Genomic DNA, 72089 nt, shown 5'->3' with positions numbered 1-72089 from the left:
AGAGCCACACCCACAAGAGGAGTTTAGGATTTTCCTTCTGAATCCCATTCTGCATTTTGTACTCTACAAGCATCTGCTCCCCTCCCTTCCTTTCCCTGGATGGCTGCTGCTTTGCCAGCCTCAGGAGCAATCTGGGTTAAAGTTTTCCTCCCCAGAAGCAAATCTTGCGGGAACCGTGTGACTGCTGAGCTCCACCTGCCCATGCTCAGCTGGGTGGCTCTTTCCCTCCTGTCATTCACTTACTCTGTTCCAGCCACTCAAGCCCTTCCCTTCCCAGGGCTGTGACCAGGGAAGGCGAGCGAGGTGCCCAGGGGCAAAATTTACGAATTCGCCACTCTCAGGTGCCAGCCCTGCACGTGGAAGAGCCCGAGTGCCTCCTCTGGTGACCCCGCCCTGCTCCTCCTGCCAGGGGGCCTGTCCCCGCGCAGCTCTCCCGCCTTCCAGCCCCTCAAATCCCAGTCTCTGAGTCCCAGACCAGAGGCTGCTCTTGCTGAATCCTACCAGCCTTTCCCACAACCCAGAAAAGCATCACTTGGCCTTTCTCCCCATTCTCCGTGGGCCTTCCTTACGCCTCTCTGACAGCACTGTACACCCGTTTAGTTCTCAGACTTTTCTGTCTGTCTCTGTGTTAAACTACAGACTTCTTAAGGTCAGTCTTCTCAGTGTGCTCACAATAGCTAGCACAGGGTTTGGAACACAATAGGTATTCAGACGTCAGTGAGGTGAGTGGCATAAACAAGGCTAGATGAACGTAGAGAAAATGGGAGTTCCTTGGCAAGGATCCTCACCTGACCCTGGTCTACTTGCCCACCTGTGCATGTGCGATGCTAGCAGGCACATGCTTGCACAGGTGTGGGCAATGAGCTATTGTTGACTATATAAAGAGCTCCACACAGTGCTCTGGGGAAGGTTTGTTGCATGCAGACTTGTCCTGAGGTGGATGGGGTTCTAATGCTTGGCCTTCCACCATGAGAATAAAGCTGTGTGTAAATGGTTTTGCCCCAAGAGCAGTCCATTGTCAGTCCACACTGTACTTGTTAGGGGCTGAAATCCTCAGATGAGACACAAGAGAAGGAACCTAGTGGTTAACTGAATGAGGGTGAGGGGTGCAGGGAGATGGGTGGACATGGACCTGGGGCCAGTCTACTGGGTTTGATCTCTGGCTCTGCTACTGTGTGTGAGAACTCAGACAAGTTACATCACCAGTTTATCCCTCCATTTCTTTATCTTTAAAATGGGATCAATAACGCCACCCCAGCATAGGTTGGTTGTGAAGCCTCAATGAGCTAAAACATCAACAGCTCTTAGCACAAGATTTGCTGCATAGTGAACACCTCAGTAAGTGTCAGGATCCAGAACAAGGGTCTAGTGAAGACATAGCGGGTGTGCACACTAAGGGCAAAGCCCATTTGTGACTGATGTCATAAAAAAAGCTAAATCTAAGCTATCAATAATGAAAGATAGAGGCAATGGCCTCCTAGTCTCTGGAGAATCCGGGTGCCTTTTTCTTTTTTTAAGATAAATCTCATCTCTAATTCAGTAGAAGGGTTTCTCGGGCAAGAAGATGGTTAAGGAAGCTGCCTAAAAAGATATCTTTTTTTAGGAGGGCCAAATGAGCATGGGGATATTAAAACAGGTGTTTAAATGTGCTGCATTTTAATATCTGAAGATTTTAAGGAGGATGGAAATGCAATGCCAGAGGAAAGTCATGTTTTTGCTGCTATCTACAGTCAAAGTGCAATTTTCAAAGTTTGTTAGTACAAGAACCCATTCCCCCAGAAAGGGCATTCTTGACAAAGTGAGTGAGAGTATAGTTTGGTTTAAGTTCTAGTAACTGACATCATTTGGGCATATATTATAGGACTTTATTTACTATTCTTAAAGTACTTACACTTAATCAGTAATACAGCCTTTTTAGTATCGCAAATTGTGTTAAAGCTTATCAGAAGACTACTGGCAAACTCAAGAAAATGAGACTATTTGTTGGATGGGATTAACTGCAGCTGTGGCAACCAGTAGACAGTTTGAGAGTTCATACAACACTTTCAAAGGAGAAAAGGAAGTATTGCATTTTACCCCATGTTTTCCTGCCTCATGACTGGTTGTTATTGGAATTACTGCAAAATGTATTTTATATAAGCATCTTTTATTGTCTGGATCTAAAAACAACCCAAACAAGTAAAAACAATGTGAGGGCTGCTTTCTGCCCCTTTGCTCCTAGCCATATAATCTCCAAGATTATTAAGTTTTCCCAACTTTCCTGTGCATAGTTTTAAGGGGTTAAATATAGGCAAGAATTACTGGAAAAGTGTTTGATGGAGAAAGAAGAAGTGGCTCTTCAAGGAGCACATGAAGAAGAAAACAGACAAGAGGTGCCTAGAAGCCCTTAGGAAACAAGTGTTTTTAATTTGGAAATTTTATGGGTGGTTTTGAAGTGCTCTTAATAACATTTTTAAGTGCACTTAATAACATTATCAGGGCTTAGGTCACATCATCTGCTATATAAAATGTAACATTTCTAAATTGGGACACTGATCTTCATTCCTGGGAGCAATTAGATTTATGTTGAACCAGCTCCAGTTTCTAGTATATTAAAAGAATTTTATCAACACTTTTTAAAAAGCTCTCCCAAGATTTAATACACCCAGGCTACCTCTAGTTTATTAGCTGAATAGTATCCGTTTACAGCATTGGAACTTTGCATCTAGCCAAAGGATTTTACCCCCTTCAAGAAACCTGATGGAGCTTGAGCAAAATAACCCCCCTGGGTTAGGAACCTCTGGAAATATCCCATAGTCAATAAACATGTTAAAAACCACTTTTTAAAAGTATGAGTTTTGTGGAGAAATAAAAGCCTCCCGTTGCTTTGCCCATAAAAGTAGATAATAGTTTCTAAAGTAGATGGCAGATAGCAAGAGCAGGAATTTAAGAACTTGGGAATTTTTCAGAATTTTTAACCTGGAAGTGAAATTAGCTCAACTCATAAGCTCCCAGAATCTTCACTGATGCCATTGCTCAGCTGAGATGAAATGGCCATGTGGTTTCCCTTCTATGTCAGTAGAATCTCTGGCATCCTTCAAACCTGGTACAACCTGGTTCTCTACTTACTGGTAAAGGAAACTTAGATCTTTTACTTAATCTCTGTAAGGTTCATTTCCTCCTCTGAAAAATGGAAATAATAAAAGTATCTGTCTCTTAGATTTATAGTAATATGCATTCACATTTTAAAATATTTACTATGTATAAAACCCTCTTTCAAATGCTCTTAGGTTTTACTTCACTTAGTCTCTACAACAACCCTATGATGTGAATATTGTTAATACTTCTATTTTATGGAAGAGGAAACTGAGGGGGCAGAGAGGTTCCCCAAAGTAACACAGCTACTAAATGTCAGACTGAATTCAAACCAAGGAAGTCTAATTAAATGAGATAGTTTGGAGGAAGTATAAATGCATATAACTATTATATCATATTTGATAAACTATAGAAATAAATTCAAAGCATAGGAATGTAAGTCCTGGTCATCCTAGATTCAACAAACATTTGACTTAATCATTAGAAAATAATTATATACCATGGCATTCTGGGGACAAAACTTAATGTCACTATTACTAAATACATTCATTTTCAAATGTAATTTTGATGACTACAGAGTCCATATGATTATAATTATTTCCATCTATGAAACCTTTGAAAGAGGACATATCTGTGCCAGTTGCTGTAATCAGTGTTTAGAACTCTGACATTTGGCTAGTAAACCTATAGTAATTATGTTCAACCCCCAGTTATGTCATTACAGTTTCTAAAAGGCATTAAAAATGCTATTTTCCTAATGCTAATTCTTGCTTTAGGAATTAATGGGCAGGTGTTACTAATGATGCATATAATTTACAAAATTAGTGGCTTTCATTAGGATGCAGGTTTGAATGATTTCAATTATCGTAAAGGACAAAGGCATTTGGTTGAAAATGACGTGGCAGTATTTCAGTAGAAGGGGACCATCCCTGGACATCTAGTTGCCTGGGACAGTGCAGATCCACTCATCTTGCCCAGTACCATAAATACACTCAACATCACCCATGAATGACATACTCTAGATTCATCTTAATCAGACTTAGCCTTCTAGAAAGCTTCATGGGGTTGCTACCATAACCATACATTGCCAGTGGCTAAAAATGAATGTTGTTTTCTTTTTTTTACTTTTGGTTATTTTCAAGGTGATTGAAGATACAGGTTTTCTATGTAAGATTTCCTATAACTTTGTATCAGAAAAATTTTTACCCAAATTTAACTTTAACTGTAATTATCTAACCATTACCAAACAATTACAGATCATAGTCTTAATATTATGTTTTGTTTTCAAACCTTTAACTCCTTTGTGTATCTCTAGTATTGGCCTGGATTAATAGTCTTCCCTTCCCTCTTAGGTTTTATCTTTAGTAAAATTTTTTAACTTTATCTTGTTCCAAAGCCATTAATGTTTTATTCTTTTAGTTGCTATTGTTGCTCAGTTTGATCCTGTTAGAATGATGTCTGACACAACAGCATCAAAAGCAAGAATGGGTATAGGAATTGAAGAATTTATTCTTCAAAAGCCACTCTTCACATTGAATACATACAATGAACAGCAGGTAATTATGGGAATTATCATGATTGATACAAAAGCCATGATGATAAGAATGGTGGAAATGTGTGTTTTAGGTTACACATTTTCAATATTTGCATTTGAATACTATTAGCATAATTTTTTACTTCTAAATGATAGCACATAATGACTGCATAATTCTTAATATTATAAAATAGCTGATAGGTGACCATAGAACAAAGCAGCTTATCTGAAAATGTTATCTGTCACTGAAAAATTTTTTTTTAATTTAAAAAATAGCTTTACAAAATCTTACTTTAAAATTAGGATAGTATTTTTTCTAAGTATTTTTCTATCACATTCAGAAATTGTTTCAATTCAGAACTTAAGTCTATTAAAGAAACAACTGATGATACTGATAATACAAAGCAAAGGTAAGCTTTCAGAAATTAAAAAGAACAGAAGATAATACATCAGAGCTACTGATAAAACATTTTCTGTAGAAAAAGTATTATGGGGTGGTGATTTTACCACTTCTAGGAACTTTGGATTCATTGGATTCATTGTAGACTGTTCCTGTAACTGAGAAGAGATTTTTAAGTTTTTTTTTTAGTTGGATGGAAGGGAAGGAGTGAGGACAGCTGGATGAATGGTTATCACTTAAATTAAGAGAGACAGTAGTTAATTTTATAAATCTAAGGAGAGAAGCTAAATGCTTATTTACATAAAAAGCAGAAAACTTCATTCACCCACTGACAAATGGACTGTGTCTCTACCATATGCTACCTACTTTCCTAGGTAGTAAAGGGATGAACAATTCATAAATTGGGCAAACATTAATGGAACACATTCTTTATCTAGCACTATGCGAGGTGCCAGGTTCCCTCTTGAACAAAATACACTTGTCCTGTGGAGGAAGTGGCAGGTGAACTGGGTTGGGAAGGAAAGGAGCATTTATGGGAATAATACCATCAAGTTGAGATACCTTCACAATGGAGGTCTAAGGGCTTTAGTGGCAAGGGGCAGGACATGAGCTGTAAACCCTGATGGGGACGTCAGAGAAAGTGGCAAAAAGGGAACTAAGCTATGTCTTATTGAGGATTTTTGGCAGCAATAACAAATCATTCCAGATGATTTAAGCTAAAAACAAAACAGGTTGGAGGAGGAGGTGTGCATAGGGAGAGGAGTTAACTGTAAGGATGCAAGGTTCTCTCTGGAAGCCAAAGTGGGGAGGGCAGCTGCAGCTTGTAGAGAATTGAAGTCAGAAACTGGAAAGCTTTCAGGGTACCTGGGCTGAGGAAATAAGGGTTTCATCAAGTAAAAGAGGAGGGAAAGAGGCCCTTATTGGAGTGTTTTCAGTGTAAAGTACATGGCGAGTGTGGGTGCAGGGAGATGAGACTGGAAACAACATAGATTAGGCTCAGACTATGGAAAGTGTACTAGGTCTTGCTTGCTAAGACCGTTTGGCATTTATCCTGTGAGCAGAGGCATGACTTTGAAGCTGGTGAATTATAAAATCAGATTAATGTTGTAGCAACATGTTCTGAATGCCAGATTGGCGGGGGTGGTGGGTGAGGTCAGATCCTTTGTAAAATTGTGGAGCCCTCAGAAAAGTTGCGGGAAGGGCAGGAATGGCTCTGGCTGACAGGGCTGGGGATAATGAAAGTGAGGATGATTCTAAGCTAGACAGCGAGTGCTACTGAGAAGAGCCTGCGTGTTGGATTCAAATACACATCCACTATTTACTGGTTGTGTGAACTTCTGTAAGCTATTAACATAATTGTCTTGTTTAGTTCATCTGTAAAATAATAATTTGCAAGGATCTTATGAAGATTAGGGTAATAAATGTCAATTGCCTAAAATATTGTCAGACACCTAGTAGTAATTCAGTAAATTATAATCATTACACGTTGATGCCATTAACCATGTAAGAACACAGAAGGAAAAAACAGACTTAGGGAGACAATTTATGCATGTCTTGTTTAGGGGTGAAGATGGCTAGCACATTTCTGAGTACCTGGCTGCCTCTTGGGGGGGAAGAAATTGAGCAGATGGAGGTCAGCATTATAGGGAAATCTCCATTTCACTTGATATCTGTTAAAAACTAGAATAATGAAAACATTTTAAATCTCACAACCCTGGAGCTGCAAAGAGGGGAAATTCTGGAGACAATTAGGGTGACAAAATACACAGGTGGACCATGAGTCCTTGGAAGTTGTTGAGAGTGACCAGGGAAACCCCTGGAGGAGGAAAGGGGAAAACTAGGTCTCAGGCTCAAATATGTTGCTTCTCAGACACAAGTCTCCATATTGTTCCTGACTTCCGCACATCAGTGCCCCTCATCTCAGTACTTGAGCAGTTGCCAAGTTCTACTGATTCTTCCCTTCATAGTGTTTGACAGTTACCTCTTCTTGCTACCAGTCAGGTTTAGGCATTTATTACTTCATGTCTAGACAATTGTAGTAAACTCCTAACCACTCTCCCTGCCTCTTTAGTTTATCTTGAACTTACAATCAGATAGAGCTTCTTATGAAGTGACAGTGAAAACAAACTTTCATGCTGAAAACAGAAACACAACCTCAGTAGCTCCCTAGACCCCTTGGCATTGAAAATTCAAGTCCCAGACTTAGAAGTATCCTTTCCCAGTGCTTCCCAATGGTACCCAGTGGTCTCGTCAGCCACCCTGATCCCACACTGACCTATATCACCTCTAGTTTCCATGTGCCTTCCTTTTGCACTCAGTCTTTTTCCTCCCTGCTCTGCTTTATAATAAGTTTGACTTGATAGTTCAGGGGCTCCTCCTTCTCTGAGACCATCCTAGTCTCACCAGCACCAGGAGATGTGCCTCTATGTTCCTCTACTCTTTCAGCAACAGTCACATGTTGCCACGAACAGCAGTTACCTGTGCGCATTCTTTTTACCTCTATTAATTTAAGAGCTCCTTGAAGGGGAGAGACAACTTTTATCCCATCCTCTAGGGGAACTTCAAGTCCATGTAAAATGCGACATTAGCTGAAATCCATATGTGGCTACCTTCTTATTGCAAATCTGTTGATATTTAATATTCACAGAAGGAGGGGAAGAGGAATAAGTTCCAATCAGCTATAAATGAAAACAGAAATGGAACTACTCACATGTTTATTCCCACTTAGAGTCAGATTGATGGAAGCATTTTCTAGTTCTGCTTGAAATGGAAATCTGGCCTTGGAAGAAAATTACTGATTTTTTAAAAATAGCAGCTAAGTGTTTAAACTTAATTTACATAATGCCAGATAATAGAGAACTTAAAATGTCTGTTTAAAGACAGATAGATGGACAAGTTTGTGGTTTAGATTTATTTTAAGGAATGATTGTATTTTAAAATTCCAAGTATCAATTAAAAATGAATCATAATCATCTCTGTATTTTTTACTTTTCTGCTACAACCTTAGATGAGACCCTTACTTGTTGCCTAAACTATTGCACCAGAGTGAATATTGTAATCTCTCTATTGGAAATCTCTTCCTGCTCCAATCCATCCTGCTTAAAAGTGCTAGATCAGTGTTTCTCATGTAAGTAGTTTACCATTGTTTGCAGTGTTAAATTTAAACACTTAATGTGGTATTCAGGATTATCTACTATAAGATTCTAAACTACCTTTTCAACCACTATTTTCTGTGTATGGCCTATACACAGCCAGACTAGATTACCTGCATTTATTAATTCATTCAAATAGTTGATATTTAATGCCCTTACTATACTATACAGGTATGTTCTCTGATGATGTAAATAGAATCCTACTTTTTTGAGAGAGTTAATGGTACCTTATTTTACAAAATGCTTATCAGAGTTATTTAGTAACTCAGGAATTTTTAATATAAATTATTGATGCTTCCTAAGGAGATTCTAAAGATTATGTTTAGCAAATATTCTAGCTTAATGAGATTAATGAAGTGAGACTTAACAGGAGTGCCTATGGTAGTAGTGCCTCTATTTAATTTATAACAACAAGTAGTAGATTTCATATATTGGATACCTAATATGTGCAAATGACTGGGATAATTCTGTTGTAAGAGAGGTAAACTTGTACCTTTTTAGAGTTCTTTTGCCTGAGCCTGGGGGTTAAATTAACATAAGACAGATCAACAGGAGAAAAGCATACAAATTTATGTAGTACAAGTTTTGTGGGACATGGATGTCTGCATAAGGAATGAAGAGTCGGTAGTTGAAGATAGTGGCTTGTATAAGAGTGGTAGCAGTCAAATTCTGAATGTTTATAAGGTACAAAAAAGTTTCTTTGATTGGGTGGATATATGATATGAGAAAACGAGAAGACAGGATGATTCCCAATTTGACAACTGGAAAGATGGTGTTGTCATCATCTGTGAGATGTGGAAGTTTGTCGGATGGAACAGGTTTGGGATAGGAATGGGGAATGTAGGAGTTTGGTTTTGGATATAGTAGGTGTTTTAAGTGTCTAGTAGATACACAAGTGGAGATTGTTGAAAACTTTCCAGAGGAATACCATCTAAATTGAGGTTGAAGAATGAATTCAACTTACCAAAGAGGTGATTTATGATGAGATTTGAAAACATTCTTTATACACTTAAATGAATCTTGGCATTATCTACTTTACACATTCTCTACTTTACTACTACATAGTAATACCTAAACATCTACAGGGTATTATCATTTAAAAAGTAATAAGATTTTTTATCTCAACAAATTATTCTGGGTCAAGTTTTCAGAGTATTTCAGTGGCTACTGTATCCGTAAGTTGTACTGGGTGCTTTTACACATATTGATTCTTACCATAGTTTCTTAACAAAACATTACTCCTATTTTACATTTGGAGAAACTGAGTCTGAGAGAGATTAACATTGCCTAAGGTCAGTGATGTATTAAGTGATCAGTGTGGATTAAAATCTAGGTCTTTAGATCCTATTGCCTATGTTCCTTATTTTTTTTAAACGTCTTTTTTAACTTTGTGAATTTTTAACTTTTGTTTAATGTTGCAAGGAATTGTCTTTTTTTGTTGTTATTCTGTGTTGTAATATAGTGATACCCTTGGGACATAAGATTGGTAGATTCTTAGTCATGGAGTCCTATCATTGGTTAGTATTTTTTGAACCTCAGATGTCAGTACAGTTGGCTTTTACAGATACTCCTTTTCCCCCAGCCTCCATTCCCATGTGTAGTTCTTAATATGTGCTTAGAAAACTAGAGCTGTTGTCATCATCATCTTTATTGCCCCCTCTAGCATGCTGTGGCCTGGGCAATAACAAATCAAGCTTAGTGGAATCATGTAAATTATAAACCTCAGAGGTTAAGGACTTTCTAATTAATGAATCATTAGTTTTAAAACATGTATTTTGTCTGACGGAAGCCATTTTTGGTTTCTTTCTCTTTATTGACTGTTTTCTGGGGAAGTGAGTTTGATAAAGAGCTGTTTTTCTGACTGGAAGAGCAATATTCTCTGAGATGCCAATGGGTATTTTCACTGTGAAATTGAACATAAGTCCTTCTATTTCAGTAGGAAATGGGAATATTGGTGTCCATTGAAACATTTGCTTTTGCAGTAATGATGCCATATTTTAAAAACTTAAACCTTTGCCTTTAGATCAAAATTATGTCTTAAATTTCATGAAACTTGATACTGTATGTATTTATATGTTTTGAAAGACATACTTAAGAGCAAGTAATTTCAGATATTCTCCAGGCAAGAAATATTTTAGCAAAAACAGTTACACATTTTTAAAAGTATCAGTTTAAAAACAAAACAAAACCCTGGTGTGGATAGTTAAAAAACAAAACAAAGCCCTGCTGTGGATTCACAAATCCTATAAATTTGAAAGGTCATTTTAAGCATATACTTAGGACATAGGTAGGAAATTCACCTAGCCTTTATGTTTCTGTTATGTAAATCTATGGCTTTATTTCAAGTGTACTGGTTTTTACATTTAAAAAAATTTTATGCTGTTTTTCAAAGAAAGAAAAAATACATGTTCATACATCCTTTTCCTTTCTTTAAAGTCTACTCTTTCATTATTTTACCCCAAATACTTAAGTATAATTTAAGTTCATTGTAATCATTAAGTGAACTTTTTAAGTAAACAAAAATTTTGGTTGGCCCCAAAACACCCTTCTTTATTGTAACTAAATAATCTGTGTAATTTCATATTTTAGTTAATTCCATCCAGGAGTAGAAGTATATATCCTGAACATTTCTACTTACACATAAAAAATATCAGTACATGCACTGAATGTTTGTGTATTCTTTGACTATTTTGTTTTAATTTTTTATTTGTAGTGTTTTGTCTTTAATTCAGTTGGGGAAAAAGAAAAATGACAAGTCAATCAGAAAATTTTCTGTAGAAAATATCTTATTATTGTCTTTTAAAAATAATTTTACTGAACTAAGTCTATTACATCCCTTATTAATTGGAGTGCCCAAGTAATGAATATTCTGATTATTTTTTCCCAGAATGCTTTCTCTCAATGTAATTGAAATTTTTACTTCATGTATTTGTATAAGTATAAAATTGAATTATTTTTGATGATTTGAAGATGGCAGGGGGCTTCTTGGTCCTGACTTAACAGTCTGAGCTGCTATTAATCTTGTTTGAAAAGCAGTACAAACAAATATTAAATATGGATCTTAGTTTGATAATTTGAGCAACAAAACTAGTTTGGTAAACAAAGCATAATGAAACATTAAAGGTATAATGGTAATTTTAAAAACACCAGAGATTTATCATATGGGGGATAAAATTAATTGCTAAGTGAGTGATATGAAAAGGTATAATGCCAGGAGTTGAGATAAGAGAACGGTGGTCACTAGAATGAGTGGTGGAGGATCCTTTAAGGAAAAGGATCCTCAGCTTCAAGCATTGAAGGACTTCAAACATTAAGTTTTATAACAACTTTATCAAGATATAATTTACATACAAGGCAGTTCATACATTTAGAGTAAACAGTGCAACAGTTTTTGGTGTATTACATTAAATTTTTTCAGTTGTAAAATATTTAACACAAAAGTTGCCATTTTAACTATTTTTTTCTTACTGAAGTGCATACAATAAAATGCACAAATCTTGTGCACAGCTGGATGAATTTTAGTGTGTGTACACTCTTGTAACTGTCACCCAGGTGGAGATATCAAAGATTCCACTATTTTTCCCTGTTTATTTTTCCCATTTTAACTGTTTTTGAGTGTACAATTCATTGTCATTAATTATATTTACAGTGTTGTTCAACTATCACCATTGTTGTTTCCAAACTTCCTTGTCATCCCAAGTAGAAACTCTGTAACTATTAAGCACTAATTCCCCATTCCCCCCTCATTGCAGCCCCAGTAAACTTGAATCTATTTTCTGTCCCCATGGATTTGCCTATTCTAGATGTTTCCCATAACTGGAATCATAGTACATTGTCCATTTATGTAGGTTTTATTTTACTTAGTATGTTTTCAAGGTTCGTTCATGTTATAGTGTTCTCTAGCAACCTGCCCTGTTTTGTTTGGTTCATCTTCAGTGCGATTGTAGTTGGGAACTCCAATGAAACTATGACAAATTCACAAATGTTCTTTTCAGGGTTTGAGAACAAAACCAAAGATTGGCAGACTTAGAAATGATGCCCAAGTTTGTATCCTGTCCTTGTCCTTCTCCATCACAGTGTCTTTGTAACGAAGCTTTGACATCTTTGCTCTGAGATCTAGTTATTGTTTTTTTATAGTGGGACTTTGACTCTCATCAGAACTTCTTACCTTATAAGCTGATAGAAGATACACTTGATGCAGTTTATTTAAACCTTACTACTTCAATAAAAAATACAGTGTTGTTCCATTAAAGAATATAGGGCTTATATTAGTCTCTGTGGGTACACTCTGACCTTTTTGAGGATTTCCTCTTGGTTTTCAGGGAATAAAAAAGCAAAGAAGAGAGATTTTGTTTGTAACTAAGTAACAACAAAAGGGTATTTATTTTTAACTTAACTTTTTAATTTACTTTAAACATTGTATTAAAATTAATGAATTTGCAACGAATAGTCAGATCTGATATAAATGAGGTGATACGGAAGCCTTATTCTTTTTCTTTTATTAAAGTATTGTCGATATAAAATCTTATGTTGGTTTCAAATATGTAACACAGTGGTTCAACAGTTACCCGTATTATTAAATCCTCACCCTCTCCAGTATGGTCATTGTCTGTCAATGTAGTAAGATGTTACAGAATCATTAATTGTGTTCTTTGTGTTGTACTACCATCCCTGTGACCAGCTTATATTGTGATTGCAAATTATTGTGCCCCTTTATCCCCTTCCCCCTCCCCCAACCCCTCCCCTTGGTAACCACTAATCCCTTCTTGGTGTCTATGAGTTTATTTCTGTATTGAAGGAAGCCTTCTTATTTTAACACAGAGCCCAATACCTTTGACATGGTAAATTCTTAAGATAGACTGGAATGTGGGGTTTGATAATGCTGTTTTAATACTGTGAGATTCAGGAACAAATTGTCTGTGAAATCCCTACAAAGTATGGAAAATAAGTAGTGTTTTGATTGTGTAACATTCCAACCAGGGGCTATAGCGCTTAGTACTAGATTCTTTTTAGAGTAAAAGTGGAGATTGAAAAGTCACACATAGGAATTAAATATGATCTATCAAAGTTTAAAAAATGATGTCTGTATTGATAACCACCCTTGGATGCTTTTAGAAATATCTTATGAATGTTTACTCATTAAATCTTTATGTTTTCTTATACATTGCTTTATTAGGCTAGAATATAATCCCTTTTTTGGTATGAACTCTCATAAGGTTGAATAGAGAACACAGCTTCAGTTCTGGCACATGGGAACTGGGACCTCTTTGCCTAGAGTAGATGATAAGTTGTGTAATGACTTGGTGACAGATTCTGTCTGAAGTTATTTCATTGGTTTTTCAGCCTTATATTAATTGGACGTTTTTGTTATCCTTATAAGTAAAAATTACATTAATATACATGTATTAATAGAAAGATTGCCTCACTTATACAGGCCAACCTATTACAATTAGTGAAATTATTTACTTAAAACATCATTTTTCAAGCTCGTATTCAAAGTAAATAAAGTTATGCCATTCATTTAAATTATTTTTAGAGCATGCTTTTAGAAATATCTTATTCTGTAAGGTTTGAAGAACAGAAATGCAAAAGAAGAAATGTAAAATAAAAATTCAGTAGATAATAAATTATTATAAATTTTAACTATGAACGCTTAAATCAGATAAATCTCATCTGTTTGTAAAGTACAACTTTAAGTGTGTTTTTTTCCCTCCCAGGACATTTATTCAGAGCAGCTGGGGATCAACCATTTAACCTGTCCACAGTGTCGGGTGCCTTCCCAATGGTCAGCCACCCAATCTTTGGTCAACATTCAGCCAGCTCAGGGCATTCAGAATTTGGTGGTTTGGGGACACTTGGTACACCCACAGCATTAGCTGCACATCCCCAACTAGCATCTTTTCCAGGTAAACATCTGTTACAAACAGTGCTTGAGGAAAGGAGGGAGGCTTGAAAATGTTCAAGCAGTAATTTGTTTATTAAATTGAACAAAAAGCATAGTCTAATGCCTAGTATATTAAAACTCTTTTGTGAGAATGGCTCAATGCTACTTATCATATGCAAAAAACCCCTACATTATGTGTACTGATGGCAGTGCAGTTAATGAGATACTCAAGTGTTTCAGCTAAAGAAACAGGTGTCTGTCTCATAGTTGAATAATTAGGCCAAGTTTTTCTCATACTTTTCACTGAAATATAACATGCAGAAAAGTGTACATACTGTAAGTGTAGGGCCTGATGCATTTTTCTCAGCTTGGAGTTTTTAAAAACGTATATGGAAAACTGAAGTCCAGTTCTTATAATGAATATCTCTATATTTAAATTTTAAGTTCTTAAGTCTCTGTACTTTGTAAGGAAGATGAGTGTGTCTCTTAAATTTCTTTCATTTTCCATATTTGATGAAAACAATTATAGATTTGTACCACTTACAAGGCAGGAAGACAAGAGTTATCCCAAATTATACAATTATGATTGTGAGAATTTAGTTCAGTAAACACCAATTAAAACCTAACTTACACAAACATGCTGAAATTTTTCTTGTTAAATTATTGCAAAAGTCTAAACTTTAATGTGTTTTCAGTGATTAATTTTACTTTAGTAAATTTTAGTCAGGGATGCATGGTTTAGTGTTATATAAAATAATTTGGAGATTAGAGCATAATTCTAGAAACAAAGAGGCCTGAATTTAAATCTGGTTTTGGTACTGTGTGAACTTGAACAAATAATCTGACTTCTTAGCCTATTTTCTCATCTGAAAATGATGATAATAGCCTGCCTCTTATGGTTCTTGTGGAAATTAAAGGAGATAAGCCATGTTCAGTGCTGATTGTCATGTTTGGCATACATAATTAGTACATAGTTGGTAACTATCATTATGATTTTCTCTTGCCCACTATGATGGGTAATAAATTGCCAAGTGTTTTTTTAAAAGAAAACAAGTATCTACTTTGAATAACATACAGAAGAGGAAGGTGGTTAAATGTATTTATATTTCAAGTACTTGAGTCATATTATTCATTTAATTTAGTTGTCTGTGGGAGAAGGGAAGGTGGAAAGGGTAATGCTACCAGAAAGTTAAAGTCTTAAATAAGTCTTAACATTTGCTTTTAAAACACTAGTAGGAATTATTTCAGTCAGTTTCTAGCGTGGCTGCTTAGGCAAGATGAGCATTCAGTAGGCAATTGCTGAAATGTAAGACTGCTTAAAATAAAAGCAAAACATAACAGTAGTATAGTTACTGGTATCTTAAATTTCTAAAATTGTTTTATCATAGTATATTATAGTATTGCTTTTAAGCATTTCTAAACCACAGTGTAATTACTGTATTATTATTATATATTTTTGAAGGACATTATGTTTATTAGGCTCCCCCCTTCACCAAGTCCCCCCCACATACCCCTTCACAGTCACTGTCCATAAACATAGTAAGATGCTGTAAAATCACTACTCATCTTCTCTGTGTTGCACAGCCCTCCCCATGCTCCCCCCACACTATACATGCTAATTGTAATGCCCCTTTCTTTTTCCCTGCCCTTATCCCTCTATCCCCACCCATCCTCCCCAGTCCCTTTCCCTTTGGTTACTGTTAGTCCATTCTTGGGTTCTGTGATTCTGTTGCTGTTTTGTTCCTTCATTTTTCCTTTGTTCTTATATTCCACATATGAGTGAAATCATTTGGTACTTGTCTTTCTCCGTCTGGCTTATTTCACTGAGCATAATACCCTCTAGCTCTATCCATGTTGTTGCAAATGGTAGGATCTGTTTTTTTCTTAGAGCTGAGTAGTATTCCATTGTGTATATGTGCCACATCCTCTTTATCCATTCCTCTACTGATGGACACTTACGTTGCTTCCATAACTTGGCTATTATAAATAGTGCGGCGATAAACATAGGGGGTGCATCTGTCTTTTTCAAACAGGAGTGCTGCATTCTTAGGGTAAATTCCTAGAAGTGGAATTGCTGGGTCAAATGGTATTTCTATTTTGAACATTTTGAGGAAACTCCATACAGCTTTCCACAATGGATGAACTAATTTACATTCCCACCAGCAGTGTAGGAGGGTTCCCCTTTCTCCACAAACTCACCAACATTTGTTGTTGTTTGTCTTTTGGATGGTAGCCATCCTTACTGGTGTGAGGCGATATCTCATTGTGGTTTTAATTTGCATTTCTCTGATGACAAGCAATGTTGAACATCTTTTCATGTGTCTGTTGGCCATCTGAATTTCTTCTTTATAGAACTGTCTATTCAGCTCCTCTGCCCATTTTTTATTGGATTATTTGCTTTTTGTTTGTTGAGGCATGTGAGCTCTTTATATATTTTGGATGTCAATCCTTTATCAGATCTGTAATTTATGAATATGTTGTCCCATACTGTAGGATACCTTTTTGTTATATTGATGGTGTCCTTTGCTGTACAGAAGCTTTTTAGCTTGATATAGTCCCACTTGTTCATTTTTGCCTTTGTTTCCCTTGCCCGGGGAGATATGTTCATAAAGAAGTCACTCATGTTTATGTCCATGAGATTTCTGCCTATGTTTTTTTCTAAGAGTTTTATGGTTTCATGACTTACATTCAGGTCTTTGATCCATTTGGAGTTTACTTTGGTGTATGGGGTTAGACAGTGATCCAGTTTCATTCTCTTACATGTAGCTGTCGAGCTTTGCCAGCACCATCTGTTGAAGAGACTGTCATTTCCCATTATATGTCCATGGCTCCTTTTATCATATATTAATTGGCCATATATGTGTGGGTTAATATCTGCAGTCTCTATTCTGTTCCACTGGTCTGTAGCTCTGTTCTTGTGCCAGTACCAAATTGTCTTGATTACTGTGGCTTTGTAGTAGAGCTTGAAGTTGGGGAGCGAGTCCCCCCACTTTATTCTTCCTTCTCAGGATTGCTTTGGCTATTCGGGGTCTTTGATGGTTCCATATGAATTTTTGAACTATTTGTTCCAGTTCATTGAAGAATGCTGTTGGTAATTTGATAGGGATTGCATCGAATCTGTATATTGCTTTGGGCAGGATGGCCATTTTGATGATATTAATTCTTCATAGCCAGGAGCATTGGATGAGTTTCCATTTGTTAGTGACCCCTTTAATTTCTCTTAAGAGTGTCTTGTAGTTTTCAGGGTATAGGTCTTTCACTTCCTTGGTTAGGTTTAATCCTAGGTATTTTATTCTTCTTGATGCTATTGTGAAAGGTATTGTTTTCCTCATTTCTCTTTCTATTAGTTCATCCTTAGTGTACAGGAAAGCTACAGATTTCTGTGTGTTAATTTTGTAGCCGACAACTTTTCTGAATTCTGGTATTAGTTCTAGTAGTTTTGCAGTGGAGTTTTTAGGGTTTTTTATGTACAATATCATGTCATCTGCAAATAGTGACAGTTTGATTTATTCTTTACCAATCTGGATTCCTTGTATTTCTTTGTTTTGTCTGATTGCCGTGCCTGGGACCTCCAGTACCAGGTCGAATAACAGTGGGGAGAGTGGGCATCCCTGTCTTGTTCCGGATCTCAGAGGAAAAGCTTTCAGCCTCTTGCTGTTCAGTATGATGTTAGCTGTGGGTTTATGATATACGGCCTTTATTATGTTGAGGTACTTGCCCTCTATGCCCATTTTGTTGAGAGTTTTTATCATGAATGGATTTTGAATTTTATCAAATGCTTTTTCAGCATCTATGGAGATGATCCTGTGGTTTTTGTCCTTCTTTTTGTTCATGTGGTGGATGATGTTGATGGATTTTCGAATGTTATACCATCCTTGCATCCCTGGGATGAATCCCACTTGGTCATGGTATGTGATCCTCTTGATGTATTTTTGAATTCGGTTTGCTAATATTTTGTTGAGTAATTTGCATCTATGTTTATCAGGGATATATGTCTGAAGTTTTCTTTTTTGGTGGGATCTTCGCCTGGTTTTGGTATTAGGTTGATGTTGGCTTCATAGAATGAGTTTGGGAGTATTCCTCTTCTATTTTTTGGAAAACTTTAAGGAGAATCGGTGTTATGTCTTCTCTGTATGCCTGATAAAATTCCGAGGTGAATCCATCTGGCCCAGGGGTTTTGTTCTTGGGTAGTTTTTTGATTACCACTTCAATTTCATTACTGGTAATTGGTCTGTTTAGATTTTCTGTTTCTTTCTGAGTCCGTCTTGGAAGGTTGTATTTTTCTAGGAAGTTGTCCATTTCTCATAGATTTTCCAGCTTGTTCGCATATAGGTTTTCATAGTACTCTCTAATAATTCTTTGTATTTCTGTGGGGTCCGTCATGATGTTTCCTTTCATGTTTCTGATTCTGTTGATGTGTGTTGACTCTCTTTTTCTCTTAATAAGTCTGGCTAGAGGCTTATCTATTTTGTTAGTTTTCTTGAAGAACCAGTCTTGGTTTCATTGATTTTTTTCTATTGTTCTATTCTTCTCAATTTTATTTATTTTTTCTCTGATCTTTATTATGTCCCTTCTTCTGCTGACTTTAGTTATTCTTTTTCCAATTTTGATAATTGTGACATTAGACTGTTCATTTGCGATTGTTCTTCCTTCTTTAAATATGCCTGGATTGCTCTATACTGTCCTCTTAATACTGCTTTTGCTGTATTCCACAGTAGTAGGGGCTTTGTGTTGTTGTTGTCATTTGTTTCCATATATTGCTGAATCTCCATTTTAATTTGGTCATTCATCCATTGATAATTTAGGAGCATGTTGATAAGCCTCCATGTGTTTGTGAGCCTTTTTGCTTTCTTTGTACAGTTTATTTCTAGTTTTATGCCTTTGTGGTCTGAAAAGTAGGGTGGTAGGATTTCAATCTTTTGGAATTTACTGAGGCTCTTTTTGTGGCCTAGTATGTAGTCTATTCTGGAGAATGTTCCATGTGCATTTGAGAAGAATGTGTATCCTGTTGCTTTTGGGTGTAGAGTTCTATAGATGTCTATTAGGTCCATCTGTTCTAGTGTGTTGTTCAGTGCCTCTGTGTCCTTACTTATTTTCTGTCTGGTGGATCTGTCCTTTGGAGTGAGTGGTGTTGAAGTCTCCCAATATAAATGCATTGAATTCTACGTCCTTAATTAATTCCGTTAATATTTGTTTCACATATGCTGGTGCTCCTGTGTTGGGTGTGTATATATTTATAATGGTTATATCCTCTTGCTGGACTAAGCCCTTTATCATTATGTAATGTCCTTCTTCATCTCTTGTTAATTTCTTTGTTTTGAAGTCTATTTTGCCTGATACTAGTATTGCCACAACTGCTTTTTTCTCCCTGTTGTTTGCATGAACTATCTTTTTCCATCCCTTGATTTTTAATCTCTGCATGTCTTTGGGTTTGAGGTGAGTCTCTTGTAAGCAGCATTTGGATGGGTCTTGCTTATTTTCCATTCTATTACTCTGTGTCTTTTGATTGGGGCATTCAGTCCACTTACATTTAGGGTGGTTATTGAAAGATATGTACTTATTGCCATTGCAGGCTTTAAGTTTGTGGTTACCAGAGGATAAAGGTTAGCTTCTTTACTATTTTACTGTCTAACTTAACTCGCTTTTTGAGCTATTATAAACACTGTCTGATGATTCTTTATTTCTCTCCCTTCTTATTCCTCCTCTTCCATTCTTCATATGCTGGGTGTTTTGTTCTGTGCTCTTTTTAGGAGTGCTCCCATATATAGCAGTCTCTCTAAGATGCCCTGTAGAGGTGGTTTGTGGGAGGCAAATTCCCTCACCTTTTGCTTGTCTGGGAATTGTTTAATCCCTCCTTCATATTTAAATGATAATCGTGCTGGATACAGTAGTCTTGGTTTGAAGCCCTTCTGTTTAATTGCATTAAGTATATCATGCCATTCTCTTCTGGCCTGTAGGGTTTCTGTTGAGAAGTCTGATGATAGCCTGATGGGTTTTCCATTGTAGGTGACCTTTTTTTCTCTCTGGCTGCCTTTAATACTCTGTCCTTGTCTTTGATCTTTGCCATTTTAATTATTATGTGTCTTGGTGTTGCCCTCCTTGCGTCCCTTGCCATTGGAGATCTGTGTACCTCTGTGGTCTGAGAAGCCATGTCCTCCTCTAGCTTGGGTAAGTTTTCAGCAATTATTTATTCAAGGACACTTTCTATCCCTTTTTCTCTCTCTTCTTCTGGTACCCCTATAATGCTGATATTGTTCTGTTTCATTGGTCACTCAGCTCTCTTAGAATTATTTCATTCCTGGAGATCCTTTTACCTCTCTCTGCATCAGCTTCTCTGCATTCATGTTCTCTGTTTTCTAGCCCATTAATAGTCTCTTGCATTCTGTTTTGCAGTCCTTCCAGAGCTTGTTTTATTTCTGTATTCTCCTTCCTTAGTTCTTGCATATTTCTCTGCAAGTCCATGAGTATGGTTAAGACTTTTGTTTTGAATTCTTTTTCAGGAAGACTGGTTAAATCTATCTCCCCAGGTTCCTTCTCAAGGGAGGATGTAGCAGATGCCAAAGCTGTCTGGGTTAGTCTTGTCTAGATAAAATTTTTTTGCCTTTTCATGTTGATAGGTGCTATTGACTGTCAGCTGGGAGAGCCAAATTTCCACTTGCTACTGGCCTTTCTATACTGGGACAACTGCGGCCCCTAGTGGCTTGTGTTGGGCAATTGCATGTAGACTGCGTCTTTGTGTCTTGCCCGGCCCGTATGGAGGAAGCTCCCTTGCTGAAGGCATGGCCAGTCATTGGCTCCTTCTCTGCTATGTCCGTGCCCTGGAGGGTTAATGGACGGGGGGCTGTTTGGCTGTTTACCTCCGTGAGGTGTCTCAGAGCTGTTGCCCAGGGGTTTAATGTGCCCAGGTTTCCCTGGAATTTCCAACTACTGGACTGTGACCTGCGTTGTTTCCGTCCAGCTGTTGTGTCCCTGTCCCTTTAAAACTTTCAAAAAGCACTCTCTTTTCTTTGTCACAGGGGCATCAGCTTTGGGACTCGGTCAGAGTTCTTGCTGCCCTGTTTCCCTAGTTTCCAGCCCTCCACGCATGCACTGTGTCTGCACTCTGGTGCAGATGGCTAGGGCTGGGTGTTTAGCAGTCCTGGGCTCCCTCTCCCTCCCTGCTCCAACTCCTCTCCACCCGCCAGGAGCTGGGGTGAGGGGCGCTCGGGTCCTGCCGGGCCGGGCCTTGTATCTTACCCCTTTCACCAGGCACTGGTCTCTCGCATGTGTGGATGTAGTCTGGCTGTTGTCCTGTGTCTTCTGGTCTCTCTTTTAGGATTAATTGTATTTGTTGTATTTTCAAAAATATATATGCTTTTGGAGGAGATTCCCACTGTCCTACTCATGCCGCCATCTTGGCTCCGCCCCCCATGAGTGCTTTTTGAAAGTCTAAAAGGGACAGGGACCGCACAGCTGGACAGAAGCATCATGGGACACAGCCCAGCAGCTGGGAATCCCAGGGAACTCCGGGCACACTAACCCACTGGGCAACAGCTCTGAGACCCCCTCACAGTGGTAAACAGCTGAACAGCACCCTGTCCATTCCCCCTCTGGGGCTTCGCAATAGCAGAGCAGCAGCCTGAGGCTGGCCACGCTCACAGCAAGGGAGCTTCCTCAATAGTGACCGGACAAGATACAGAGACCCAGTCCACATGCAATTGCCCAACACAAGCAGCTAGGGGTCGCTGTAGTCCCAGTAAAGACAGGCCAGGAGCAAGTGTAAAGAGTCTTGGCTCTCCCAGCTGACAGATGAGTCAATAGCATACCACTGCATCTATCAACATGAAAAGGCAAAAAAATTTGATCCAGACAAGACTTACACAGACATCTTCAACATCTTCTACATCTTCCCCTGAGAAGGAATCTGGGGAGATAGACTTAACCAATCTTCCTGAAAAAGAATTCAAAACAAAAGTAATAACCACACTGAAAGACTTGCAGAGAAATATGCAAGAACTAAGGAAGGAGAATATAGAAATAAAACAAGCTCTGAAGGACTGCAAAACAGAATGGACGAGATGCAAGAGACTATTAATGGGCTGGAAAACAGAGAACATGAATGCAGAGAAGATGATGCAGAGAGAGATAAAAGGATCTCCAGGAATGAAAGAATGTTAAGAGAAATCTGTGACCAATCGAAACTGAACAATATGCGCATCATAGGAGTACCAGAAGAAGAGAGAGAAAAAGGGATAGAAAGTGTCCTTGAAGAAATAATTGCTGAAAACTTCCCCAGATTAGGGGAGGAAATGGTCTCTCAGACCACAGAGGCACACAGAACTCCAATGACAAGGGACCCAAGGAAGGAAACACCAAGACACATAATAATTAAAATGGCAAAGATCAAAGACAAGGACAGAGTATTAAAGGCAGCCAGAGAGAAAAAAAGGTCACCTACAATGGAAAACCCATCAGGCTATCATCAGACTTCTCAACAGAAACCCTACAGGCCAGAAGAGAATGGCATGATATACTTAATGCAATTAAACAGAAGGGCTTCAAACCAAGACTACTGTATCCAGCACGATTATCATTTAAATATGAAGGAGGGATTAAACAATTCCCAGACAAGCAAAAGGTGAGGGAATTTGCCTCCCACAAACCACCTCTACAGGGCATCTTAGAGAGACTGCTATATATGGGAGCACTCCTAAAAAGAGCACAGAACAAAACACCCAGCATATGAAGAATGGAAGAGGAGGAATAAGAAGGGAGAGAAATAAAGAATCATCAGACAGTGTTTATAATAGCTCAAAAAGCGAGTTAAGTTAGACAGTAAAATAGTAAAGAAGCTAACTTTTATCCTCTGGTAACCACAAACTTAAAGCCTGCAATGGCAATAAGTACATATCTTTCAATAACCACCCTAAATGTAAGTGGACTGAATGCCCCAATCAAAAGACACAGAGTAATAGAATGGAAAATAAGCAAGACCCATCCAAATGCTGCTTACAAGAGACTCACCTCAAACCCAAAGACATGCAGAGATTAAAAATCAAGGGATGGAAAAAGATAGTTCATGCAAACAACAGGGAGAAAAAAGCAGTTGTGGCAATACTAGTATCAGGCAAAATAGACTTCAAAACAAAGAAATTAACAAGAGATGAAGAAGGACATTACATAATGATAAAGGGCTTAGTCCAGCAAGAGGATATAACCATTATAAATATATACACACCCAACACAGGAGCACCAGCATATGTGAAACAAATACTAACAGAACTAAAGGAGGAAATAGAATGCAATGCATTCATTCTAGGAGACTTCAACACACCACTCACTCCAAAGGACAGATCCACCAGACAGAAAATAAGTAAGGACACAGAGGCACTGAACAACAAGCTAGAACAGATGGACCTAATAGATATCTACAGAACTCTACACCCAAAAGCAACAGGATACACATTCTTCTCAAGTGCACATGGAACATTCTCCAGAATAGACCACATACTAGGCCACAAAAAGAGCCTCAGTAAATTCCAAAAGATTGAAATCCTACCACCCTACTTTTCAGACCACAAAGGCATAAAACTAGAAATAAACTGTACAAAGAAAGCAAAAAGGCTAACAAACACATGGAGGCTTAACAACACACTCCTAAATAATCAATGGATCAATGACCAAATCAAAATGGAGATCCATTTGGAAACAAATGACAACAACAACACAAAGCCCCTACTACTGTGGAATACAGCAAAAGCAGTATTAAGAGGAAAGTATATAGCAATCCAGGCATATTTAAAGAAGGAATAACAATCCCAAATAAATGGTCTAATGTCACAATTATTGAAATTGGTAAAAGAAGAACAAATGAGACCTAAGGTCAGCAGAAGGAGGGACATAACAAAGATCAGAGAAGAAATAAATAAAATTGAGAAGAATTAAACAATAACTAAAATCAATGAAAACTATAGCTGGTTCTTTGAGAAAATATACAAAATAGATAAGCCTCTAGCCAGACATATTTAAAAAAAAAGAGAGTCAACACAAATCAACAGAATCAGAAACAAGAAAGGAAAAATCATGACAGACCCCCAGAAATACAAAGTATTAGAGAGTACTTTGAAAACCTATATGCTAACAAGCTGGGAAACCTAGGAGAAATGGACAAATTCCTAGAGAAATACAACCTTCCAAGACAGACCCAGAAAGAAACAGAAAATCTAAACAGACCAATTACCAGCAACAAAATTGAAGCGGTAATCAAAAAACTACCAAAGATCAAAACCCCCGGGCCAGATGGATTTACCTCAGAATTTTATCAGACATACAGAGAAGACATAACACCCATTCTCCTTAACGTTTTCCAAAAAATAGAAGAGGAGGGAATACTCCCAAACTCATTCTATGAAGCCAACATCACCCTAATATCAAAACCAGGCAAAGACCCCACCAGAAAAGAAAACTATAGACCAATATCCCTGATGAACGTAGGTGCAAAAATACTCAACAAAATATTAGCAAACCAAATTCAAAAATACATCAAAAGGATCATACACAATGACCAAGTGGGATTCATCCCAGGAATGCAAGGATGGTACAACATTTGAAAATCCATCATCATCATCAAACACATGAACAAAATGAAAGACAAAAACCACATGATCATCTCCATAGATGCTAAAAAAGCATTTGACAAAATTCAACATCCATTCATGATAAAACTCTCAGCAAAATGGGAATAGAGGGTAAGTACCTCAACATAATAAAGGCCATATATGATAAACCCACAGCCAACATTATACTGAACAGCGAGAAGCTGAAAGCTTTTCCTCTGAAATCGGGAACTAGACAGGGATGCCCACTCTCCCCATTGTTATTTAACACAGTACTGGAGGTCCTAGCCACGGCAATCAGACAAAGCAAAGAAATACAAGGAATCCAGATTGGTAAAGAAGAAGTTAAACTGTCACTATTTGCAGATGACATGATATTGTACATAAAAAACCCTAAAGACTGCACTCTAAAACTACTTGATCTGATATCGGAATACAGCAAAGTTTCAGGATACAAAATTAACACACAGAAATCGGTAGCTTTCCTATACACTAACAATGAACCAATAGAAAGAGAAATCAGGAAAACAATTCCATTCACAATTGCATCAAAAAGAATAAAATACCTAGGAATAAACCTAACCAAAGAAGTGAAAGACTTATACTCTGAAAACTACAAGTCACTCTTAAGAGAAATTAAAGGGGACAGTAACAAATGGAAACTCATCCCATGCTCGTGGCTAGGAAGAAGTGATATCGTCAAAATGGCCATCCTGCCCAAAGTAATATACAGATTTGATGAAATCCCTATCAAATTACCAGCAACATTCTTTAATGAACTGGAACAAATAATTCAAAAATTCATATGGAAACACCAAAGACCCCGAATAGCCAAAGCAATCCTGAGAAAGAAGAATAAAGTAGGTGGGATCTGACTCCCCAACTTCAAGCTCTACTATAAAGCCATAGTAATCAAGACAATTTGGTACTGGTACAAGAACAGAGTTACAGACCAGTGGAACAGACTAGAGACTCTATATGCTAACCCAAACATATATGGTCATTTAATATTTGATAAAGGAGCCATAGACATACAATGGGAAAATGACAGTCTCTTCAACAGATGATGCTGGCAAAACTGGACAGCTACATGTAGGAGAATGAAACTGGACCATTGTCTATACCCATATACAAAAGTAAACTCAAAATGGATCAAAGACCTGAATGTAAGCCATGAAACCATTAAACTCTTGGAAAAAAACATAGGCAAAAACCTCTTAGACATAAACATGAGTGACCACTTCTTGAGCATATCTCCCCGGGCAAGGAAAAGAACAGCAAAAATGAACAAGTGGGACAATTTTAAGCTGAAAAGCTTCTGTAGAGCAAAATACACCATCAATAGAAAAGAAAGGAGCCCTACAGTATGGGAGAATATATTTGAAAATGACACATCCGATAAAGGCTTGATGTCCAAAATATATAAAGAGCTCACAGACCTCAACAAACAAAAAACAAGTAATCCAATTAAAATATGGGCAGAGGAACTGAACAGACAGTTCTCCAGAAAAGAAATACAGATGGCCATCAGACACATGAAAAGATGCTCCACATCGCTAATTATCAGAGAAATGCAAATTAAAACTACAATGAGGTATCACCTCACCACAGTAAGGATGGCTACCATCCAAAAGACAAACAACAACAAATGTTGGCGAGGCTGTGGAGAAAGGGGAACCCTCCTACACTGCTGGTGGGAATGTAAATTAGTTCAACCATTGTGGAAAACAGTATGGAGGTTCCTCAAAATGCTCAAAACAGACCTACCATTTGACCCAGGAATTCCACTCCTAGGAATTTCCCCTAAGAATGCAGCAATCAAGTATGAGAAAGACAGATGCACCCCTATGTTTATCGGAGCACTATTTACAATAGCCAGGAATTGGAAGCAACCTAAATGTCCATCGGTAGATGAATGGATAAAGAAGATGTGGTACATATACACAATGGAATATTACTCAGCTATAAGAAAAGGGCAAATCCTACCATTTTCATCAACATGGATGGAGCTGGAGGGTATTATGCTCAGTAAAATAAGCCAAGCGGAGACAGAGAAATACTAAATGATCTCACTCATCTGTGGAGTATAAGAACAAAGAAAAACTGAAGGATCAAAACAGCAGCGGAATCACAGAACCCAAGAATGGACTAAGAGGTACCAAAGGGAAAGGGACTGGGGAGGATGGGTGGGTAGGGAGGGATAAGGGGGGTGGAAGAAGAAGGGGGTTACTAAGATTAGCATGCATAATGGGGGAGTGGGAGAAAGGGGAGGGCTGTACAACACAGAGAAGACAAGTAGTGATTCTACAACATTTCGCTATGCTGATGGACAGCAACTGTAAAGGGGTTTATAGGGGAGAGCCTAGTAAACATAATATTCTTCATGTAAGTGTAGATTAATGATAACAAAAAAAAGAAAGAATAGGGGGATTACTCCCTGATAGGATAAAACTAACTGTAAATCAATGATTAATGCATGCTTGTAATATCCTTAATTTTAATCACTTAAAGGGTGTCAGATGATCGGCTATGGTGGTACATTTTTCTGATAATATTCCTTTCTCTTAAAAAAAAAAACATCAGTTCCTGTGTGGTGACCTCCAGTGAGTTCTACACAATGGTATAAAGGGCATATCAAAGTGTGGGCAAAGGGTCTGTTTATGTTTATACAGAGGATCAAAGCCTAATTGGGCTACCCAGAAAATGATCTAAGATACGATATGAAGAAGAACTTCCAACATCAGCACTCTCTGAAAGAATCATACCAGAAGATGATCATCAATAAACCTCAACAAAGATCCAGGCGCTGCTACAGTTGTAGCTGCATTCATCTCACTCATTCCTGTACTTGCCATGGGAATGAAGAAGTAGATATCTAAGCTGGCCTGTGCATACAGTAAAACAACAAATCTGACTGGATCTATACTGTCGGAACTCAACCAAGAATTAGGAGAAGTGCAAGTTGTAGCACTCCAAAATCTTACAACTATAGACTATCTACTGTTAAAAGAACATATGGGATGTGAACAGTTCCCAGGAATGGGTTGGTTTAACTTGTCTGATTTCTCTCAGGCTGTTCAAGTTCAGTTGGACAATATCCATCATATCATAGATAAATTTTCACAAAATGCCTAACTGGTTTACTTGGTTTCACTGGAGATGGCTGGTAATTATAGGTCTGCTTTGGTTATGTAACTGTATTCCTATTATGTTAATGTGTGTGTGCAATTTATTTAGTAGTTTAAAACCTATACATGCTTAAGTTACTCTACAAGAAGATATGTCAAAGAAATAATCAATCTTCCCATGTTTTCTTCCATCTGCTTCTTCTATAGCTTTTCTTCTTCCTTCCTAATTACAACCCTTAAATAGAATTCGTGCCTCATATCAAATTTACCGAGTATCATAATTCTTCCAAGTGGTAAAGATACCTCAAGACAAATGCTGGGCATAGAAGCCACAGGGCATAAATATGCAAAGAAGTATAAAGCTAACCTTTTCAAATAATATTGCTTCTCTCTCACTTACCAACTTTACATTTCCCTGTATGGCCCCAGAAGATGAGTGGTTAGCCAGAGACGGGTAAGATTCCTCAAGGGAGGAACAACCTAAGACAAGCACAGTCGCAGGGGGGCCATCAGGTGAGAAATTGGAGTTCAGCAGAGATGAGGCTTAGAACCTCTTCCCCCCTGTTTTGAGAGAAATCTTCTGCATCTGTGGATGTTTTGTTGCCTTTGTCTAGCTTGGATTAATACTTAGTCTACAGGCACACACCTGATCATCTACATTTGCTCTCTTACAACACTAAACTATGTTTTCTACCTTTATCTTGCATCTACCTACCACTTCAGCATTTTATTTAAAAAATAATAATAATAATAAGGGAGAAATGTGGGATTCACATATAAATCAAGTATAAAAAATCAAACGAATATTCATATTTGACCTGATGATTTATAGTTCCTAATGCGTGATCAAAACCAAAAGTTTCTGTGATGACTGCCCTTGTACTGTTCACCATGTAAGAACTTATTCACTATGTAAGAATTTGTTCACCATGTAAGAACTTGTTCGTTATGCTTCAGAAGATTGGAGACTGACGATAATTAGGCTTGGGGTGGATTAATGATTGTGCATTGAGCATTGACCCCCTATACAGAATTTTATTGTTGTTAACAACCATTTGATCAATAAATATGAGAGATGCCCTCTAAAATAAAAAAGTTAAAGCTTCCAGTTACAGAATGAGTAAGTTCTGGGGATGTATGTGCTAATAATGTATATGTGTAGCCAATAATATGTATAAATAATCATACTGTGGAATCTTGAAAGTTTTTATTACAACAACAAAAAAATTGTAATTATGTGTGGTGACATGTTAACTGGACTTGTGGGGTGATCATTTGCAATATATACACATACTGAATCATTACATTGTATAGCTGATACTAATATAATGCTTATATAATTTTTATACCTCAAAAAATTTCTAATTCTATGGCTTTCCATATCTAAAATAAAACTGAGATTTGATTTTTAAAAAAGCATTCACTTTTCTTTGTCCCTTGGGCACCGGCTGCGGGGACCCACTCACAGGTCTTACTGTCCTGTTTCCCTAGTTTCCAGCACTCCACACATGCACTGTGTCTGCGCTCTGGTGCAGATGGCTAGGGCTGGCTGATTAGCAGTCCTGGGCTCCCTCTCCCTCCCCGCTCTGACTCCTCTCTTCCCGCTGGGACCTGGGGTGAGGGGCAATCAGGTTCCACCAGGCCGGGGCTTGTATCTTACCCCCTTCGCCAGGCGCTGGATTCTCGCCAGTGTGATATAGTCCGGCTGTTGTCCTGTGTCTTCTGGTCTCTCTTTTAGGGATAGTCGTATTCGTTGTATATTCTAAAATATATATGTTTTTGGGAGGAGATTCCCACTGTCCTACTCATGCCTCCATCTTATCTCCACCCATAATTACTGTATTATTAAAAGCAAAAAACTTCTGCACTAGAATGATGGGTTACTGTATGAAGATTACTCTTCTGAACTTTAGTAATGTTGATACTTCCACTATATAGAAAAACATTTGAGAACTTCCCTGGTCTGCAAAAACTGTTCACTCATTCATTTATTGTACAAAATTCTTGGAGCATCTACCATATTCTTGGCCCTAGGCCAGGAGCTGAGGAATACTACATTAACATAGTATATGTAATGTGCTTACATTTTTTAGGAGATGGATATGCAGATAATTACAAGAGTCTTTAGTGGTTAAAATATAACTATATAAGCATACTTTTTAAAAAATGAACAGAGACTACTTAGTTTTAGAGGACTCATTTTTTTAAGTTGTAGATTTGGTATAACAACTTTAAATTCTCTGTAATTGGCTTTATTCAAAAGGGTAACCAAAATACCAAATTTTTGAAATCACCTATTAAATTAAGACATACGAGGAAGACATTACTAGGGATTTTAAGGAAGGAATATTTGATTTTAAATTTTACACAGTTCTAAATTATTCTGCATTTTAGACGATTAAATCAACAGATAGTAAGTTATTTGATGGCTGTTAGTATAATTATTTCCATTTTATATTGAGATCATATTTCATGGTAATTTCTTTGAAATTACTTACACAATATTTTGGTTATTGTATTTTTATATTGTATTACCATGAATTTTTGTGAACTGGCTGGCTCTGTCAAGTATGAAAAAATTTGAATTCTGCTGTATCTTCTAGGCTCAATATCCTCTGAAATATTAGAATCTTTCAGTTGAAGGTGACTAATGTTGCTACTATGCTGTTACCTCCTTTAATACAGTTAGAAATTCATTGCATACTGATTTATGTAATTATTTTGTATATTTTATATTATAAAAAGCTACGTGAGTGACTAAATTTTTCATTATCTTAAATTTAGAAGATAAGCTAGTCACTTAATTATTTTCTGTGATACATCAGACTTTTGTAAAGTTTGTAGGCAGCTCTGCCATTTTCATCTTTATTTGATTGACCTTATTTGCTTGTTTTCTTATTTGTGTCATCACCTTAACGTACATAATTTCCAATTTTAAAAAAATCAATATTGTGTACTTATTTAACATTGACATCCTAAAGTACATTTTTGTTTTTCCTGAGTTTGGTTATGTCTAAAATATTTAACTCTTACTACATTTTGATTACATTTCTGATTTGTTGGTTATTTATACAGTCTATACATTTAACTGTAATGGTAATTATAGACTCAATATTAAATAATACAAGTATCTTTGGGAAACCTCAGTCCTTTTTATCAGCTATGTGGAACCTAGTTTTCAAGCCTATAAATAGTAGATTTCAACTTTGCTGATTGAAGCCAAAACACAGTTTTTCTTCCTATGTAAATACATTTCTTTCATTTAAACAGTAGATAAATAATTAATGCTTTTGTATGGTTAATCTTGGTTTAGTTCCCATCATTCAGGCAGTTCTAAATATACATTGGTGTCATTTCACTAGCAGTGCCTTCCTGCAGTGTAGAAGACTAGCTTTTGCAATTTTGCTTATAATGTGTTTTAGACCTTGCAGAATAGCAACTACAATGACCATTTCACTTTTTCTAAAAGCTAGATTTTGCTATTAGGTAACTTTACATCCTCCTCTTTTTCTATTAAGGTATCATTGATATACAATCTTTTGCTCAGGTTTCACTGAGCAACATTGTTGTTACTACATTCCCCTCCTCTTTTGAACATGCCAGACTTCTTTTCAGCTCACGGCTTTGCCTTTGCTATTTCCCTTCTCTTGAGAGGCTCTTCTGTCTGTATGTGACTGGTTCTCACTCTCCATTTTGGTCTCAGCCCAGGGAGGTCCACCTGGTAACTGCATCTGAATATTCATCCCTCCACCAGCACACATTATATGTAATTACTCTGTTTTAGTCATGGTGTTCATCACTAAAGACACTTACATTGTTTATTGAGCTTCTCCCTGTTCCCACTAGGGCAGAGTTGCTATCTGCTTGTCACACCCTTGTGTCCCCAGAGACTAGAGCAACTATGCCTGGTACATAATAGCCTTGAACTGGTATTTGTTTTGTTATTGAAAGTAATCTACAGTGAAATGAAAGTTCAGGAGAAAGTTCTGAAATGCTTTTCCCAGATTGGATGGGGTAGTGGGGGGATTAATAAGCTCTTCCTGGATCATTTTTTTAATGAACCTAAATTTATTTTTAAAATCTATAAATGACAGAAAATGGATATACCTAATTGTGTGTGAATACAAAAAGAACTACATACACCACACACTGACACAAATACCAGTATGGACTAAGGAGATGAAACTGGTGATATCAAAACTCACTTTTCTCTTTTTCTCTAACACTGTTTCTGGACCCCTAAATCCTGATTTGTGTGGCCAGTGCACAGTAAGCCCATCTCTGAGTCAATGTGTTTAAAGTGGAGAAAGCTTTCTTACCAGATGGGCAGCCCAGCGAGAACGCAGGGGACCTTTCCCGAATCTGCCTTACCCAATGTGGGCCGAGGGACAGGTTATATGCTACCGGCAAAAGGCCATGGTGCTTCGAGCAGAAACTGGGAGGGCTTTGCAGCTTCTTATAACCAATATCATCTTCCTGGTGCCACTGGAGGGGTCCTGGTATGGTACCTATGGACTCTACTTCTGGTATCAGCTCTGCAACATACATGTTATCAACCAAAATCTGCTCTGCCCTGTTTCAAGATTCAGGGAAGAGGACAAAGGACAAGATGAGGTTAAGGTTCCCTGCAAGGTGTGCAGTTTGTGGGGTGACTGTGGAGGGAGATCCTGGTAAAGGTGCAAGGAGTAAAGTACTATGTGTCCGGGTTCGATACATGGACTTCTCTACTCACAGGCTTTGAATTCTTCTGATGGGGATTAAATTTGTTACCTTAACAAAGGCACACTCTTTGCACTCCATCAGAGAATCCTCTTCTAAGACCATCTGCATGAGAATCACATTCAGTGCTTATGAGTGTGGATCCTTCTGCCCTGTTTGGAATTGTAATGTGCTGGGTGCAGCAGGTCTGCAAGTGAATATTATGCCCGAAGGTTATATAGAACCTGCACCACTACACCAACTCTCGAGTGGAGGCCTCATTTCTCATACCCTCTTTAAATAAACAATTACACAGATTACTTGGGCATTGAAGTGGTTTATTTTTCCCTGCCTAGTCACTGCAGCTCCTTTGTTCCTCTCCTTTCTTAGCCCCTACTAAAATCAAAAGTGGTAACTTCAGTTCAGATTCCTTGATTTTTATAGTTTTACTGTACATGTGGAGAAACCCACAGCAGATTGGGGGTGCAAAGAAAGAGCTGTTTCTGGAGCGGTTAACCCAGAGAACCGCTGCAGGCAGGTAACAGGAGTGACTCTCCTCACTCATATGCATTTTATTAGATTTAAATCGAATTTCAGAAGGCACAAAGGAAGGAGTATAGATTTGCAATGTGTAACTACGGCTTCAACCTGACTTCCTGGCAGAGAGGTGTATTACTATGTTTCATTCCCTAATCCCAGTAGTCACGAAAGGCTGTATTTCCAGTTAATTCATTGTTTTTGTATTTTACAAATGCTTTTTCTGTATTTTCTAATTTACTTTATCAATCAGCATATGCTGTTTAAATGTTTCAGATTAATTTGGGATTCTGGTCACTCTTGTTGCTCTACCATTTCAACATTCTCTTTTTCAGTCTCCCTTTTAGCAGAGTTTTAACTTTTCCATTGTTAAATAGTTATTAAGTATAATTCATCTCATGATTTTTCCACTTTTTGCCACCATTGTGTGTTACTTAAACACAAAACTTTGCTTTTATGTGACCTAATGTCCCTTTCTACCAGCTTCAGATATTCTTTTTCCCATAGAGTCTTAAATGTTCTTTCTCCCATAAAGTCTTTTTGCCATATTTTTGTCTCTTCTGGTGTGAAATATAAAAAATTAAATTCCTTGACCCTAACTAACTAAAGCAGCCCTCTTAAGTCTTTTGCTGCCTATTCTATATTCTTTTGCAGCACTTACTATCGAACGGAATGACTTGCTTTTGTGTTAGTCATCTGTCTGCTCTCCCACCACGACCACCACTGCTAGGCTCTCAGTTTCCTGGTGGAAAGGACACTGTCTTAAACAACATCATAGTCCTGCAGCTGGGAAGGTGTGTTTGGCATGTTATATACAAATATTTGGCTACTGACTCACTATCTGAATAAAGAAAGGAGACTAAAACTAAATATAAAACTTCAGTGTATGTAACCCTTATCACGGTTGGAATTATTATTTTGTACATTGCTCTTCAGTTTGTCATACAGTTTGAAGCATGGCAGTCACATATATGAGTAGATCTATGTATATACTATATTGCTTTTTCCAGTGTTCTGTACATGAAAGAATGTGTATGATTTATTGGAGAATTCCTGTCAGATAGTTTGATCCGTTTGTTGGATAATTATACTTTTAACATGTGACTTTTTATTTTTTCCTAAAATGATATTTTGAGATTGAAAATATCACTTGAAAATTAAAAGAGCCTTCCTCTTACTGATACTTGAATTTTTTCCAAAAATAAAATCTCGCTAAAAATTTTGTCTTTATCCAGAAACCATGGAAGCAAACTATGGAAAGTTCTAGCAACAGTGATAGTGATTTGGGTACATCTTCAGACACCTCAAGTGAGAAGGCATTAGTAGTAGTGATTTAGATGATCTGGAAGAAGATGAATAATAATAAGAAGATCAAAGTATTGAAGAAAGTGAAGACAATGATTCTGATTCAGAGACTGAAGCACAACATAAAAGTAACAACCAGGTATAAATAGCTTCATTGGCAGTATCTGCACATTATTTATTGATTCATATTTAGGAATTAATTGTTTTATCTGGACTACCAAAGTCTACAAAGTTTAAAACAGTCATTGCCTTTAGTTCCTACTTTTGAACAAGACAGAATAGGGGATGGAGAAACAATTTTAGAAGGCCATTTGGTGTATTTTAATGAGTTTTATGTTTCTAACATAAGTCATTAGGAACCCTTGTAAAGGTCCCTTTTTTCTTCCAGTTTTACTGCTTGATGTTCTTTGTTTTGATAGATGTTAAGAAGTTGCCTTTTAATTTGTTATTTATAGGTGCTGTTACATGGTGTGTCAGACCCAAAGGCAGATGGACAGAAAGCAACTGAATAGGCCCAGGAGGGAGAGCGCGCCAGCCATCGCCTCCTGTGTCTGGATCCCTGACTCGCTTGTCATTCCGGTCCCAGAAACAGCCTCAGGCTTTGTCACAGCAGCTTCCGTTTATTTTCCAAAGCTCTCAGGCTAAGGAGGAATCTGTGAACAAACACACAAGTGTAATACAGTCTCTATGGGATTGGTGTCCAATGTGAAACCTTTATCTTTGGTAAATCAAGCCAAAAAAGAAACTTACCTGAAACTCATAGTTCTTCTCCTGATGCACTTAAAGCAGGGAATAAAAATACCTCTGAGGAATCCAGCCTTTTCACCAGTGAATTGCAATACAAATGGATGAGTTAAAAATTTTATTTTACTATTAGAGAATGAGCTTTTATATAGTCTCACAATATAGAAGTTTAAATTCTACTCTAATTTTTATATTTTCTTAGTCACCAGAGATAGAATATGCACATCAGAAGACTTAAATTCTTCTGATTTTGTATTTACATATACATCTGTTACATACATTTTTAGCAGCATAATCACATCATTTTTTTCCTCCAAGTTTAATGATTTAGCAGAAAGGGCAGAAATATGTTTGAAAAAGACATACTTCACAATTACTTTAAAATCAATGTCCTCTTTTTCTAATATCAATACCTTCTTTCTCAAAGAAATGAACTAAAGTAATTTACCTCTGTAGTTCTATAATTTATCAATTTAAGTGTAGAAGTCTAAAGAATCATCTTCCTTTGCCAGTCTTAATGAGTTACATGAAGTAAAAAATATTTTGAATAACTTTTTCTTCCACAAACACTGTAACTACTCATCAGAGAATTTTTTCATCTTTATTTTCTGGCTATTGATTTTGTTACTACATGGTCTATATTTGTATGTACAGTGGAATTCTAGTAATTAAGTGACCAGTGCTTTATATTCTAGAATAAATCCATAGTAGAGAAGAAATACTATGTTTGAACACAGTAAGGAGGCTGTCTTTCAGTTACAAAAAGTAGAATTAAGCATCCCAATCATCACATGACACTTGTAGAACACTTACTGACTGCCAGCCATTGCTTCAGGTACTGACATGCATTTACTCATTGGATACTAATATCTGGAGGTGCTGCTGATATAATTATGCCTATTGACAGATGGGCAAACTGAAACTCAGAACTTAACTCTCTCAAGATACACTGCTGGTCAGTGATGGAGCTAGAATTCAAACCTCAGCCATGTGGCACCAGAGTCCTTGCTCCTCACCCTGGGATACGTGACCTTTCTTTCTCAGAAAACTGGTAGTGTCCTTGACTCTTATTTTACTGTAGAGAATTTAAGAACAGGGTAAAAGAAAAATGAATTGAGAGTCAGGATTTTTTGAGAATCTAAATGAATAGTTTTTTGAGCTTAGGTCTGCATTAGAATAACCTGGGAAGCTTTGAAAAAGAAATGCTACCTTAGAACAATTAAATCAGAATTTCTTGTGTTGAGACTAAGGTGTTGCATGTCTGAAAGGCTTCCCAGGTATTTAAAATGTGCAGCCAAAATTGAGAACCACTCATCTAAGAAGAATGAGTGGTGGTATCATGACATCATGCATAGGATGACCTGGAATGCACTGCTCAATCATAAGGAGGTATTAGTGTCGATGTCACATTGACTCTTCTTGAGTAAATCAAGCAAATTAAAAATTACATTGTTGGGTTAATTTAATTGTTCATTAATGTACATTCCACTTTAAGATAATTGAATTTACAGAGCCAAGTCAAGAGTTATTTGCTTTATGAAAGTTTCTTTAATTTTTTTAGTTTTTAAATGTTTCCTATTTAAATAATTTCATATGGTTGCCTTTTAGAAAGTCATTTATTAAACACTTGCTTAATGTAGCCAAGCTAGGATTTCCACACATATGATCCTATATAATCCTTACAGAATTGTGTGAGGTAAAGAAACTAAGGCACTGAGAGTTACTTGCCAATATCACAAATTAAGTTAAGATCAGAAAAGTTTTAAACTGAGGTCATTATCATTTCAAAATTAATTATGAATATGCAATACTTGTGTGTTTCTGAAAAAACAATGGTAGTTAATGGAAAATATTTCATGTGAATGGGCATTCACATTGACTTAATCCTAAATGACTTTACCTACATTTTGTTGGTACCAAGTATTGAGTTAAGGGGTATTTTATAAATAGTTCTCTTAAATCAGCTCTCTTTCTTTATATGACAGCCTAACAGATAGAACTTTGCTATATTTCATATGATAATCTCAACTGTTTCATGCTACCTGCTATGTATCTGTCTCATTAGTTTGTGATTTTTTTGAGTGTTATGTAATCATTGGATCCTTCCATACCCTTAACACTGTAGACATTTAATTCAAATCTATATACGCAAATTGGATATATAGATTGGGAGTGAGTTTTCTTTATCAAGTTGTGCTTGGACTTTTTTGTGCTCTGCAGAGACTCGAGGCTCAGGGGAGCAAGAATTTGAAGGTGGGACAGAGCTTCGCACCCTTCTCTCCCCGTCCTCCTCTCATCTAAGTGTGCATCTTAAGGCAGCATGACATTTGCTGTTATTATGTAGGTATCAATTTTCTCCTCTCTTCCTTTTTATGTACCACCCCTAATATCAGAAAAGAACATGTTTGCTATAAAAGAGCATCTATAATTAGTCTTGGGATAAAACACAGTGATCTTTGGTTACTTTTTGAAAACTTTCAGGTGTCAACATATGCGAAATTAGTTTTCAGAAGTATAGAGTGAAAAGCAACTTCAGAAAATTAAAATATAAAAATTTAAATGAAGGGGAAAGTTTTTATTTTCATGACTGTTTTGATTCTGTGTATTCAGGTTCAGGAAGAGTCAATAATGTGACACCGACACTAATACCTCCTGATGATTGAGCAGTGCATTCCAGGAACAATTACTACCTATGAAAAAAAGTACCAAATGATGATGTGACATCACTTGTTCCAAGAAATGAAAATACACTGATTTTTTTCTTCCAAAAATTTAAGTCAGTATACATTAAATATGAATTATAAGGACATTCCCTATTCTTATGTTATATATAATATGCACTATCATAAATAATAAGTAAAATTAATTATATGAAAGTATTTTATGTAAGAATTTTACTATATAATTTTTTAAAGATAAATGTAATTATTTAGTATAATTTTCTATACTTTATTCACTGAATAAATTCAAATTAAGTACTCTCTTTGTGAGGCACTGCTTTAGGTACAAATATTATATGACAGTCTTTTGTTCACAAAGAATTATCTTATATAGCTTAATTTTCTAAATTATCTTAATATAGCTTAATTTTCTAAATAATACAATGAAGATTTAAATATGATAAATAAGTTTATATAGAAATAGCTGACTTCTTCTTAGTACTGGTGCTTTAAGATATTTAGTAAGTACCATCTGCATTTACATTTGTGAAATGCCCATCAAAAGTCTTTGCTGACTTGGGTGTTAAGAGCCCACATCTGGTACTGACAGCAGTGCTGATTTTAATTTCAAGGCACCCATTTTCATTACAGAATTTTATATTCTGAAATAGAACTACATTTTAGTTACCTTAAAATATTGTAATCATTCCACTTCAGCTTATTTTTATAATTTTAATTATACAAATAAAGGTCTTATGTTTTTACTATTTTCAAAAAAGATTCTGATAACCAAATAATTTTTTTTCTTATTTACAGATGTAAATTTTATGGCTTAGTCATCACAAACTAATCTTTCTCAAAAAAAATAATTTTCCTAAGCTGTGTTATTAAACCCTTCCTATTGCTAATACACTGAAAGCTCTCTAAAGTAGGCACCACCAAGTGTTGAGCCAGCATTGTCCCCAGCTTCATACCAGGTATACTATAGAAAGAATGTAAGAGGTAAACTTGCTCAAAGGATAGAGGCGATGGGTGCTTCCGGCTTGGAGAAACAGGGAAAGCTTGGGTTGGATTTTGAACAATGAACAGGATTTCTTTGGCTTGAAATGCATTAAGGGGACATTTCATGCGAATAAAATGGTTATAGTGAAATGTGGAGATAATGACAGTATAATATGCACATGGCATGGCAAACAGTCCACTTTGACCAGAAAGTGTGTTAGTATCTACTTGAAAAGTAATTTAACCTCCTTGATATAGGTAAGTCCAGGGTGAACATTTAGCAGTTGGCTGCCTATAAGGAGAACATTCTCCACACTCACGACAGGGATTTTGTGATCATTAATCGTCCAGAGGCCTCCAGACAGATTAAAAATCGTTACAAAAGGTGTGTGGCCAGTCATTACTATAGACTGGATTTCTGACAGATTTACCAGGTCAAGAATTCCCAATAAATTATTTTGCCTTCACCTGCAGATCATGGGGAACATGGTGGAGGATCCACAGCACCCTCATAAACTGTGTATCATTATCAGAATAAAGAGTGCAAAAAGACATCCATATGGGAAAGAGATGTAATGGAGATGTTTGGGCTAGAAAAAGCACATACTCCAAAAGAATATCCCTTCAGTGAATGCAAAACTGAAAATAGTTAAACATTTGATAAGAATCAAGCCCCTGAAATTGCCACGAGGACTTTCAGCAGAGGATGACATGTCTAACTGGGGCCTCAGAGTGCTGGGGAAGCAGTAGTGAGGCACCACATAAGCCCTGTGGACCAGGAAGCCTATAGGTCCTAGTGCCAGGGTAGCTTAATGAGACAGTGTTCTCCTTAAATGTATTTTAAACACTGAAATAAAAAGTAATTTGAACATCAAAATTAAGTGTTTTGGCTTTATAAAACTGGCAGTGGTGGAGGAGATACTGAGGCCTTTAACAAAGGAGCTAGTTTAATAAAATAAGGCTTACAATAAGACAAAGTCAGGCTTGGTGTACAGAATATACTGGGAGTTGGGTGGGAAGAAGTGATGGTATGCCCTATATTTGAGCAATATTTCAATGAAAGAATCTAAAAGACACAGTAATATGGCTGACCTGGAAAAAAGAAAAAGAAAAGATACAGTTTTTAGGGTTTTAAGTTTGGATTACTGAGAAAATAGGAGCAATAGTAATGAGAGGATGATAGGAAACATATATTGTGAGGGTAAAGAAAAATTGGATTTTAAGTACATTATGTCTCGCCAAGGTTCAACAACCATGTAGTCATCACTGCCATTACTTTTATAGCACTTGTACAGTATACATTGTTTTTTCTTTTAACATATTTCAACAGGAACAGTACAAACAGATATCCCCAGTGCAGTTAAAGAAACAGGAGTCATCTAAGACCCTGAAGAAGGTTATTTCAGCTTTGTCAAATCCAAAAGGAACCTCTAGTTCACCAGCACATCCAAAACAAACATTAGAAAACAACCACCCTAACCCGTTCTTGACAAATGCACTTTTTTTTGGTATCATTAATCTACAATTACATGAGGGACATTATGTTTACTAGACTCCCCCCATCACCAAGTCCCCCCACAAACCCCATTACAGTCACTGTCCATCAGCATAGTAAGAATCACTACATGTTTTCTCTGTGTTGCACAGCCCTCCCAATGCCCCCCCCACATTATACATGCTAATCATAATGCCCCCTTTCTTTCTTCCCCCCTTATCTCTCCCTTCCCACCCATCCTCCCCAGTCCCTTTCCATTTTGATAACTGTTAGTCCATTCTTGGGTTCTGTGATTGTGCTGCTGTTTTATTCCTTCAGGTTTTTCTTTTTTCTTATACTCCACATATGAGTGAAATCATTTGGTAATTGTCTTTCTCCTGGCTTATTTCACTGAGACTAATACCCTATAGTTCCATCCATGCTGTTGCAAATGGTAGGATTTGTTTTCTTCTTACAGTTGAGTAATATTCCATTGTGTATATGTACCAACTCTTCTTTATCCATTCATCTACTGATGGACACTTAGGTTGCTTCCATTTCTTGGCTTTTGTAAATAGTGCTGTGATAAACTGGGGCGCATCTGTCTTTTTCAAATTGGACTGCTGCATTATTAGGGTGAATTCCTAGAAGTGGAATTCCTGGGTGAAATGGTATTTCTATTTTGAGCTTTTTGAGGAATTTCCATACTGCTTTCCACAATGGTTGAACCAATTTACATTCCTACCAGCAGTGTAGGAGGGTTCCCCTTTCTACACAACCTCACCAACATTTGTTATTGTTTGTCTTTTGGATGGTGGGTGATCCTTACTGGTGTGAGGTGATACCTCATTGTGGTTTTAATTTGCATTTCTCTCATGACTAGTGATGTGGAGCATCTTTTCATGTGTCTGTTGGCCATCTGAATTTCTTCTTTGGAGAACTGTCTGTTCAGCTCCTCTGCCCATTTTTTAATGTTCATGCATTGAATTACAAAAATATAATGAGACTGATATTTTAGAATGATTAACATTTGATTTTCTCCTTGAACATATTTTTTGTTGTTGCTACAGATTTTCTAAAAATTAGCTTGAATTATAGGAATTAAAGAAAAAGAGAGCAAGGTGGGTGTGGTACCTACTAGTTTCATTTGTTTTATCCTTTTTTCTTGTTCAGATCTCTTAAACTTAGAGATGTCTTTAAAAGGTACACAGATGATTTACATCATTTCCTATAAACTCATTTTCTTTTTTCTCTCACTTTTTTCCCATCAAACTAAATTATTATTGAAGAATGCTTTAGCCACAGATAAGCTCTCAAATGCTTCTTTGAAAACACTAATTTTTAAATAAATGTTTTTCACCTTTTCTTATCTCAGTGGTGACATTTTCTGTTTTCTATTCTCTGATTCACAAAAAGTATCAGCTCACTACATTTACATATATTTCTCCAACTTATTTTAACCAGCATTCATTTGATTTGTTAGTCACTATACATCTGACAAAATTTAATTAACATATTTGTAAATTGCTCACTGCAAGAGAAAAAGTGGTGGCTTTAGATAAGTATTTGCATATTAAAATAGTGGCTAAATTGACTAAATATAAAAACTTATGCCAATCAATATTGGCACTGATAAATAGGTCAGGAGTTTCTGACTGGTCTCTTGATACTGACCAGGAATAAGCTTACATTTCTGGTTCTTATGTTTTAACTGACCATTGTTTAAGGTTGGAAAAAGATGCTGGTAACCATTGTGTTGTCCCTCACATGTGGCAGCAGCCCCAGCGCTGCAGGTCATCACGGCCCAGCCACATAGGCCTGATGTGCAGTCAGCTCACTGGGGCTTTGGGCCTTTCGGCTCCAAGGTCGTCACTCGAAGACAAGGATCATTTCAAAACTCCCTGCGTAACATTCACATTTCAACATGAGGTGGCCAGACGAAAGGCACGCTTTGTTCTCAGGATCCCCAAAGCAGCTTAGAGTGAACTAAATCAGCTAACCAATTTTTTTAAGTTTTCATAGCTCATGAGAGAACTATTAAATGCAAGTGAGCATTTTTCACATTTAATGAAAATCTTTTTTAGCACCTACATTTAATGCTAAGTTCCCATTGTTCTGTTTTCATAGGATTTATGTTATATGAAATTGGCATTTTGTATAACTAAGTTGTTGTTAGACAAATCTTACCTTTACCTTGTTTTTCTTACTAGGGTGCTGTCTATAAACAGCTGATCACAATTTCAGCTTAGAGAAACCACTTAACTGTGTCATAAATAATAACCTGAAATAATTTCTTTGATGATTGAATCACTATCAAAGAATAAGTATATTTAAAATTTTTAATTATGAATGTAGTTTTTAAAGTTTGACATTAATTTCAGGGACAATTTCTCAGCACTGTTGGATGCTAGATTGCTTCTCTGCTCACTGTGTTATACATTTGTGAAGTTAAACATCACTTTCAATGAACATTTAAAATAATATTAATAACCTTTTTTCATAAAATATAATTCAGGAAGGACCATTTTAGTTACATATCTTCTAGAAATAACTTTGTACCTGGAATTTATAGTTTGGAAAATCTTAAAAACATCCCTATCTTGAACTACTGAAAATGGTTCAGTCTGTAGCAACCATTTTGACAAGTTTTGCTTCTGTTTTTAGTCTCCATGGTTCATAACAATAAGAATTGTCCTTTTAAAGAATTTTTGTAATATCTGTTGTCTTGAATTTTGATTAGTGAGAACAAAATGTGTCCTGGATACCTCATCATTTTCTAACACCTTCTTCTTTTCTTTACACAGTTTTCATTTTTTTCTTGTATCTGTATTAAAGAAGATATATTAGGAATGTAGTTGCACATGATTTTTTAATTCTTCCCATCTCATTTAGTTTCCAGGTAGCAACTTGACATTTTGCTTTTAATTTATTCTTATAAGATGTGAAAATTTTTTAAAGAGGACTTTTTCTTGATAGATTCATGGCTTAAATAGAGTTAGTAACTGGAAATTAAATACAATTCATAAAGTTTAATTTGTTTAATGTTAGGAATGCTAACATGCCAAATAGTCTACATCAACTGGAATTGTGATTATAACACCATGCATTTTGTTCTTTCTTACATTATTACTTAATTTTTTATAAAATATGTATTGGTTCAAGAAGAATATTTTATTCTTCCTAATGTTGTATAGTTAACACATTCTCTCTTAATATTTGTATTAATTATCAGTCTATTTCACTACTTGTTTTACCAATTAAATGTACTTTCTTTGTGCACATAAAATTAGCAGTTTTAACAATCATAGCTAATTACTATAACACTTTAGTTTGGCAATAGTAAATATTAACATATGTAAGCTGAATGATAGAATGCTAACATTTGAAGCACACAAGGACATTTTTGCTTCAAGTTACATCTGGAATACTTAGCTATATTTGAAAAGAAACGAACAGTAAATTTAGGTGACTTGCCTGATTTGTATAACTGGTATTTTAATGCTGATTAGATGTGATGGTCATCTATATATTTACTGTGTCACTGATAAAGCACAAATTCTGGGATGCCAGATAAGACACTGATGTGGACATTGAGTCGTCTAGTCTTTCAAAAGCTGAGATTAAACCTGAAGCCAAATAGATTTGGGCTGGAAACTGAGGCCAATTTTTGGTACATTGTATGCTAACTGTCCATTCCCAATTTACATACAAAAGAAGTTTTTATAATTAAAAAAAATTCTTTGCTTAGCAATAATGAATAGTTCTTCCTGCCCAATTCAAGTATCCATTTATATTATGGAAAATTATAAGCATTAGTAAAATTAGAGTGATGGTACCATTGATCTCCATGTAACATTATGCAGCTTCAACTATTACTAACTCACGGCCATTATTTCCTCTATATTCTCACCCACAATTTACCCCTCTGCCAGATTATTTTGAAGCAAATATGAGAGATCATAATATTTTACATAACTTTTCAACATGTATCTCTAAAAGGTTAAAGCTAAAAAAAAGCTCCCAAACCCTACAGTGTCATTAGCACCAGAATGTTAATGATTTCTTAGTAATTTCAAATATCTAGTCAGTATTAACTTTCCCTGATTGTCTCCAAATTTTTTTCTTAATGTTTATTCAAATAAATAAGATCCATATATTGCAACTGACTTTTACTCTTTAGATTTTCTCCTCCATTCTTTCATATTTTTGTAATTTATTTTTTGAAGAAATTATATTGTCTTTTATAATTTCTTACAGTCTGGATTTTGTTGATTACATCCTGGTGGTGTCATTAAATGTTTTTCTCTCTCCTGTATTTTCAGTAAATTGGTAATTATGTCTAATATATATTCAAATCTAAATTGACCAATTTAGTTTAGGAAGAACACTGATGGAATTTTTGTGCTCCAGTCTCTTTCTGTTACAAATAGTGAATAGCTTTGTTCATGTATATTTTTATACTTTTTCCAGTATAGTTATCAAATAGATCTTTACAATTAAGATGGCTAGGTCAAAGAGTAAATCCATATGAAATTTTGCTACATGTGTCTAAATCCCTTTCTTTGTGGGGCTGCATTGTTTTATTCCCACTAGCAACATATGAGAAAACATTTCCCCAGGGCCTCACAAGATGTTTTTTTAAACATTTGAGTTTTTGCCAGTCTGATAGATGAGAAATTACATCTTAGTGTAGTTGTTTTCTTTTTATTTGTGTTAACATTTCTGCATTGAGGTATAACTTGCATGTAGTAAAGTACATAAGTGTTAAGTGCACATCTCAGTGAATTTTGACAAATAAGCGCATATATGTAAGTAACACTTAAATTGTCCACTAGTTATTGTTTATATCTAAAGATGGATTATCTGGCCCAAAAGGCTTTCATGGCATTTAAAGATGCCTATTTAGAGTTCTGTTATCTTGGATCATCATAATAAACCACAAAGGAAACCTCTAGTTTCTGATTCTTTTATGAATTTTTTATTTTTGTTATTTTTAATTAATTAGCATTCTGCTTAAATCACCCTCACCTTAAATACTGATTTCATATGGCTTTTGCCCAGAAAAATGAACTGGAATCACCTAGAAATCTCTCCATTGATAAAGATACAACTTTAAATCTTTTTGTTCTTTTAAGACTTCATTTTTGGCCTGAGGATAGAAGTGGAGTCAATGAATGAATTTACAAAAAATCAGGATGTTCTGCAAAATATTGGAAGTGTCTATTGAAAAATAGTAGTTTTATTTTGACTTTTATTGTCTACTTAATTGGTCTTTCCCTGGCCCAAAAGCAGGAGCATTGATTTATGTAAGCTATAAAAATATGAGTTTTAATTTTTTTGTATAACATGGACCAAACATGTCAAAGAAACCTAATTTTAAAAGTTGTGTCTGTTGCAACAAACTATAGAGGTAGAATGAGTTTTAGACATTCTTAAAGCAAACAGTAGAGTGTCAGATTTTAGAAGCACTATGTACTTTTATTTTTTCAGTAGGTAAAATAGATTGCTGAATATTTTCCTGCAGTTTCCTGTTCTTATTTAAATGTACTTTGTTCCTAGATTCCACAATTGTAGCACTCTTAAGGCCTCCTGAGGAAAAGATATGACTTTGACTTTGTGGTTTTTTTAAACTAATGCCTGGGTCATTTTGTTTTCTTATACCCCTAATTTTGAATCAGTAAACAGAACAGCAGAAGGATACACTCAAGGTTAAAGTAATCAGTGAATGACAGCTAGAAATAGCACGCATTATAAAGAGTCTTTTTAGGACTTGTCTTCTGAAGATTTTTTATCTTCAGCATTGATCTGTTAAAACTTTCAAGCTACTAAAAGCAGAGAAAATGTGAAATTTATTTCATCAAGTTTCTGATTTGAGAGTATACTTTTGTAGATGTTTCAAAGTATGACTATGGAATACACGAGTTGAGTTCACCATACACATGACTATCAGTCAGTCTAACTAGGAAACAGTCGCTACTCCTGGACTTAGAGTGGAGGGGTCTTTAATGTAGGAAAGGGTTTCACACGGGATAGATCTGAGAAGCCAAAACGGCTGGGAAACAACCCAGGGATTAACAACAGCAGGAATCATTGCTGTGCCTAGGTCGGAGGGACTTAAAAGCAAGGCTTTTCACATCCCATGGGCTTAGGTTATACAGAGAGAGTTGTAGAACTATCAAGAGATAGTAGTAGAACTAGCAAGGAAAGTCGGAGTAATGGAGAAGATCCAGAGGCTCCTGGAGACCCCTCCGAGGATGGAGAAGGCAGGATGAATAATCATTTGGCTTTTCCTTTCTACCTCCTTTCAATCTCTTACTATCAGTGTCTCTCTTTGGCTGAACCCAACTGGAAGCCAGCTGATAGCGATGTCTGAGAAACCCAGGCTGCTCTGTGATATGGAGCAGGTCAGGGAAGATGGCCAAGAATGGATCTTAAGGCAAACAGACCCAGACCTGACACAACTTGTCAACAGCAACCCCACCACAGTAATAATGTGGTACATTTTTTAAAAGTCAAAATGTAAATTGAGTTGAAAATTTGGATTTCAATGTTACATTATTTTCACTCTTTGTTAAGTACCTTCAAATAAATATTTACCTAAAATTGAAAAACTTTAGTTACAAATTTTTACTTATAAAGATTTATTTACCAAGTGGAAAGGTTAAAATTGCATGTTCAAGGTCATTATTTCTAGTAGGTGCTGAAGCTGGAACTAAATCCAGGCATCTAATAACTTACTGATGACATTTTCCCATCCTATGCTGAAAAATCAGATAAAAACCAATTCAAACACCTAGGTTCAATGTGACTTTGATGTTTATGAGCTTGATAATCTTGACCAAGTCTTGTAACTTCTCTGAACTTGTGTCATCATCTGTAAAATGGGAATAATGAAGCTCATGATGCCTGGCAGGGAAGATGTGTCAAAAAGGTGAGAGAACATATGGAAAGCTCTTGAAAAATTTTCTGGGACTGCATGAATTAAAGTTTTATTTATTGTATGTGTGGATTATTGCACCTTTATTTTCACAAATACTTTAAAAATAGTTCTTAATTTGGTCAGTACTCCAAACCATTTTCTCTTCACCTCCATACTTTTTGTTTAACATAGCATTGATATTAAAGTAGATTCTGTTAGAAGATGCACTCATAGGACTGAAAAAGAGTTAAGTGTTTAACTTATAAAATACAGATTAAAAATTTCCATTGTGGAAAACGTTTAAAAACATTGAAATTGCTCCTCTTTGTTCCTTTAAATCTATATCAGAAAAGCAGTGCAGACTTCAAAGATATCTAAGGAACAAACACTAATAAAACAACACAAGCAAGTGTGGTGGCAGGAACACCAAAGGCTAAATGAAGTCAGGTAAGAACTGAGGGAAATCTTGGCCAGAACACAGAGGAATTACGAAGAGTTGTGCTTATCTAGTTAGACGTTCTATAACTTTCCATGTTAATTAAACCATTGTAATCAAAATTTAAAGTTACACTTTGAATGTGAGTCAGATTAAAATCCTTTCATTTCCTCAGTTTAATTTGGAATCCAGTGAACATATTAATATAGCTTTCGCTTTCCTTAGGAAAAAAAGATAATCTTCTATATCTGCTAATCACTCTTCTGCACTCCCATTTATATTTTCTATTTCTTATACTTAGCACATTGGATTATAATTTTTTACATGTTTGTTTCCCCTATAATGTGGTAAACAAGGGAAAACATCCCATCATATCCATCTTTTCATTGTAGGATACATAGAAGGAGATATATACATGCTTCCAGTAAGTGAATGAATCAAGAAACTACAGGTTTCAAGTTATTCAGTGATTTCTAGATGTAGCTGCATCATGACTAACTTACTCACTTTGGATTTGGGACTTTTGTCATTATTTCCAGCAGTAAATTCAAGATGAATTAAAACAGAATAATGATTCTATATTTGATCTTAATTGTAATCTTTGAAAAATACTTTTCTTCTCAAAGGTCAAGGCAAAAGAAAAGAAGGCAGATATGTTTCCCCTCCATTGGACGCACATACTAGTTTTAATGGTGGTGGTATTTATAAAGTATGGTTTTTAAAATGGATGTTTTTAAGCAAAAGTTTTATATCAAGATAGATAATTTTTGTGGTCTTATTATAAGTCAAATTTCCAAATACCATTAGTTTTACTTTTGATGTAGGTGCTTTTCATATTAATAGTTTATTACTCTATTAAGAGGTCCTTACCTATGAAGTAAAAAGCTCATGATTGGAAATGGTTTACATCATTGTATAACTTAAAATGTAGGAAACAAAATTACATAGGCTGTCATCAGATTATTGCTATAAAAACAAACCAGACCTGTCTTATACCTCAAAAAGTCACCTTTTGTGGAGAAAACCCTTGCACTCATTAGAATTTTTTTTTAATTCACATAACTTGAAACATGTTAAAAAGGAAAGCATAAGGATGCTTTAACAAAGGTGTTTAATGAGGGTGTTCACCGTGGCAAGCTCAAATTACAGGAAGAGACTGGTGAACGGTTTTTATCTTGGCTGTTCCACACCTTTCTTAATGTATGTATCAGGTGGTTCTTGAGCTAGGTAGACGAGGCATATACACACCATTATTGAAAATAACTTTTAGTTAATTTGGAATACCCCAAGATGATGGAAGTAAGTGCATTCAAGTAATAATAACCTTGATATCCTGAAATGTGTAAGGGCTGAAAATTGGGCAGAAAGAATTCCAAGATAATTCTCTGTGTTATTTTGGAAAGTAGGCTAATTTCAAAATGTGTTCAGCAAAATTAAATATAATAATAATAAAGAGGAAAGCTAGAGAAATGGCTAGATTTGTGGAGAATTTAGGGACCACCGAAAAATCAGGAGTTTAAGCTCTATCAGTGTTTCTCAACCTTTAAAAATCGACACATTCCTTTTAACAAAAGATTGAAAGTACCCTTTGAGTGTCTCAGGCCTGCAGAAGCTAGGAGCCTATAATGACGTCTAACTATTGGGTAATTTAATCTGTGCCAGGTCATATTCTGGGACCCCTATAATATGGATAATGTTCCTTTTGGATTGGTCACACAGTTCTCTTAATATTGTTTCATTCCTGGAGATCCTTTTGTCTCTCTCTATGTCAGCTTCTATGCGTTCCTGTTCTCTGATTTCAATTCCATCAATGGCCTCTTGCATCCTATCCATTCTGCTTATAAACCCTTCCAGAGTTTGTTTCATTTCTGCGATCTCCTTTCTGGCATCTGTGATCTCCTTCCGGACTTCATCCCATTTCTCTTGCGTATTTCTCTGCATCTCTGTCAGCATGTTTATGATTCTTATTTTGAATTCCTTTTCAGGAAGACTGGTTAGGTCTGTCTCCTTCTCTGGTGTTGTCTCTGTGATCTTTGTCTGCCTGTAGCTTTGCCTTTTCATGTTGATAGGAATAGTTTGCAGAGCTGGGACAAGTGACGGCTGGAAGGACTTCCTTTCTTGTTGGTTTGTGGTCCTCCTCTCCTGGGAGAACAGCGACCTCTAGTGGCTTGTGCTGCGCAGCTGCACGCAGACAGGGTTACTGCTTCCTGCCCCGCTGCTATGGAGTTTATCTCCGCTGTTGCTGTGGGCGTGGCCTGGCTCGGGCAGCTACTCCAAAATGGTGGAGTCACGTTGGAGCAGGAGCGGCTGGGAGGCTATTTATCTCCGCAAGGGGCCTCCCTGCTCCCTGCAGCCCAGGGGTTAGGGTGCCCAGAGATCCCCGGATTCCCTACCTCTGGATTAAGTGACCCGCCCTGCACCTTTAAGACTTCCAAAAAGCACCCACCAAAACAGAACAACGACCACCAAAAAAAAAAGAAAAAAATTTTTAAATTTAAAAAAAAAAAAAAATTTTTTTAATTAAAAAAAAAAGGTGGTCGCTCGTTTTTTTTTTATTCTCTGGTGCCAGCCTCAGGCCTCTGCTCACCGGTCTTGCTGCCCTGTTTCCCTGGTATTGGGGTCCCTATCCCTTTAAGACTTCCAAAAAGCGCTCGCCAAAACAAAACAGCAAAAAAGCAGAAAAAAAAAAATGGTCGCGCGCTTTTCTTATGTCCTCCGACACCGGGCCTCCGGTGCCCGCTCACTGTTCTTGCTGCCCTGTTTCCCTAGCATCCAGGGCCCCCTGGGCATGTACTGTGTCTGAGCTCTGGCCCGGATGGCTGGGGCTGGGTGTTCGGCAGTCCTGGGCTCCGTCTCCCTCCCGCTCTGCCTATTCTTCTCCCGCCGGGAGCTGGGGGGATGGGCGCTCGGCTCCCGCCGGGCTGGGGCTTGTATCTTACCCCCTTCGTGAGGCGCTGGGTTCTCTCAGGTGCGGATGTGGTCTGGATATTGTCCTGTGTCCTCTGGTCTTTATTCTAGGAAGGGTTGTCTTTGTTATATTTTCATAGATATATGTGGTTTTGGGAGGAGATTTCCGCTGCTCTACTCACGCCGCCATCTTCCGCCCCTCCCGTCCTTTTAATATTAACTGGTGTTTGTTTTCTTCTAAAGGAATCAAAAAATAAATCTGCACTCAAATGACTTGTTCTTGAAGAAACTTTAAATAGTAATGTGTTACCTTGATTTAATTTTGTTTCACCATAGAACAAGAGTTATCAGAACAATGGGACACTTATCTTAAAAGTGTGAAAAATCCTAACCAGCAATTGAGAGCAGATCTAAAATACAAACAGCATCACATTTCACAGCATTCACACTCACATGTTGAGTTTAACTCAGTGAAAGTACTGGAAGAGGTCAGTATATTATTTTTATTTTTAGTAATGTCATCTCTCATTTTTGTCGCAACTGGAGCAGTTTGAGATAAGAAACAAATATGTGTACCTTGTGTATATTAAATGGAAGCACATTTTGTCTATTCAATATCCTAAGCATATCCCTGAATCTGTCAGAGCATGCTCATTTCTCACCTGGCATGTTACAGTGGCCTCATAAATAGTCTCCCTGCTTTCGTGTTGCCCCTCTTCCCAGTGCATTCTGGGATACCACCTTCAGTTCGGGTGGATCAAGTCACCCCTCCTGGCAAGTCCCCTCAGGGAACCCATTGGCCCATAATTCCTCCCTCTCCATCTGCCCCCCTCTGCTTCTTCAGTCTCATCTCCCACTGGACATGGCCCCTCTGCTCCTAAACCTTGTCACACCGACACATGTCACACCCTTCCTGTCTCAGGGCCTTTACCCTGGCTCTTTCCTCTGTTCCACTGTTGGCACTTTCTGTCACTTAGGTCTTAGGCTGGCTTGTCACCCACATGAGAGAAGCTGCAGTCACTCTCAGTTACCTCACTCTGTGTTTACATCACTTAACCTCCTCCTGATACTTCCTTATCTACTTTTTTATTAGTTTATTGACTTCCTCCCCTTACTAGAGCATAAGCTCCATGATCATAGTTGTACTAGATGAAGGCTTTTAGGTGATTTTTTTCACTCTACTTTTCAATATTTTGTACTGTTGTTATATTGCTTTCATAAGTAATAATTTTTTAAAAACATTAAAAATCCCATGCCCAGCTGGGGATTAGAGGCAAGGATACAAGGGAAAGAAGTGGTGACTGAAGCAGAGACAATATGGTAAGCTCTTTGCTTTAACACAAACAAAATCCAAATGTGGTTTGCCGGGTGGCTATGACCCCACCGTACTTCCTCAACCCATCCTGTGGCTGTTTGTCTGGAACCCCCTCTGAGAAGCACTGCCCTGCTGTGGCATCTTCTGGCCCCTCTTCCAGAGGTCCTCAAAGGGACTTTCTCTTATCTACATTCTATAGGTTGACTTTGTGAAGAAACAATTGAAAGCTGTCTTTGAAAGACTTAGCCTAGAGCAACAGAAAATAGAAAATAGTATTTCAGACTGGAGTATGAAAGTAAGTGTGATGCAAGTAGCAATTTGTTTATCAATTTGTCATTTATGTTGTTACATTTTATTTAAACAATTACATAATTATTTTTCAGATATGAGATCATTCTTCAGAAGAAAGGAGTAACCTGCTTAGTGAACTGCCCATAGAATTAGAAACTTGTAATGCCCATACCTTGATTTGAAATCTTCAGTCCTTAATAGTTCTGCAACTTAACAGAGAAATATCAAAAGAAACTTCAAGATTTTGATCTGCAGTTAGAAGACATATACAGGTAATAAGATAAAACTACTTGAATTATACAGGTTTTTACCACTAAATTTTTGTCTTCACTGGGGATTATCATGTTTCTGATTTACTTTTTTTAAGTTACTATGTGATTGGAATCAATAAGTGTTTAGGTTGACTATTTGTTGAATGAGGGTTTTTTTCCTCTAAAATAATTTCCCTGAAATAATGGTTTTAAGGATTTTTATGAGGTTGAAACATGATAAAAAATACTCTTCTCCTGGAGCTCATTACTATGCTGGTGGAAATACTTTTCAAGCATGATTTTTCAGTAACTATGAATTTTCATTTTAAGATGTGAAGTTCCTTTTCAGTAGAAATTTACAAATCAGTGCTAATAATTGATTACAATAGAAAATGTACCCATGGAATTATGTTACTTGTAATTCAGTGTGATTTTGCCCTATGGTGAACACAAAACATGTTCTGTAATTTTTTTAATGTTACATTTTTTAAGAAAATGTACTTTTGGTTGTATCCCAAAAGTGACAATCCTCTTCTGAATAACAAATATAATGTTAACTGACTTAGAATTAACTTTGGCAGGGTCATCTTCTTTAGTGTGAATTTTGTATTACAATGCACTTAATGAGCAAACCCAGAAATGCCACCATGGGTCAGATCAATAGTTTACCTCATGTGCTGTTCTGTATTTTAAGTTTCTGGGGAACATTTTGTAGGAAAACATGCTTTTTATTCTATTATATTGAGCTCAAGATTTTCTCCAAAGAAAATAGATTTAAAAAGAAAACAATTCAGAGGGACGGAAGATGGCGGCGTGAGTAGAGCAGTGGAAATCTCCTCCCAAAACAACATATATCTATGAAAATATAACAAAGACAACCCTTCCTAGAATAAAGACCAGAGGACACAGGACAATATCCAGACCACATCCGCACCTGAGAGAACCCAGCGCCTCGCGAAGGGGGTAAGATACACCCCCGGCCCCGCGGGAGCCGAGCGCCCCTCCCCCCAGCTCCCGGCGGGAGAACAGCAGGCAGAGCGGGAGGGAGACGGAGCCCAGGACTGCCGAACACCCAGCCCCAGCCATCCGGGCCAGAGTGCAGACACAGTACGTGCCCAGGGGGCCCTGGATGGTAGGGAAACAGGGCAGAAAGAACAGTGAGCGGGCACTGGAGGCTGGGCGCCAGAGGACATAAGAAAAGCGCGCGACCATTTTTTTTTTTCTGCTTTTTTGCTGTTTTGTTTTGGCGAGCACTTTTTGGAAGTCTTAAAGGGATAGGGACCCCAATACTAGGGAAACAGGGCAGAAAGACCGGTGAGCAGAGGCCTGAAGCTGGCACCGGAGAATAAAGAAAAACGAACAACCACCTTTTTTTTTTTTTTTAATTAAAAACATTTTTTTTTTTTAATTAAAAAAAATTTTTTTTCCTTTTTTTTTTTTTTTTTTTTTTTTGGTGGTCGTTGTTTTGTTTTAGCGGGTGCTTTTTGGAAGTCTTAAAGGTGCAGGGCGGGTCACTTAATCCAGAGGTAGGGAATCCGGGATCTCTGGGCACCCTAACCCCTGGGCTGCAGGGAGCAGGGAGGCCCCTTGCGGAGATAAATAGCCTCCCAGCAACTCCTGCTCCAACGCGACTCCACCATTTTGGAGTAGCTGCCCGAGCCAGGCCACGCCCACAGCAACAGCGGAGATTAACTCCATAGCAACCTGGCAGGAAGCAGAAACCCTCTCTGCGCGCAGCTGCGAAGCACAAGCCACTAGAGGTCGCTGTTCTCCCAGGAGAGGAGGACCACAAACCAACAAGAAAGGAAGTCCTTCCAGCCATCACTCGTCCCAGTTCTGCAGACTATTCCTATCACCATGAAAAGGCAAAGCTACAGGCAGACAAAGATCACAGAGACAACACCAGAGAAGGAGACAGACCTAACCAGTCTTCCTGACAAAGAATTCAAAATAAGAATCATAAACATGCTGACAGAGATGCAGAGAAATACGCAAGAGAAATGGGATGAAGTCCGGAAGGAGATCACAGATGCCAGAAAGGAGATCGCAGAAATGAAACAAACTCTGGAAGGGTTTATAAGCAGAATGGATAGAATGCAAGAGGCCATTGATGGAATTGAAATCAGAGAACAGGAACGCATAGAAGCTGACATAGAGAGAGACAAAAGGATCTCCAGGAATGAAACAATATTAAGAGAACTGTGTGACCAATCCAAAAGGAACAATATCCGTATTATAGGGGTCCCAGAAGAAGAAGAGAGAGGAAAAGAGATGGAAAGTATCTTAGAAGAAATAATTGCTGAAAACTTCCCCACACTGGGGGAGGAAGTAATCAAACAGACCACGGAAATACACAGAACCCCCAACAGAAAGGATCCAAGAAGGGCAACACCAAGACACATAATAATTAAAATGGCAAAGATCAAGGACAAGGAAAGAGTGTTAAAGGCAGCTAGAGAGAAAAAGGTCACCTATAAAGGGAAACCCATCAGGCTAACGTCAGACTTCTCGACAGAAACCCTACAGGCCAGAAGAGAATGGTATGATATATTTAATACAATGAAACAGAAGGGCCTTGAACCAAGGATACTGTATCCAGCACGACTATCATTCAAATATGACGGTGGGATTAAACAATTCCCAGACAAACAAAAGCTGAGGAAATTTGCTTTCCACAAACCACCTCTACAGAACATCTTACAGGGACTGCTCTAGATGGGAGCATTCCTAGAAAGAGCACAGCACAAAACACCCAATATATGAAGAATCGAGGAGGAGGAACAAGAAAGGAGAGAAGAAAAGAATCTCCAGACAGTGTATATAACAGCTCAATAAGCGAGCTAAGTTAGGCAGTAAGATACTAAAGAGGCTAACCTTGAACCTTTGGTAACCACGAATTTAAAGCCTGCAATGGCCATAAGTACATATCTTTCAATAGTCACCCTAAATGTTAATGGGTTGAATGCACCAATCAAAAGACACAGAGTAACAGAATGGATAAAAAAGCAAGACCCATCTATATGCTGCTTACAAGAAACTCACCTCAAACTCAAAGACATGTACAGACTAAAAGTCAAGGGATGGAAAAACATATTTCAAGCAAACAACAGTGAGAAGAAAGCAGGGGTTGCAGTACTAATATCAGAAAAAATAGACTTCAAAACAAAGAAAGTAACAAGAGATAAAGAAGGACACTACATAATGATAAAGGGCTCAGTCAAACAAGAGGATATAACCATTCTAAATATATATGCACCCAACAAGGAGCACCAGCATATGTGAAACAAATACTAACAGAACTAAAGGGGGATATAGACTGCAATGCATTCATTCTAGGAGACTTCAACACACCACTCACCCCAAAGGATAGATCCACTGGGCAGAAAATCAGTAAGGACACGGAAGCACTGAACAACACAGTAGAGCAGATGGACCTAATAGACATCTATAGAACTCTACATCCAAAAGCAACAGGATATACATTCTTCTTAAGTGCACATGGAACATTCTACAGAATAGACCACATACTAGGCCACAAAAAGAGTCTCAGAAAATTCCAAAAGATTGAAATCCTACCAACCAACTTTTCAGACCACAAAGGCATAAAACTAGAAATAAACTGTACAAAGAAAGCAAAGAGGCTCACAAACACATGGAGGCTTAACAACACGCTCCTAAATAATCAATGGATCAATGACCAAATCAAAATGGAGATCCAGCAATATATGGAAACAAATGACAACAACAACACTAAGCCCCAACTTCTGTGGGACACAGCAAAAGCAGTCTTAAGAGGAAAGTATATAGCAATCCAAGCATATTTAAAAAAGGAAGAGCAATCCCAAATGAATGGTCTAATGTCACAATTATCGAAATTGGAAAAAGAAGAACAGATGAGGACTAAGGTCAGCAGAAGGAGGGACATAATAAAGATCAGAGAAGAAATACATAAAATTGAGAAGAATAAAACAATAGCAAAAATCAATGAAACCAAGAGCTGGTTCTTCGAGAAAATAAACAAAATAGATAAGCCTCTAGGCAGACTTATTAAGAAGAAAAGAGAGTCAACACAAATCAACAGTATCAGAAATGAGAAAGGAAAAATCACGACGGACCCCACGGAAATGCAAAGAATTATAGGAGAATACTATGAAAACCTATATGCTAACAAGCTGGGAAACCTAGGAGAAATGGATAACTTCCTAGAAAAATATAACCTTCCAAGATTGACCCAGGAAGAAACAGAAAATCTAAACAGACCAATTACCAGCAACGAAATTGAAGTGGTAATGAAAAAACTACCAAAGAACAAAACCCCCGGGCCAGATGGATTTACCTCGGAATTTTATAAGACATACAGGGAAGACATAATACCCATTCTCCTTAAAGTTTTCCAAAAAATAGAGGAGGAGGGGATACTCCCAAACTCATTCTATGAAGCTAACATCACCCTAATACCAAAACCAGGCAAAGACCCCACCAAAAAAGAAAACTACAGACCAATATCCCTGATGAACGTAGATGCAAAAATACTCAACAAAATATTAGCAAACCGAATTCAAAAATACATCAAAAGGATCATACACCATGACCAAGTGGGATTCATCCCAGGGATGCAAGGATGGTACAACATTCGAAAGTCCATCAACATCATCCACCACATCAACAAAAAGAAAGACAAAAACCACATGATCATCTCCATAGATGCTGAAAAAGCATTTGACAAAGTTCAACATCCATTCATGTTAAAAACTCTCAGCAAAATGGGAATAGAGGGCAAGTACCTCAAAATAATAAAGGCCATCTATGAAAAACCCACAGCCAACATTATATTGAACAGCGAGAAGCTGAAAGCATTTCCTCTGAGATCGGGAACTAGACAGGGATGCCCACTCTCCCCACTGTTATTTAACATAGTACTGGAGGTCCTAGCCATGGCAATCAGACAAAATAGAGAAATACAAGGAATCCAGATTGGTAAAGAAGAAGTTAAACTGTCACTATTTGCAGATGACATGATACTGTACATAAAAAACCCTAAAGACTCCACCCCAAAACAACTAGAACTGATATCGGAATACAGCAAAGTTGCAGGATACAAAATCAACACACAGAAATCTGTGGCTTTCCTATATACTAACAATGAACCAACAGAAAGAGAAATCAGGAAAACAACTCCATTCACAATTGCATCAAAAAAAATAAAATAGCTAGGAATAAACCTAACCAAAGCAGTGAAAGACTTTTACTCTGAAAACTACAAGTCACTCTTAAGAGAAATTAAAGGGGACACTAACAGATGGAAACTCAACCCATGCTCGTGGCTAGGAAGAATTAATATCGTCAAAATGGCCATCCTGCCCAAAGCAATATACAGATTTGATGCAATCCCTATGAAACTACCAGCAACATTCTTCAATGAACTGGAAATAATTCAAAAATTCATATGGAAACACCAAAGACCCCGAATAGCCAAAGCAATCCTGAGAAAGAAGAATAAAGTAGGGGGGATCTCACTCCACAACTTCAAGCTCTACTATAAAGCCATAGTAATGAAGATAATTTGGTACTGGCACAAGAGCAGAGCCACAGACCAATGGAACAGACTAGAGAATCCAGACATTAACTCTGACATATATGGTCAATTAATATTTGATAAAGGAGCCATGGACATACAATGGCGAAATGACAGTCTCTTCAACATGTGGTGCTGGCAAAACTGGACAGCTACATGTAGGAGAATGAAACTGGACCATTGTCTAACCCCATATACAAAAGTAAACTCAAAATGGATCAATGACCTGAATGTAAGCCATGAAACCATTAAACTCTTGGAAGAAAACATAGGCAAAAACCTCTTAGACATAAACATGAGTGACCCCTTCTTGAACATATCTCCCCGGGCAAGGAAAACAACAGCAAAAATGAGTAAGTGGGACTATATTAAGCTGAAAAGCTTCTGTACAGCAAAAGACACCATCAATAGAACAAGAAGGATCCCTACAGTATGGGAGAATATATTTGAAAATGACACATCCGATAAAGGCTTGACGTCCAGAATATATAAGGAGCTCACACGCCTCAACAAACAAAAAACAAATAACCCAATTAAAAAATGGGCAGAGGAACTGAACAGACAGTTCTCCAAAAAAGAAATACAGATGGCCAACAGACACATGAAAAGATGCTCCACATCGCTAATTATCAGAGAAATGCAAATTAAAACTACAATGAGGTATCACCTCACACCAGTAAGGATGGCTGCCATCCAAAAGACAAACAACAACAAATGTTGGCGAGGCTGTGGAGAAAGGGGAACCCTCCTACACTGCTGGTGGAAATGTAAGTTAGTTCAACCATTGTGGAAAGCAGTATGGAGGTACATCAAAATGCTCATAACAGACTTACCATTTGACCCAGGAATTCCACTCCTAGGAATTTACCCTAAGAACGCAGCAATCAAGTTTGAGAAAGACAGATGCACCCCTATGTTTATCGCAGCACTATTTACAATAGCCAAGAATTGGAAGCAACCTAAATGTCCATCAATAGATGAATGGATAAAGAAGCTGTGGTACATATACACAATGGAATACTACTCAGCCATAAGAAAAGGGCAAATCCAATCATTTGCAGCAACATGGATGGAGCTGGAGGGTATTATGCTCAGTGAAACAAGCCAAGTGGAGAAAGAGAAATACCAAATGATTTCACTTATCTGTGGAATATAAGAACAAAGGAAAAACTGAAGGAACAAAACAGCAGCAGAATCACAGAACTCAAGAATGGACTAACAGGTACCAAAGGGAAAGGGACTGGGGAGGATGGGTGGGTCGGGAGGGATAAGGGGGGGAGAAGTAGGGGGGTATTAAGATTAACATGCATGGGGGGGTAGGAGAAAAGGGAGGGCTATACAACACAGAGAAGGCAAGTAGTGATTCTACAACATTTTGCTATGCTGATGGACAGTGACTGTAAAGGGGTTTATAGGGGAGACCTGGTATAGGGGAGAGCCTAGTAAACATAATATTCATCATGTAAGTGTAGATTAGTGTTACCAAAAACAAAGCAAATAAAAAAAGGGCAGTTCCTGTGTGGTAACCTCCAACGAGTTCTACACAAGGGTATAAAGGGCATATAAAAGTGTAGGCAAAGGGTCTGTTTGTGTTTATACAGAGGATCAAAGCCTAATTGGGCTACCCTGAAAATGAACTAAGATACGATATGAAAAAGTACTTCCAACATCTGCACTCTCTGGAAGACTCACGCCAGAAGATGATCATCAAAAAACCCCAACAAAGATCCACGCACTGCTACAGCTGTAGATGCACTCATCCCACCAGTTCCTGGACTTGCCATGGGAATGAGGAAGGAGATATCTAAGCTGACCTGTGCATACAGTAAAACAACAAATTTGACTGGATCTATACTGTTGGAACTCAACAAAGAATTTGGAGAAGTGCAAATTGTAGGGCTCCAAAGTCTTACAACTACAGGCTATTTACTGTTAAAAGAACATACGGCATGTGAACAGTCCCCAGGAATGGGTTGTTTTAATTTGTCTGATTTCTCTCAGACTGTTCAAGTTCAGTTGGACAATATCCACCATATCATAGATAAGTTTTCACAAATGCCTAAGGTGCCTAACTGGTTTTCTTGGTTTCACTGGAGATGGCTGGTAATTACAGATATGCTTTGGTTATGTAACTATACTCCTATTATGTTAATGTCTGTGCACAATTTAAGTAGTAGCTTAAAACCTATATATGCTGAAGTACTCTACAAGAAGATATGTCAAAGAAATAATCAATCTTCCCATGTTTTCTTCCGCCTGCTACTTCTATAGCTTTTCTTCTTCCTTCCTAATTACAACCCTTAAATAGAATTCGTGCCTCATATCAAATTTACCGAGTATCATAATTCTTCCAAGTGGTAAAGATACCTCAAGACAAATGCTGGGCATAGAAGCCACAGGGCATAAATATGCAAAGAAGTAAAAAGCTAACCTTTTCAAACAATAAGGCTTCCCTCTCACTTACCAACTTCACATTTCCCTGTATGGCCCCGGAAGATGACTGGTTAGCCAGAGACGGGTAAGATTCCTCAAGGGAGGAACAACCTAAGACAGGCACAGTTGCAGGGGGGTCATCAGGTGAGAAATTGGGGATCAACATAGGTGAGGCTTAGAACCTCACCCCCCCTGTTCTGAGAGAAATCTTCTGCATACGTGGATGTTTTATTGCCCTGGTCTAGCTTGGATTAACACATAGTCTACAGGCACACACCTGATCATCTACATTTGCTCTCTTACAACACTAAACTATGTTTTCTACCTTTATCTTGTATCTACCTACCACTTCAGCATTTTATTAAAAATAATAATAATAGAGAAATGTGGTATCCACATATAAATCAAGTATAAAAACCAAATGAGTATTCATATTTGAACTGACTTTATAGTTCATAATGCATGAGCAAAACCAAAAGTTTCTGTGATGACTGCCCTTGTACTGTTCACTATGTAACTTATTCATTATGTAAGAATTTGTTCTACATGTAAGAACTTGTTTGTTATGCCTCAGAAGATTGGAGACTGACGAAAATTAGGCTTGGGATGGATTAATGATTGTGCATTGAGCATTGACTCCCCTATACAGAATTTTATTGTCGTTAACAACCATTTGATCAATAAATATGAGAGATGCCCTCAAAAAAAAAAAAAAGACAGACTTCCAATGGTAAAATACATAAGTAACCGGGATGTAATGTATAGCATAAGGAATATAGTCAAGATATTGTAACAGCTTGGTAGGGTGATAGCTGGAACCTAGAATTATGTACATAAATGTTTTACCACTGTGTTGTACACTTGAAACTAATGTAATGTAATACTGTGCATCAACTACCCTTCAATAAAAAATAATTATTAAAAAAAAAAAAAGAAAACAATTGAGGGATGCATATTAAATTAAAGGGAAGTAAAAGCTCTTACTTTGAAATGGAAGAACATAACTATGACAAATATTTATATTTGTTACATTTCTTGAATTATCTGTAAATGAAATCCTTTATATGATATTACTAATGCTAAGAAAAAAGAAATAAATAACAGCAAGGAAAACCTTAAATCCTGCCAAGTAAGAGTTCTTTGTTTCAGTGGCTTCTTGATCCAAACTCTTTAGTTACGGTTTCTATTTGTCTTTCCGTACACTTGGAGAGGGTCCTAGGTGACGTCTAAGTCTTCCCTGACTGAAAGCGGCTTTCTTACATCTCTGGGGGAATAGTCACATGTTCCTCCTGGGCAGACACCATTTGGTCTAAGAGCTCCTTCTCTCCCTGCCTCTTGGCCTTCCTTTTGTCCTTCCTACCTTGCAATAAAGTTCAGAAGAAAATTAATAATGTATCATTTATATGTGTTGAGTGAATAACTAATTACACTTTAACTGAAACTCAGTCATAGCGCAGTGTTAAGTCAACCATGCACTTAGTTTAAGTCTCTAATAGGAAAATAAACATCCTGTCTCCCCTCCCCATCCCAACCTTGTTAAAGAGATTTTAGAACTAACCAAGCAAGAAGGAGAGTTTTTTTGGCTGGGGGAGAGGTGGGGATAAATGTGGAAGGCTGCGCATTATAATCAGACTGACTGTGTCTGTGAAGAAGGGTAAACCTGTCCTTTTAAAGCAGGTTGGCTGTCCCATGATCTTCCCTCCAGATGACATCTCATCCTCCCTGGGCAAGCTGGCTGAGACTGTGGTGTTTCTAGATTAGCAGCTCCTAAACATTAGGAGGAGTTTGCTTTAGCAGCCTATAATGGCTCACTTCCACTAAGACCTATCCTTCATAGCCCATTTGCTTACCTTCCTTTTAATCTGAACTCAATTTCTGCTCTTCATTTGTGCAACCCTGTAGTACTCAGAAAAGGTTGAGATTCACAGCTCCATTGTCATTGCTGATGACTAAGTAGAGAATTACATGACTATATATCACATGATAAAGATTTCTGAAAGAGGGAAGAAACACTGAGGAAAAAACAGCTTAGGAAGGCTTGATAGAGGAAGTAAAATCACTAGGGGGTTTGAAGAATGGGTAGGATGAGAGTAAGGCAGAAAGGGGGTAAAACGGACAGTCTGAGTAGGGATATAAATGGACACTGTAAACCCCTTGAAGACAAGGTAATTTATTAAATATTTATATCCTTAGGACCTATCACATCCTGGCACATACCAGCCTTTAAATAAATGATTGTTCAACTGAGTTGAATTAAAGGTGAAAACATGAATGTGAGAGTGCAAGACATGCTGTGGGAGCACTAGGAATCGGCTTGGGAGGAATATAGGCTCATAAATTCTAATTGAATAGTTTGCTTGCCACATAAAATTATCCAGAGTAAATTTTACATAATTAATGATATGTTTTATTTGATGAATATATTGGGTAATCCTTAATATAAGTGGTCTCTGCTAAATGCCTTGGGAGGGGTTTCAACAGACTACATTAGAATATGTCTTTGCCTTTGAGAATGCTTGAAATATTTGGGGGAAGCAACACATATGCATGTGTCCTGACCAGATGAAAATTACATGAAGGTATCAACTGAAAAGACTATTTTATAAACAAGCTGGTGGTGAATGATGAAGCATCAATAAACCAGAATGAGGTTTTGGGAGTAGTTTCACTGAGGAGAAATAGAATACATGGGCTATTTTGAATAAACACTGAGGTGGTGGGCCTCAGCAGCCTGTCGCTGGTGGCAACAAGGCATGTGAATGTGCTCGGACAGCTGCACAATGAATCCTAAGTTCACCTGTAATATTAATTGGACTTTCAATTTTCCAGTATCTTCCATTATTTTAATATGACCATTTCCCCTTTTAGTTCTAGATATTAGGTCGTGTGAGAATTCACATAGATTGGTACATGTCTGCACACCTGTACAAGTGAGTGTGTGCATATTTTAAATAGATATGTACTGCTATAGCATAAAAAGGTGAGCTATCTGGGAGACATCTTTAAGTTATGAGCCTTTTTCACTGAGCTAAAGGCAGTGGGCACCACAGCTCATCCCAACATTTATGTTAATTCCCCCTATTTTGTGGCAGCTTGCTGGTATGGGTCAGAATGACTCTGTCTCCAGATCCAAAGGGAGACCCTGGTTGGGAACAGGTAGCAAGCAGTAACGTCATTGTCCCAGGCCACAGTGACTGGCTCAGGGGTGTCCAAATCTGTGCAAAGCTCAGAACTTTGGCTGGATACTTGTGAGGGGTCGTGCCTTTGCTTTTCTGTGGATGTACCGGGAAGTACATAGCAGAGATTGCAGCTGGCAGCCATTGTATGAATGAAGGAGACAGCACCCAAGGTGAAGAAAGAGGCCAGCTAATCAAGGGGAAATTGACCTGGTGCCCTGTTTGAACTGTGTTGGCAGCCAACTGCACCACTGAATTTTCAAGGGCATTCAGTCCACATTAATGTCTTAAGCCAGTGTGAATTTGTGAATTTGGTTTTTAGTTGCTTGCAATTGAAAACATCCTAAGCTTTATACAATAGTTAATTTGATTTCAAAATATCCATGACTCATAAAATTAATATTTCAGTTTAATATACCTGCTATTGAAGAATTGTTAAAAATTATTCCAAACATTATTCAGAAGATTAAGCTTATAAAATCAGCCAAAAATTCAAAATGAATAACTGTGTGTGTGTGTGTGTGTGTGTGTGTGTGTGTGTGTGTGTGTGTGTGTGTGTGTGGTGGGGTTGGGGAGATGAAACTAGCAGAGCAAAATATAAACATATATTTTAATATGAAAATCAATTAGAAAGTTTCATATGTATTTGGAATATATTGCTGATCACTGGACCAAAATAGAAGGGCAGAAACAAAAATTATAATAATGTAATTTTTTATTAAGGGGAAATTTCAAAACTGTGGATGAAGGATTGGATTATTTATGAGAGAACAAAATAAAAGGCAATTGGAAAACAAACTTAGGTCTCTTCTTTATTCCATATGAGTCAATAAACCCCAGGTGCATTAAAATGTTGAAGAAGAAAAGAATTATAAATTAGATAAAAATAAAAGCAAATATTAACTAATGTTGGAGTGGGGAAGGGCTTTTAAAATATTTTACTTGCAGTGAAAATCATAATAAAAATTTTAAATAAATGCAATAACATAAACATTTAAAAAAATTCACTGGATGGTTTCTCAGGCAAGTTAAATCTCTAAAGAATTGATAGAGACTTGAAGTTTCCAGTCCAAAGTGAAAGGAGCTTAGAATTTGCCACTTGGCTCTGACAAGTAAAAAGCTGAGCAAACTGAAAAATCAACAGCTCTTCTTAGATACATCAGAGAAAAGATCACAAGGTAAACTGGTGCCCCCAAAATTGGAGATACAGGCGATAACAGAGAATCACAACTTACCTGAGAATAAACCTCAGTGGACACCAGTGTTGGAGAAGGGAAACTGGACCATACTTGACAAATTGCTGAAAGCTCAGTGTGGACAACATTGAGTTAGAAACACTATGTAACCTTAGTCACAGAGGACACCTCACACTTCTGTGAATTTTACCTCCAGAGGTTCTACCAGGTACTCACAGGTACTGTCTAAAGAAAAAGTCCTCCTCCTCTAGAAGAAGGGAAGGGAAACATTTTGAAGTATTCAAGAGTATTCTATCCTTAATAAGGGCTGACCTCAGGAGAAACTATTTTATTAGGTCCTAAACTGCTGGTGTCTCATCAAAGCCTAGCTTACATGAGGTCAGGAAAATACCCAACTCCAGCCCTCTCCACCCACCCTGTCCCACATAAGGGGAAAAGAAAACTGAGGATTGGTGACATTTTTCCCTGTTCAGGGGCAGAGGCTACCACAGACTGAGATCACCTAGTCACAGGACTATAGACACCTCTCCTCCCCCCACAACTTCCCCCTATATAACTAAAGGCCTCCTTAACCCAGTTCCTTTTACCAAACACATGCCTACCTTTGAACAACAAAAATGACAAGACATACTAAAAGGCAAAAAATATCAATTTGAAGAGACTGAGAAAGCATCAAAGCCATAGTCAGTTATGGCAGGAATGTTGGAATTACCAGACCAGTAATTTTTAAAAATTATTAATATGCTAAGGGCTTTAGTGGAAGAATTAGATAACATGTTAGAACAGATGGATAATGGTAGTAAAGGGTAGGAATTCTAAGAAATAAACAAAAAGAAAAGTTAGAGGTCAAACACACTCTACCAGAAATGAGGAATGCCTTCTGTGCTTTGAGTATATGACAAAGGAAATTTCCAAAGCTGAAAAACAAACAGAAAAAAAAACAAAATAATATCAAGAACTATGGGACAACTACAAAAGTTGTGGCATATGTATAATAGGAATACAAGAAGGAAGAAAGTAGAACAATAAATACATGAAACAACAGAGACTTAGAATTTATGCAAATTAACATTGGACAGCAAACCACAGATCAAGTAAGCCCAGAGAACACAAGAAAGATAAATATTAAAAAAATACATCTAGGCAAACACATTCAGGCTTCAGCAACTGCACTCTTTGGTATTTACCCAAAGTAGTTGAAAACATAGGTCCACAAAAAAAACCTGCACATGAATGTTTATAGAAGCTTTAATTAGTTGTTACCAAAACTTACAAGCAACCAAGGTGTCCTTCACTAGGTGTACAGATAAATAAACTGGTATATTCACATTGAAAAGACATGGAAGAAATTTAAATACAAATTATAAAACAGAAGAGCTAATCTGAAAAGGCTACATACTTGCATGAGTTCAATTCTATGACATTCTGGAAAAAGCAAAACTACAAAGATGGTAAAAAGATCATTGGCTGTCAGGGGTTAGAGGAGGTAGGGATGGACAGGCAGAGCACAGGTGACTTGGAGGACGGTGTAACTGTCTGTGTGATGCTATAGTGGTGGATAGATGTCATGTATTTCTCCAAACCCATAGAATTTACAACACCAAGAGCGAATATAATGTAACTGTGGAATTTGGATGATAACATGTCAGTGTAGGTTCACTGATCATAACAAATGCACCTCTGGGGTGGAATGTTGATAGTGCTGGGAAGTTACACATGTGTGGGGACATATGGGAACTCTGTACTTTCTGCCCAAATTTGTTGTGCACCTAAGACTACTCTAACCAATAAAGTTTAATAATTTAAAAAATAAATTAAAAAGAATAAATAATTTCATTGCTATTTAACTGTTCCAGAGTATAGAAAGAGGAAATCTTCTAAGTTATGTTTATGAAGCAGGCATAGCAGTGATAGAAAAACTTGAAAAATATTGCACAGAAATGAAATCTACAGCCCATTTTCACTTATCCCTATTGATACAAAAGTCCTGAATGAAATATTTTCAGTGAAGACCCATCACATCACATTACAATGATGAAAGTGAGGAGATCCTCTGTGGCTCATCTTCATGCATGTGAAAATGCCATCAGAATTCTCAGCATCTAGTCTTTAAAAATATAAGAATGTTAAAACTAACAGCTGAATGCTTTTTACCATTATAAAGTATATAAAACCTTCAAAAATTAATAGGAAAACAATAGAAGCACTTTTATAAGTGACAAGCATAGCAACCACCATTATTTCATGTAATTCTGTAAATACTAGACAACAAAATTAGGCAAGGGGAAGGTATTAGAATTATAGAACATAGAAAGAAATAGGTAAAAATTTCTGCAGATTATGTGCTTTTATTTGGAAAATCCAAGGCATACCCAGAAAAATCTGTACAAGTAATAAGATAATTTAGTAAGATTGGTGGATATAAAAATATAAATAGAACCAAACTTACATTTACTCACAAGGAACAGTCTCCACAGGGTAGAGTGCATACATTTAAGCAAAGAAAACAACATACAGTATGCATTGGGAAAAAAAGAGCAAAAGAAGAATAGTTGGAAGACTGGAAGTTGAGCAACCTGGAAGATGGAGTGCATTACAGTAAGCTGAGGTGGGGAAGACTAGCCAAGAAAGGTTTGGCTGTGGGGAAGATCAGGCCTTCACGTTTGGAAGTGCTGTGTTGGAGAGGTTATTGGATATCCAAGTGCAGATTTTCTGAAGTCAGTCAGTTATGTGAGTTTGGAGTTCAAGAGAGAGTTCTGAGCTGGAGATGCTTGTGAGATGACAGCATGAACTGGGTGGGATGCACCAAAAGAGAGAGCACGGAAACAAAGGAGAATACGAAAGACTGATCCCTAGGGTGTGCGGCAGTGCAGCGTCAGTGAGAAGAGGGCTAACTCGCAGAAAGGCACTGAGGAAAGGTCTGGGGGATACAGAGAAAACCAAGAGAGTGTGCTGTTCTGGAAGGCAAGTGAAGGTGGAGTGGTCAGCTGCAGGAGCCGAGGAGGGGTGGCCCTCTGAATAAAGGCTGCTAAGTCAGGTCAAATAGGACTGATAATAGACTGTGGGCTCTAAATGGAAGTCATTGGTGACCATTTTATTGAAGACGTGGGGACAGATGCCCAATTAGGTTGACTTTGAGTAAATGGGAGGAGAGAATTGAAAACAGTGAATTACAGACAGCTGCTTGAAGTACTTTTGCAAGGGGAGCAAGAAAGCAGGGCCAGACTTTTCTTGTTTTGTTATTGTTTTGTCATAAAATAGGAGAAATATCAGTATGTTTGATGCTGATGAGAACAATCCAGTAATGGGATTTAGTACACAAGTGGAGGAATAAGTATGGATGGTTTATGTGCTAGAGTAACAGGTGGGGTGCAGAGCATAGGACGCACATGCTGCAGGGTGAAGAGATGCAGCGGGGGCAGGATCTGTGGAACTCCAGGTGGTGATTCTAAATGCAAATGACAGATTTACAGAAACCTCTCTACTTATCAAAGCAAAGCAAATTTTAGGAACACTCAGATTTTCACCTCTAAAATGGTAGAACATAAAAGAGGTTAAAAATATAAAATAAATGGACATTTTTATTCATGATTGGTAAATGAACACTTCTTGAAGGCAAACTGGCAATGTCATTGAAAAATATTTATAAATGTAAATAATTTTTGTTTCTTTAGAAATAATCTTAAAGGAAATAATTATAGAAGTGAAGTATGCCATTGGCTCCAAGGGCGGTTCAATACCGGTATGTATTTCTTTAGTGACAGCAAAATCTTCAAAATGACCAACTAGCCAACAAAGTTTGTCTAATATCGATTCACTTTTTTTCTTTCCCACTTGTAAGTGCTGCATTTATATCTATATAGTCACAGAAAAAAAGACTAGAAGGTTATCCACCAAAATAAACAGTAACAATAGTTATCCCCAGGGGTTAGTTACAAATAGGTTGGTACACATGCTCTATTTTGTAAAGCAAAAATACATATTTTAAAAAATCTAACTTAAAAAGTGAAAAGAGTAAAGAGGAGACCATTGATACTTAATGAGTACCTATTACCTGACATGACAAGTACATGTCATTTTAATCCTCAATACATCCCATTGAAAAAGCTCTATTTTACTTGTGAAGAAACTGCAGCTTGGTGGAAAGTGAGAAATTTCCCCAAAGTTTCTGAGCTACTAGGTAGCTGAGAAAGAATGAATGCGTTTCTTCTGCCTGTCTGAATGGAAAGCTTTTTCCCTTATACCACAGCACTTCAAGCATTTACGTGTGCCAGTATGTTGGTCAATTGGGTTGACTAATAAATTAGTGTTGTTTAATAGATGAATGATATGAGCCAGATGTAAAATTTTAAATTTTTAAGTAGCCATAGTAAAAAAATTTTTAAGATAAAATTTGTGTGATTAATGTTTTATTTAACTCATTAGTTCTAAAATATAATTTCAATGTATAATAAATGTTTTTAAATTATTAATGAGATATATAAGATATTTTCATACAAAATATTTGAAATATGGTCTGCATTTGACACTAACAGCTCATCTTCATTTGAAATAGCCACATTTCCAGTGCTGAACAGCCACATGGCTACTATCTTGGCCAGCACAGCTCTATGAGATGTTCTCTTTCGCCAAAATGTTCTTAAAAAAATATATGACTTCAATTGAGCCTATTTCTTTATTCATGAGTTTGGGAAGCTACTTAGATTCTATTTGGGCAGTATTTCATTAGTAACATGAGGACAAGTTTAATTATTTGTTTTAGACTCAGATGAGATTGTGTTTTTAATTTCCTAACATTTGGATGAATTTATCATATAGATTAGACATAATTGTCTGGTGCTCCATTTAGCTATGATCTTAAGCAAATACGTGGCAAAAGCTATTGAGTGATTAAAAGTAATTTTTACTTTATTGTTTGATAGAGATATTAAATTTTAAATGTTGTTGATTCACAATCATTCTATTATTTCATGAGCTCTGAATCTGAACTCTGTTTTAAAACCACAGTGTATCCCTCTGTATGAACATTGCCAAAACCCATAGTTTCATATTCTTCATCCAAATTATTTCAATTTGCCTTACTTATTAGCAACTTTCAAGATAACTATATAGTAGCCTATGGATTTTTCCTTATATATATATTTTTTTCTTAATACAGAAATAATTACATATATCAGGGAAAATTTTTTAAAAAGTGAGGCAAATATAAAGAAGAAACTAAAAGTTAACCTAAGTTCTGAACATTCAGGATATGTTCCAGTAACATTTTTTTTTCCTGTAGTTAATGCAGTTTATTTATATAGGTAGAAGCAACACTATGAAGACCCAGATCTTCAAGGTGAGTGGTCTGCCTTAGAAAAAGTTATGGCTACATTCAAATGTAGGAAATAGTAATAATGGTCACAGGTGTGTTCTGCCCAAGAAGTACATATACTTGGCATAATTCCACAGAGTTGGAGTTAGCCTCCAAACTGGTTTTATTGTGCCCTAATGTGTTGTAATTTCAGTCTCTTCTTTTTCACTTAAAAATAAATAGACATTGTTCTAAGGAACCCTTGAACAACAGAGAATCCTATAGTCTAAAAAACAGAAGTCTTCCTTTAGTCCACCCTAGCACAATCCTCTCCCATTTTAGAGATGACTGTTGACATTTCAATATGTATCCCTCCAGACCTTTTTTATAAATATTTAACATTTATGTAAGCAAACGCACATACATGGATTTTTACATAAATATTAACATTTTATGAATATTGCTCTACAATTTGAATTTTTACCTACCAATAAATCTTTGGAGATGTTTCTGTATCAGTGCCTCTATAGTTACTTCATCCTCTGCAGTATGGCTCTACCTTAATTCATAAGATAGACCTTCTGTTTATAGCTAACATCTTTTGCCATAATAAATTATACTGTACTGAAACATCCATGTGCATTAATATCATATATGTGTGGGATTATTTCTGTAGGCCAGCTTTGACATTAGAAATGATGCTGCTCAGTTCCAAGTGTAGACCTTAACTGTTCTGGCAGCTTCCATTTCTTGTCTCTTTGGACACTTCCCCTTAAAACCCAGACCAGGTGCTCCCAGAAGTTCAATGCCCACAGAGAAATCATGCACAGACACTCTGATGGACAGCCCTTGTTGGCAGCTAGCCATTTTGGAGGTCTAGCACAATTGGGTCTTTGTAAATTCTAAACCAATTCCTGGTTTTTTTTTTGAGAGGGCATCTCTCATATTTATTGATCAAATGGTTGTTAACAACAATAAAATTCTGTATAGGGGAGTCAATGCTCAATGTTCAATCATTAATTCACCCCAAGCCTAATTCTCATCAGTCTCCAATCTTCTGAAGCATAACGAACAAGTTCTTACATGGTGAACAAATTCTTACATAGTGAATAAGTTCTTACATGGTGAACAGTACAAGGGCAGTCATCACAGAAACTTTCGGTTTTGATCACGCATTATGAGCTATAAACAATCAGGTCAAATATGAATGTTTGTTTAATTTTTATAATTGATTTATATGTGGATACCACATTTCTCCCTTTATTATTATTATTTTATTTTATTTTATTTTTTTAAATAAAATGCTGAGGTGGTAGGTAGATGCAAGATAAAGGTAGAAAACATAGTTTAGTGTTGTAAGAGAGCAAATGTAGATGATCAGGTGTGTGCCTGTGGACTATGTGTTAATCCAAGCTAGACAAGGGCAATAAAACATCCACGGATGTAGAAGATTTCTCTCAGGACAGGGGGGTGAGGTTCTAAGCCTCACCTCTGTTGATCCCCAATTTCTCACCTGATGGCCCCCCTGCAACTGTGCCTGTCTTAGGTTGTTCCTCTCTTGAGGAATCTTACCTGTCTCTGGCTAACCAGTCATCTTCCGGGGTCATGCAGGGAAATGTAAAGTTGGTAAGTGAGAGAGAAGCCATATTGTTTGAAAAGGTTAGCGTTTTACTTCTTTGCAGATTTATGCCCTGTGTGTTCCAGTAACATTTTATATATTTCAAATGTATGTTGTTTATAAAAATGAAATAATACTTCTATACATATCCATTGTTCTTCCTATTCATGAATGAGACCCAATACTATTCATGTTTTCAATAAATATGTATGAAACTTCTTCTATGTTTTAGGTCACTGTATTAAACAGTCTCTTACAACATACTTTTTAATACATGCATAGTATTACAATTTATGGTTGTACCATATAAATTCAACCCATTTCCTTGTTTTGAACAGTTATTTATTATATATTTTGATATTTGCTTAAAAACCTTCAAACAAGCAACTTTGTTGCTAAATTTGAGTAATCCCATGATTTTTCCCTCAAAAAAATTCCTAGAATTGGATTTGCTGAATCAAAGACCATGAAAAATCCTAGAATATTGCCAT

At 37.0% G+C, this 72089-nt stretch overlaps 2 pseudogenes; both read left to right on the top strand.

Moving 5' to 3' along the window:
- The first annotated feature begins 32142 nt into the window (after positions 1-32142).
- Positions 32143-39511, top strand: LOC118925845 (39S ribosomal protein L30, mitochondrial-like; annotated as a pseudogene).
- Positions 39512-47078: 7567 nt separating this feature from the next.
- On the top strand, positions 47079-52332 carry LOC130684206 (coiled-coil domain-containing protein 148-like; annotated as a pseudogene).
- The last annotated feature ends 19757 nt before the right edge of the window (positions 52333-72089 follow it).

This window comes from Manis pentadactyla, chromosome 6 (assembly GCF_030020395.1).
Source record: "Manis pentadactyla isolate mManPen7 chromosome 6, mManPen7.hap1, whole genome shotgun sequence".
Classification (NCBI taxonomy): Eukaryota; Metazoa; Chordata; class Mammalia; order Pholidota; family Manidae; genus Manis; species Manis pentadactyla.
The sequence above is the reverse complement of the archived record's forward strand: the minus strand, read 5'-3'. Positions and strand labels throughout refer to the sequence as shown.